The sequence below is a fragment of the Teleopsis dalmanni genome, chromosome 1 (genome assembly GCF_002237135.1).
Source record: "Teleopsis dalmanni isolate 2A chromosome 1, ASM223713v2, whole genome shotgun sequence".
Classification (NCBI taxonomy): domain Eukaryota; kingdom Metazoa; phylum Arthropoda; class Insecta; order Diptera; family Diopsidae; genus Teleopsis; species Teleopsis dalmanni.
In genome coordinates, this window is record NC_051846.1 from 216,859,741 (window position 1) to 216,914,816 (window position 55,076).

The following is a 55,076-nucleotide window of genomic DNA, read 5'->3' on the forward strand; positions in this document are numbered from 1 at the left end:
CAGAGCAAGTTCATATAACCAAAATGTTCACTAAATTGAAATTTTTATTTCAATTTTATTTTTTTTTTAGTTTTGTGTCTAATTTTATTAATAAAAAATACTTTATATGAATATAATCTTTAATATGTAACTATAAATTACAAAAGTGATAACATTAAAAATAGAAAGTAGTTAAATTTTTAAACATAACACATCAGTCAATAAGACGAGTGATTTACTAAGAACAATTAATTTTTTCCGCCAAAAATCGATTTTACTCATCAATATAATCTCCTTCAATACAATCATTCCAACGCTTCTCTAACTTCTCGATGCCGTGCTTGTAGAAGGATTTCTCTTTTACCTTAAAACAGACTTCAGTTTCAGCAATTACTTCTTCATTTGAGATCAATTTCTTACCGGCGAGCATTTTTTTGAGATCAGCGAATAGCCAATAGTCGCGGGGGACCAGATTTGGACTATACGGTAAATGAAGAAGCAATTCGAAGTGTAATTCGTGCAATTTTGCCTCCGTATTTGATTGATTTGTGACATAGTGCATTGTCTTGGTGAAACAAATTTTTTTTTCTTCGCCATATGCGCCATACGGTCGTTTTTTCACAATTTCTGCTTTCAACTGATCTAGTAATGCCGTATAGTAGTTACTATTAATGGTTTTTCCCATAATCAATAAAGATTCTGCCATGTGCCATCTGATACCATCTGATTTATTAGGTGTAAACATGGCTAAACACTGCTCTGAATCATCTACACATTGTTGTTTTTGATCGACTGTGAATAAACGCGGCACCCATTTTGAAAAGAGCTTTCTCATGGTCAAATGTTCATGCATAATTGTAAACACACTGTCTTTTGATATCTTTACGGTACCAGCTATCTTATGCGATTTCAATATACGATCAGATATAACCAATTTCTGGACTTTTTTGATGTTTTCTGGAGTAACCACCTCAATTGGACGACCAGAACGTTCACCATCATCGGTGTCTGTACGACACCACGTTTAAATCCAGCAAACCAATAACAAATTATTTTTTTCGATGGAACAGAGTCCGGATAACAGTTTTGAAGCCATTGCTGAGCTTGTAAACTATTTTTTTTCATCAAGAAGCAATGATAAATTAATACACGAAATTGTTTTGAATCCATTGTTTTGAAAATAACAAAACGGCTGTCACAAGTTGTGACAATTCTTCACTACTATTAAATCTTTGGTCTCAAGATTGTCTTCTTCCCAAGCAATTACTTTATTGATTTCGTTGTTCAGTAGCATTTTCGTCTTCATCATTATTATCAATTTTATCATTCTCAATCATTCTAGATTAACACACCCTACATCATCTACTCTCATAATTTTTTCAGCCGTATATGTGCAGTCATTGCATATTTCAGCTAATAAAGTATTAACTACTTCTATGGGTGATACTATATCAGCAAGGTACTGCAGTCGTGAGCAGGAGTTAAGAATTTGTTTTTGCCTTTCACTATTATACACTGGCATTTAGCTATGTTCAGCCGCAGTTTTCGCTTAGTGAAATATTTGAGGAGGTGCACTAGGTCTATATTTAAAATACTGTTGGCATTTGAACACCTTGGTTTAGAAGCTAATAATAAGATATCGTCTGAATAAATAAGTATCTTAACATCACTATTTACCACACGAATGTCGGCCAGCATCACATTGTAGAGCAAAGGTCCTAGTAATGACCCCTGTGATACTCCCTCTCCAACTGATTTTAGAGCTGAACTTTCATCTAGGTATATGACAAAGAACTTCCTACTTTTAAGGTAGTCTAACACAACAGAGCACAGATGTCTATCAATACCAAATAGTTTGTACAACTTATAAACAATACCATCTATCCACGCAGTGTCGAATGCCTTTTCAAAGTCAAATGATACTGCAATGGTAGCCTTTCTTTTGTTCAGGTTACTAGTGATCGTATCAGAAAGCAAGGATAGCGCGTGCATGGTGGAGAGTTGACGCCTAAAACCGAATTGGAAATCTTGAAGTACATCAGTTCCTCTAGTAGGAACCGTTCATATAACTTGCTGATGTTAGACAAAAGCGATATGGGCCTATAGCTGCTTATGATCGTGGGGTCCTTGCCCTTCTTCAATAATGGAACAACCTTGGCTACTTTCCAGGAGTCTGGAAAATAACCAAGGTTGTACAACTGATTAAAAAGAATAGAAAGACACAGCCACAGCTACTTGTTAGTTTTTTTTAGTATAAAATTAGGAATGTTGTCAGGTCCATAGCTTTTTTTTGCTATTTAGCGATTTAATCATTAACCCTACATCTTCTGCAGAAATAAAGAGGAGTGATTTACTAACACGAGAGCTTCTAACTGTCCGCCCATCTGCCGTACTATCTCTATTAAACTGAGTTACTAGTACAGGGTTCCTAAGTAAATTGACCTCACCTGTGCACCAAATAGATAGTCTCCTAGCTCCTTATTTACATTATGTACCTTCTCAAAATAATCTGCTAAAGCATTAACCTTGTCTATACTATGTGTGAGTATATTTCCATTACATAGTTTGAGTGGAGGAATATCTTTAAATTTTCTTATGCCACACAACCCTTTAAGGTTTTGAAAAGTTCTGTTATTCATTTTTAAATTTTTGAAGCTGTTATTCCAGCGACTTTCCTCAATCCACTTGATGTGATTGGTAATGATGACATCTATATTGGCTACCATGGCTTTCAAAGTGTTATTTCTAGCCAGATCGACACAACTCCACATAGCTCTCCTTAGCCTCCTTTTTTCTTGGATAAACTATAAAACGTACTGCGGCAGATTTAATAATCCTCTGCTTCTGACCACCTGAGACGGGACCGCTTTTCTGATTGCATTGGAAATTACTACATTAATACCTTAATACCTGTTTACTGGAAGTATAAAGGGTATAATATGTCTATCAATCTCATTATTCAACACTTTGCAATTGATTTTATCATAATTATGTATAATTTTAGGAGCGGACAAAACTAGGTCCGAGGTTTCAATTACTAATTCAACTGCTTGGTTGCTCAGGCAACATCTCAAATACTTCTGTCCTCTAAGAGTGGCGCAGTATACACAAGCAGCTCAAAGTGCTTTGTCTCATAATTGCAAGATCAGCAATTAATGCTGTTGCGAATATGGTGTGACTTAAGAATAAGTGAATAATACTTTTCTCAAGTAGACCACACATGAAATGAGTAACGGATGTTATTGTTTATATTATTATGTATGCTACACAATGCTAAAAAACTGATCAGCTCCCCACTGGCTAATTTTTCTCCTTTATTGGGTTTATCAGACCGAATAATTTTGTACCCTCTGAAACTGAGCCTATGCTGGTAAGTGAGTTTAGTCTCAGCCACCAAAGCGATGTCCTGGGCTATGTTTTTGCAATAGTAAGTTAAAAAGGTGTCTCTTTCTATGGGAAACAATAGAATTTATATTGATGAATAATGTTTTCAATAACTTAGTCATGGATTCGTAAGCTAAGGAATAAATTAAACAGAACCTGAGACTTTTGTTGGTCGTTTTCTAACCTGTTGAAGGTGCTGGCGAAGTCACTGACTTTTTTTAGACACTGGCTAAAGTTACTACCAAATATTCGATTACATTCTACATCAATGCCTATAAAGGAAGATGCTTGGCTATTACGAGCAGAATCTGCCAACTTGATGTGAGACGACCTATTACTATTTAGAGCAGTAGAATAAAAAACTCCATTGGTGACCGCTGTTGGCGCATGACTAGTCACCGCAGTGGGACTAATGGGTTTAGAGGGAGGTAATGCCTTCTTTCGTTCGTACCTATTGATAATTTCCAGTCTTTTTGGACAGGTCTTAGCACTAGCTGCGTGCCCTATCTGGTTGCAATTGATGCATTTGAGTGGAACCCCTATCTGCTTAGTGAACTCCCCAGATACTGGGTCCTTCGTTACTACAATCTTATTGTTAGAACCTAATGGAGGTATCTTACAGTTCCCTGGACCATGAGATGCCCCGCATTTCACACAACGGTAAGGCATGTTGCAATTGCTTGCAACATGCATAAACCTCTGACAGTTACTACATTGAATGGGTCACTGCTTCTGAGCATCTTCGAACGTTATTCTACAATTAAGGAAATATTTGATGTTCTTGAACTCTTTAATATCGGACTGCCTGTCCAGTTGTGTCAGCCATCTAAAATTATTTAATTTATTAATTTTTAAAATATTTATATTTAACTTTAAATCGTTAAAATAGTCAGTAAGTTCTTGAACATCGTATGAAGGTGACAACTTATTAATTATTAGCGTGTACGGTTTCTCACTTATTGGTGTGAATGTGTAATAATTCAATTTTTTGTTTGCTAGCATGGTTTTTACTCTAGCAAAGTCTTCTAACGTACCGGTATTAATATGTGTCACATTCTTATTGACTATATTAACGTTGAATTTTTTATGTCCCAATAGTTGGGACAAACCATTAATAAGCTCTCTTTGAGCAACATTATAAACTATTAGTACAGGTGGAGAGCTATTGCGCTTACCAGTAACAGCCGGTTTAGACGTCTTGGCCGCTGCGTTCTGCTTCACCGTACCTCGGTCTGCCATCTTCTGCTTGCTTTTGAATGTTGAAGCTTTTATAGTTGGAAATTGTTGCTCGATAAGGATATTCGGCGGCTGATTATTAGTGCCTTCCACAAGCTTCATAGAATAAGTAGGATGATTGTTATTGTTTCCACAAATGGTTTCGTCATCGCAATCCCTTAACGCCTCATAAGTGCAGATGTCCATGTTATCATCAGTGGCATACATAGAATTGGCCGCGTAGTTGTTGGGCGGAACACCACACTCAGCCACCGTCGCGTCTTTACTGCTACCCATTTGGCTGCATGCAGTACTGGGGTTGCTTACTGATAACTGTTGGCTAGACTGCACGGGGCTGCCTCTTGTTAAATCACATGGTTCATCACCAAGATGATCATAATGTTTGCTGCATACGATTGCATGTTTGTGTTTGAGCATGGCATGCAGGTTCGCTACAGTTGATTTATAAGACACTATTTCAGATTGAAGCTGCTCAATCATTTTCTGCATACGAAAGAATTTTTCTTCATAGTCATCTTTAAATTCTGTGCTTGTTGAGCTGCTACCCTGTTTCTTCTTCCTCTTCTTTTTGCTTACCACTTTAGACATTTTAGCTGGAACTGCTTCAGTCTCATTGCTTGCCACGGTTGTAAAAGAATTGAAATACCTCATCAGATCTACTTCAAGTAGGTGCTCAATGGAGTAGTTGGCATCTAAGCTAGTTATAAACTGCTGAGCTGGTAGAGAGAAATTAGCTTGAGCTATCACTATTGCACTGGATATATTTTGGACTTGAATTCTATTATGTAGTGACTTAACAGTTCTAAGACCGATTTTTTTCTCATCTGGAAAGAAAACGAGTAATTGATTATTTGGTTCATCGGACTGCACAACTAATATGCTTAGATCAGCTCGTGTTGGTCGCCTTTTGCTGTTATCAGAATTAAAAGCTCTAATAAATTGTTCTAACGACTGGTTGCGCTCACCTGCAGAGACAGAGTAGCCTCGTTGGTGACAGAATTGATGTGCAGCAACACGTAGTCGCCACAGAATTGAAATTACTTCCTCATCGTCTTTCTCCATAGTACCATCAATATCCGCCACGTCTTAACGCGCAGAAATTAAAATTGTAGTTATAATTACAATGTGCAAAAGTAATTATAACACACAGCTGTAATATAAATCACACTATTCGGACACGTGTATTAGATTTTGTACATACACAGTAGAAAAGCAAATTAGCAATCGCTATTATAAATATTATAATTATAATGATTATTAAAAACAAGGTTTAAAAGAAAAACAAGCAAAAAAAAAAAACCGAAAAAAATATAATAATTTTAATCATGAATCGTTGCACGTTCTCATAAGCTCTCTATAATATATATATGTATATATATTTCAATCTTGTGTATCTTATCTATATGATTATGATTCATATTTTCTGATGTTGTTTTGTTGATTGGAGTTAGTGCCTGTTGGTACCATTACTCCCTTTTTTTTGTGAACATCTTAGTTATGTTCACTCGGTCAATCTGTTGTCTTCATTTTTAATACTTTAAATTGTCCTTAAAGTATTAGACTTCTTAGGTCGGCGTACCTGCCCTTTGTTCGGTGATATCCTCTGGGCGTTAACATCTTTAAAGTTGGATTTCTGTGATTGTCCACCTTCTGAAATAGTTTCAATGCTTTGTCCTTGATGTATTTCTTTACGGTTTCTACTTTCAGATCCTTATGTATGTCCGTGTTCCTGATGTATGAAGGGATATTGAGTATACGTCTTAGTGCCAGATTTTGTGCTATTTGTAGCTGGGCTATGTTAGTTTTTGCTGCTTTTCCGTACGCCACGCATCCGTATAAGAGGTTGGGACTTATTATCTGCTTGTAGATTAACATCTTGTTTTTGATGTTTAGTTTTTTCCTCATCATTGGTTGTAGTGATTTTAGCAGTCCGCTGCAAATCATTCTTTTTTCACGTATGTGAGGTTTCCAAGTAAATTTTTTGTCAAGTAAAATTCCTAGATATCTTACTTTTTCTTTCCATTCTATTTCCCTGTTGTTAACCCTTAGTTTTTGTGGATTTTGAAACTTCTTCCTTGTTATGAAAATCGCTTTTGTTTTTATGACGTTTATTTTGATTTTCCATTTTTTGAAGTATTTTTCCAGTTCCTCTATATATCCTTGCAGATTTCTTGTGATCTGTGTCTCCTTTTTGCTGGAATACATAATGCATGTATCATCGGCGTAAAGAGATAATTCGTTTCTCTGTGCTTTGGGAATATCCGCTGTATATAGATTATACAGTATTGGTGATAGGGGTGATCCTTGAGGGACTCCTGCCTCTATATTCTTTGTTGATGAGAAGTGATTATCCAACCTTACTGTGAATTTCCTATTTTGAAGGAAACTTCCGATGATCTTAATTAAATCCAATGCGATTTCTTGTCTTTGCATTTTGACTTTGTCACCTATTTCTAAAGTGTCCATAAAATCCTCCCATTTTTCGTTCTGGAACTCACTAATTTTTTTCCTTATTATATTTGTGAGTCTGTTGCCTTCCATTCTTGTTGCTGGATCTCCCGTTCTTTGCGCTCGTTTGCGTATCCTGTTTCTCCTGGTGATTAATTCTTTTATTGTCCTGGGTAAATCAAAGTATTTACGTGCTTTGATTTGTTGGGTCCTTGAGCTGGTGTTTTTAGCTGTTATAATCTTTTCATTTAAGAGGCTGATGCTCTCTTCTATATCTTCTGTATTCGTGTTGAATTGTTCCCCTTCTAATAGTTCTTTGAACTTTCTCCAGTCCGTTATTGTCTTCATTGGCATGGATATGTCAATGAAACAGTTATCGATTGTGAACACAACAGGTTTGTGATCTGATGACATTTCGTCTAAAACTTCAATATGTATATTGTAGTCAAAGTTTCTTGAGGCTCCTATATCGATGGTGTGTCCCCTTCCATGCTGTCCAAAATGTGTTGGTTCTTCTGGTACATGTAGTTGAATATTGTTGTTCAACATGTATGCATCTAGTTTCCTTCCTGCCTGATTCGAGCTGAAGTCTCCCCATGATTGGTGGTGTGCGTTTATGTCTCCTGCTAGAAAAGTTGCATTATCTTGTTCTAGCAGGGCATGAAAGTCTTCTATGAACTCCTTTGCTCTGGGAGGTCTGTAAACTGAAGATAGTGCAAAATCCATATTGTTGCATTTGATTTTAATTGAAGTTGTTTCTAGTGCTTCTAATTCTATTGTTGTAAGGTGATGGGGGGATTTCGTTTTTGATGACTATTGCGGTGCCACCCCCTCGGTTTTGTGTCCTATCCCTTCTGTATATTGTGTAGTTCGGAATCCTCCAATCCATTGAGGGTTTAAGAAACGTCTCCTGGAGAAGTGCCACGTCTATTTGATATTCTCTGAGGAGATGTCTGAATTCTCCTTTCTTGTTTAGAATGGAATTCGCATTCCATGTCAGGATTTTAATATGGCTTCTACTTTCCATTATGGATTTTGTTAGTCGCCATCATTGTGCTGAACATGGTTTGCATCATGTTCTGCATCATAGAGTTCATTTGTTCTTGCATTTTGACAAAGAACATTTCCATACTTGGAACTTGAGGGGTAGGTTTAAGATTATTTGTGCTGGTGTTTGTAGCTTCCGCGTAAGATTTTTTTGTACCCATTTGAGCACTTGGTCTTTGTGTGCTTTGGGTTGGGTTGGTTTTTATCCAGCTAGAGTTTTTAGGATTTTTAGGGCAGCCTCCATAACTAGCTGGGTGTTCTCCACCACAGTTAGTACATTTTGGCTTTTGCTCTTTTGGTCGTTTGCAGTCTTTTGTATGATGTTTTCCTGTGCATTTCACACATCTGGCAGTTGCTTTGCAATTAATGGCGGCATGTCCGAATTGCTGGCAGTTATGGCATTGGATTTGACCCTTTTTGGGTCTCTGTGCTTCAATTGTTACTTTTAGGTAACATAAACTTGTTATATTAAAAATATGTTTCTCCTCTTTAGGGAGACGGACTTTTAGAAGATTGGAGGTAGTGGCTCCAATCTTCATAAAATAGCATTCCTCGGGGTGGAAGCCTTGTGCTTCTAAATCCTCCTTTATTTCTTCTGGTGTCAGGCCTTTGAGACCACGAATTACTATATTTAATTGTTTTTCCTCCGGGAGGAAATAGGTGTGGTATTGGACTTTCGTTTCCGTCAAATACCGGGTTAGTTGTCTGTGGTCATTAACAGTTTCTGGATAGATTTGTATACCCAGGTGCACTCTTTTAGCGGATGTCATTTTAATCCCGCGGTTTTCCATTGCTCTGCGAATGGCATTCCACTGGCTAGGTTCCCTTAGAATGACAGGGACTGGTTTAACTGTTTTGGGCTCCTGATGGGATACTGGAGCCTGAATCGTGTCTTCTGCATTCTCCTCCTGAGGTGTCCTTTGCTCGTTTGTGGATGTATCCTTGAGCCTTTTCTTTTGAATTTTTTTTTGTCGTTTAGACACAACCACAGTCATTTCTGGGAATTCTTCGTTGTATTCCCGGTCTGAGTCAGACGACATTTGTTCATCAGACTCTGATAAAGTTTCTGTACTATCCGATCTTGTGGGTGATGGTGTATCCCGTCTATTAGATTTGGAAGGTGAAGGACTGTTTGTTTTACGCGATGGGGAAGGCGATGGAGAGTTCAATTTAGTCCGTTTATTGGACTTTTTTGGGGAGGTATTCAGATTATTAAGTTTTTCTGTGAGGGCTTGGATAGTTTTGTTAAGAGTGGCCCTCTCGGAAAAATAGAGTTTTTCCATCTCCTGCTTTGCGGCCCTTTCGGCCGCTAAGTCCTTCTGTAAGATATCGACCATGGTCGACAACTTATAATTTGTTCATTTAATGACTGTAAAGCTGAGTCCATTGAGAATTTATTTAATAATGGAGTTTTTAATATTTAATACTGAGAATGTTGATAATTATATATAATTGAAAATAAATAATAATATTATAAAGTAATAACGTAGTAATAAAAAATAACAATATAAATAGTTGTAAATAAGGATAAAATTTGGTGAGTAATATATTGAATTATTGTAACTTACTTTTAGTAATTGTATGTTTTTGTGTCCTAGAAAACGTCTCTTTTCTTATTTTATTTGTTAATTTATTTCTTGTTTTTTATTTATTTGTTAAATTAATTTTGATTTGATTTTTTTTTTTTTCTTTTAATACCTATTTATCAGGTATGCACAACACTTTTTTTTTATCACGGTTGGTTAATTAAGGTAACCAATTTTTCTTTTTTTTAAGACACCTTTTTTCTTTTATTATTTTTATTATCGTCACTTTCGATTTTTTTTTAATTATTTTCTTGTATGCAGGTATACACGACACTTGCCTGAAATTTTAGGATTTAATTTTTATCGTCTCTGGCGATTTTTCTCTTCATAAACACTTTTCAGGTATACACTACACTTCAGTTGCAGTTGCAATTCTTATTTTTTAAATTATTTTTGAATGTTTCTTCCGAGAATTTGAATTTAATCTTATTTTTTTTTATTACACTGTACTGTAGCTGTTTGCTTGCGCTTAAATTTTAAGACGAACCTTTCGTGTTCGAATTCAAATACTGAAACATATTTTCTAAACTAACTAAACTATTTATATATGCTCTGCAGTTCATGTTTCAACTATTCATATGTTCTAACTTCTTAAGCGTATGTATCCATTATAGTACTCCGCCCCTAGTGAAGTTATAGAGCGAACTATCTTTTTTGCACTTTCCAGTCTTTACACGGTCCGTTATAAGGATTTTGCTGTGGTTTTTTTACCGCATCACATCTAACAAATGAACATTTATTGAGTTCTGAATGGATAAACTCCTTTTGGTTTGAATTGTGAGTTGTAACAGCTGGTTGTAGATTATTCATGTTATTTCTGACATTATGCATCCATTCAGTTGTAGGAGGTATCTTACTATGCGTTTCGAATAAATCACCAGGAAGTTTGATTGTAGAACCGTAAACCATTTTTGCAATTGAAATGTTCTCATTTTGTAGAATCTTACATCTCAGTCCTAATAATACCAACGGTAGTGCTTCCACCCAGTTCTTCTTTTTGTGACATTTTAGAGCTGCTTTAAATGTTCTATGCCATCTTTCAATTAGACCATTCGATTGCGGATGATATGCTGTAGTATGAATCATTTTTATACCCAAGCGTTTTGTTAATTCGCGAAATAGTTGTTATTCAAACGTCTACCCTGATCAGAGACTACTTGGTTCGGCACTCCAAACCTTGAAATCCACGTTTGCATAAAAGCATTTGCGATTGATTCCGCTGTTATGTCTATAATAGGTATTACTTCTGGTCATCTTGAAAATCTATCAATACAGGTGAAAACAACATATCTGTAATCTTGAAATTCTGGTAGCGGATCTACTAACATATATCCATGTGAACGTTGCTAAATCGTTGAGCTGGAGGTTGAAAGGTATTAATTGGACTTTCTGTATAACGAGTCACCTTAGTCCGTTGATATTCCAAACAGTGTTTAGTCCACATTGCTACGTTCTTTTTTAATGTCGGCCAAATATATCGCTGCTTAATTAAATAGATTTTTGCCCTTACACCAGGATGTGATAATGCGTGTACAGCATCAAACACCGTTTTTTTAAATGAAAAAGTGATGTCACAATATAAAGCACAATCATTATCCGGCAATTTAATTAATTTTAATTTAAGGTCAGTAACGGCAGAGTTCAAAAAGTTTTCGCAATTCTCTTGTTGTTTTCGTCTGCTTGTTGTTCTTGATATAGTTGTTTTTAGTTGATAGGTGTTGGTGCGGCTATGGCTGTTACTCTAGATAGCGTTTTTGCAATGATATTATTCTTCCCTTGTATAAGTTAACAATTGTCCTTGTACAATTGTTATTTTATTCAATTTTTATTTCTTCTATAAAGACTTTATACAAAAATTAAACACAAATTTAGTTTAGCTCCTAATGAAGCGCTTTAATAAAACTGTTTTTTGATTTATTGATTATTTAGTACGGCACTTACTTCAGCATAAGAATGCAAAAAAAGACATATGATCTTATGCTGACGTAATGTCTAAAAGTCGATTACATATATTTATTATTATATTTTATTATTAATATTTTACAATTAGTATAATAAAATGGGTATAGACATATGATCTTATGCTGACGCAGTGTCTAAAAGTCGATTACATATATTTATTATTATATTTTATTATTAATATTTTACAATTAGTATAATAAAATGGCTATAATAACATTTATTTAAAAAGTGATCTATTTGCTGACTACTGGCGAATTTAAAGGTCTTAAATGTTTGCGTTGTTAACTTATATGCTAGATATTCGTAGTATACTGCGAAATGAAATCCAGATGTCTTAACTGTCTCGGTGACGCCTTTTGCGGTTTTTGTTTGAAAGCAAACAAAAATGTATGGTCAATAAAAATAGTAAACTGCCGACCTTCTAAAAAATATAAGAAGTGTTTTACTGCTGCATAAATCGCTAATAATTCCCTATCGTATGCACTGTATTTCATTTGTGTGTTCGTTCGTTTTTTCGAAAAATAAAAAACGGTTTCCACTCGCCGTCAATTTTTTGTTGTAGTACAGCTCCCAGCGTAGAATCTTATACATCAACTGTCAATGAGGTATGTTTTGGATAGCACAGAATGCATTAAATGCCTGCTGCTGTTCCTCAGTCCATGCGATGACTGTTTTATCAATTTTCACATTTCCTGTTGGTATGCTGTGCAATATTGCTTGAGGTTCTACCGCTTTTGGAATGAATTGTCTATAGAAATTCAATATACCCAAAAACATTTTTAAATCAAGTACTGTTTTTGATAATTGATAGTCCAATATGGCAGTAACTCTAGCATGAAGTGGTTGAATGCCATTGGAGGATACCTAGTATCCTAAAAATTCGACTTCACCAACCGCAAATGAACATTTTTCACTATTAATAGTTAATCCAAAGTTGCGTAAACGCTGCAGTACTTCTTTTAAGTGCTAAATATGTTCAGTTACACTTTTTGATGCAATAAATATTTTATATACAATATATAATAATAATTTACAATAATTTGTTATTATCTATACTCCAATAATTGAAAATTTCTCCATATTCCTTCTGCCTTTCTTTTTTTATATCAATTATTGTTATGATTAGATATTATGATTGTTATTATTATACTTATACTTTATCCACACACTATCTTTAACACTCAAACAAATGTATAACTTCCATAAAATATAATTAAACCACTTTATCATAAGACTCAATTATTATATAAAACTTCTACATTAATTTTAATATATGTCATCCAACACCATTAATATCATTAAATATATTATTGTTATCATATATTCTGTTTATATTTCCAAACTTATTGACTATAAGAACACAAGCACAAACCACATAAATATATAGCACCACCAAGCATCTGCATTTCATATGTATTAGATTTATTGATATTTCACAACTGCTCACCTTAATAACAACAATACCTCAATTTTACCATATTATATCCTCTATTGTAATCTTGGCAATTTTCCTCTATATATTTTACCAATATTTATTATTCTTCCAATATAGTTATAAATGTTATAAAAACTATTTAATTAAATTATTAAATCAATTAAATTATCAAATTAATTCAATTTAATTCAACTATCTTCACCAAATAAAACATGTGTATCCTGATGCAATAAATATGTCATCGATGCAGACATAAACGTATTGCAAACCTTGCATTAATTGATTCATATTTCTTTGGAAGGTAGGTGCAACATTGCATAACCCAAATGCCATTCTTGTGAATTCAAAATTTCCGAATGGTGTTGTGACAGCAGTTTTTTTTATATCTTCATTAGCTTCGGGAATGTGATGATATGCCTTGGTTATATCTAATTTACTAAATATTGTTTTGCCATCAAGAAAAGATCCAAAATCATGAATGTGTGGCACTACATATCTGTCGGGAATCGTTGTAGCATTAAGATTGTGATAACCACCACAGACTCTCCATTTACCATTAGCTTTGTTAAATATGTGAATTATACTTCACCAACTACTATTGGAAGTACTTTATAAATCTACAATTTTTCTGGAGATAGACGACGTGGTTTGCAAAACACTGGTGTCCCAGGAGTTGTTTCAATATGATGTTCGATATTGTGTTTGGTTTTGGCATGAAAGTTTAATTTTGTTAAATATGGGTTTAGAAAATATAGTCTTCACATGAAATAAAATACAACTGTATGCTGCGAGTGTGCATTTATTACTGCTTTTAACAAAAAAGAATAATTCAATAGTAAGTATAAAGTTAAAAAAAAAGAGATTAAAATATTAATTCATGATAAGAGATAAGAGATATTTATGATATTAAGGGATATTTTTTACATCCTGGGACCCGGCGAATCGCATATTAATTCAAGCGGATATAGTAGTTGAATAGGTCTTCTCATAATTTTCTGGTCTTTGAGTCTGACATCGCACGCTCTGACACGCCCATCTCGTCTAATGTAAGTAGCTACCACCACTGCCATTCGCCAAAGAAGTCTTGATTGATGTTCATCTTTGACCAATACTACATCGCCAATATTTATAGATTTTGTTGGTTTAGACTTATTAAGATGAATTGAGCGTAATTAGTTAAGTATTCGTCCTGCCATCGTTTTAAGTAACGCTTTAAAATATAAGTTCGTGATTACCACATTTTTGCTATAGTGCTGCCGTCAGACAAGAAATTTTCTTTGCTTAACACACCACATTCTCCCAAAAAATGTGCAGGTGTTAACGGCGCCAAATCGTTACAGTCAGTAGTAATATAGGTGAGTGGTCTTTGATTTACTACACTTTCTACTTCTGTTAGTAAAGTATCCATTTCATAAAAAGTCAGCCTTGCTTTCCCAATTGCTGCCTTTAAACAGTTTTTTACAGTTCGTACAAGCCGCTCCCAAAATCCACCCCACCACGCTGCACGTTCTGGAATAAACTTCCACTTAATGCCATTGGCTACAGCAAATTGGTTGATTCTGGTTTTCTCCATTAGTTGTTCAAGCTTTTGCACTTCCATACAACACTCTTTTAAAAGTTTTCGCATTGTCTGATATAATAATAGAGGGGGTGCCACGCCTTGCAATAAATTTTCTTAGTGCGTTTATACAGCTTTCAACAGTTAAATCTGCTACCAGATCCAAATGGATTCCTCTAGTTGCTGCACAGGTAAACAACATTATATACGCTTTTTTAAAATCATTTTTGTTGTCAGTAGAAGTTATATATAATGGACCAGCAAAGTCTATGCCAGTGGTTTCAAATGGTTTGGATACAGTGACCCGTTCGATAGGTAAATCCGTCCAGTTTTCAGATGCATTTTTCCCATGCAGCCTTTTGCAAATTATGCACCGCTGTACAACGCTTTTAATAAGTTGCCGGCCTTTAACAACCCAAAATCTCTTTCGAATCTTAGCTAAGGTAGCATTAATTCCACTGTGCATAAACTTTTGGTGCGCTTCCAAAACAATCAACTTAGATAAATATGACTCCTTTGGTAATATAATTGGATTGCTTAGATTTTCATACTCAGTCGTTGGTAAACGACAAGAAAGTTGCAGTAACCCATCTATTAAAACGGGATTCAATTGCAAAATTTTTAAATCCGCTCCAATTTTTTGTCCTTTCTTCAACGATATTATTTCTGACAAAAAATACTCACTTTGTGCACAACCAATCCAATAAACTTCCGCTTTATTTAATTCCTCTAGAGTCAAATCATCAATCTTCTCCAATTCAGAATTGATAGATTGCTGAATTCCTTTATTTTTTATATTCCTTAAAAATCGAAATACGTATGCGGTAACTCTTAACAATTTCCGTAAATTACTAAACTTTTGTATATCAGATATAGTTTCCTTAGATATATTGCAAACATTCTCTTCTTGAAGTACTTTTGTGATAAGAGTTGCGCTATCCTCAATTTTGCTTATATTCCATTCGTTGCTTTCCATGATAAGCCATGATGGACCCCATTTCCGTAATTCTGACTGCATCAATTGTTTGGCTTTTATACCACGAGTTAACAGATCTGCTGGATTACATTTGCCATCACAATGACGCCAGTCATATACATTTGTTAGTTTGTTAATTTCACTTACTTTTGAGCTGATATTTTGTTTTACTTGTTTACCGTCTCCAGTTATCCATTGCAGAGCTATACTTGAATCTGTCCACATGTTAATAGAAGAAAAATTTATGTTTAACTCAAGCTTTAAAAAATTTGCTAATTTGGCTGCAATAAGCGCGGCTGTTAGCTCTAACTTTGGTAAAGTGAGTTCGCTTTTATTTTTATTTTTAATAGGACTTACTCTGTTTTTAGAACATATAAAGCTTGTAAATAATTTGCCACTAGACAAAATTTCTCGTAGGTATGCAACAGCTCCGTATGCAATCGGGCTCGCATCTGCAAATACATGTAGTTGAATTGTTGACAAATTGGATCTTACCAGGCATCGACTAATAGTAAAATATTTTAAATTATGTAAATCATCACACCATTTATTAAAATCATTCGCTAAGCTTTCAGGTAAGGTAGAGTCCCAGTCTAAATTTTCTTTCCATATCCTCTGCAATAGTGTTTTGATTTTTACAGTAAACGGACTTAAAAATCCTAAGGGATCATAAACTCCAGCCATAATCTTTAATACATTGCGTTTAGTGGGTCTTAAATTCCGAGAAATCTCTATACAGTGATCTAAATTTATGAATAAATTATCTTCATAAATGTTCCATAAAACGCCAAGCACCTTTTGTATCCGATGCTGCTCTTCATTATTTTCTTCAAATTTTCGTCGTAAGTCTTCGCTGTTGGAGGTCCACTTCCGCAAATTAAAACCTCCTATTTTCATTATTTTCGTTGCAATGAGGTATAAATATTCAGCTTCTTGAACAGTTGATATACTAATTATTAAGTCGTCTACGTAAAATGAGTTTTTTAGTTTGTCACATATTAAACCATATTGCTCAACATTGCCTTGCAGATGTTGCTGCATTGTCGACGCTATCAAGAAAGGACTAGATGTTACACCAAAAGTTACCCTTGCCATTCGATAAGTTGCAATTTCCGCTGGTTTGTTATCATCTCTTAAATTTTTATACCAGAGGAAACGATGACTATCTCTATCATTCTGATTTAATGAAATTTGTAAAAATGCTTTTTCTATATCTGCACTCATTGCAATTTTGTGACAACGAAATCTTAGCAATATCGAAGTTAAATCTGCCAATAACTTCTCACCTGAATCAAGCATATCATTAAGTGATGCCATTCCTGGGTTACTTTGCTACGCGAAGGTCGCAATTCCCGGAGAGGGCCTTACAATAGATTTATTTAAATTACTAAGATCTAAGTATAAACGGATATTGCCATTTTGCTTAGTGACTAACACAATTGAACTAACTCACTCACCCACTCAGTTGGTTCAGTGACTTCAGTTATAGCTTTTAATTCTTTCATTCTATCTAACTCTTTTTTAAGTGGTTTGTACGATTGAGTCTAATAAAGTTACTTATGCGCGCACAGGCGATTTCTTGGTAGCACACGGGCTAATCTTAATAACCACAAACGTTAAAAAAAGACAACGATTTTAAACATGACCGCTTCGTTTGACTATCAACGAATAACTACTTTATTTTAAGTAAAATGCACGAAGGCTCGTGCTTGGCAGGGTTGCCATATGGCAAATAATTTACAGTTTTACATATAATGAAATTAAAATACATATTTGGTTTTTTGTTTACAATGTATTCTGAACATTCCGGGGGCCTTGAAAGGATCGCCTTTTAAGAGTCAAGGAGCAACGTCAGCTTATGTATGGATCGACGAAGAACTCCACCCTGAGTTTCAATATCCACGACTCTAATATATCTGTCCGATCCAACGTGTGTTGCTATTACTCAACCAGTTACCCACTTCTGTGGTGGCAAGTAATCCTCGTGAACGATGACTAAGTCATTTAATTTAATATTAGATTTGATGCTTGTTCAGCGATGACGTTGAATAAGTTCGCGTAGATATTCATTGGATCAAAATTGCTGTTTGACAGCGGCGATACGTTTCCAACGCTTTAAATGAGTGAGATCGTGATTGTCAACAATTGGCTCCGGCAACAAGTTAATTGGTGCTCCTATCAAGAAATGACCTGGTGTCAGCGCTTCTAGGTCGTTTGGATCGTTAGAGAGAGGCGAAATAGGATGTGAGTTCATAACAGCTTCGATTTCAATTAATGCTGTCATCAATTCTTCGATAGTCATCTTGACATTAGCCAGCGAACGAAATAAATATCCCTTGACACTTTTAACTGTTGCCTCCCAAAGACCACCAAAATGCGGAGACCTAGGTGGAATAAAGTTAAATTTTATGAAGTGATTCGCACAAAATTTTTCTGTGGTATTTTTGGTTCTTCTCACGCTCAGCAACAACCGCGGACATCAACAAAAATTCATATCACCTGTTGGATTGGGAAGGAAACCCGTACAAAACTTACATTTATATATATGTAGCTATCACATGATGGTGCTAACTAGGTTGCAGCAGCTTGCAACGTTAACTGTCAATAATGAAAATGTAACGTAAATGTATAAATCCCCTACATCATAAATAATATAATGCAGAAACTTTACACAAATACCCAATATGCAAAACATTCCGTAATAACACATTAGGCCCATAGGAGCATATATAATGATACTGACCTCCATAAAAGAAGGTATATCGTGTCGTGACATATATAATAAGACATCATCGACGTACTTCCACCAAGAATGCACTTTGTGCTTATGAAATAAAGCTGGAGTGTGGATCTCTATTTGGGAGTCGAGATGAATTGTTGCTAGGATTCCAGAGGCTGCACCTCCCTGTGGTAACCCTTCTGCCTGAATATAGCATTTATCTTCAAAGGTAAAATAGTTCCCAGTATTTAATATATACTCTAATGCCATATTAAGCATTGATATGGGTATGGGACATGATTCAAGAAACCAAGGCAAGCACATAAGATTTTTCAAGGTGCGCCATAGGGATGTTATATTGGTTCTTGGATACATGTCTCTTATGTCCATGGACACGAATACATAACCTGGTAAAGGCTGAAGCTGTAAGATATGCCCTGTTAAACAGCTCATATTGGTCAGATTGTGTGCGGACATGCGGTTTGACAAGGTCTTTTTTAACACATGATGTATTAACTGATGGAGTGGATGGATGTACCAACCTAGCGGACTGCAAATGGGCCTCATAGGTTGCTCCTTTTTGTGTAATTTCACGGTGCCATATAGATATGGTAAGGTAGGACTGGATATTGTTAACATTTGTTGCAAGCTTATTAGTATAGACTTTGGAAATGAAGACGGTTCCTGTCGATGCCATCTAATAAGTGGCTTAACTATTCTTCGATATTTTGCAGCTAAGCAATTAAACAAGGCTCGTTGGTTTTCTGTATACAAAATGTAGGATCCTATCTCTAGGTTATGGTTTATACACACATGCATCTTCTGTATATATTCAGATTTTTTCATCAAGCATGTAGACTGGCCTTTATCTGCTTGTATTATTATCAAATCTTTTTGTGATTGTAAATATTCGGAGGTAAACTTATACAACTGAAATAATATTTGTTGAGTTTGCTGAGGTTCTTGATAATGTTCCATGGCTTTTAAAAATTCAGTATAATGCAGCTGCATCTCTAAGGGACTTTGGTAGTTTAAATTTATAAATTGATTCTGATATATTTCATTATAGCTATCCAATGCTACGTAATAGTCCTCTATAGTAGGTGTTTTGATAGGGCTATACTTTGGGCCGAAGCTCAATAATATTTGCACTTCCTTTGGTACCTGGCGACCACTTAGGTTATGAAACCCACCAGGTATCATTTTTGGATACAATGTTGAAAAAAGTACATTTTGAGGTAACCGACCGCCATAAAAGTTACATGGATTTGTTTCATTTAAATTAACATTATATGTACTCAATTGCATGTCCGGGGTTTCAATTAGAGCAGTTGAGGTAGACAATATAGTTTCAGAAGTAGGTTTGGAGATAGCTGGTGATTTGTCTTGATTTGGTGTTAAAAGATCTAAGTTAAGGAGAATAATATATTCAATCAATTAAAGTTGGATATGACTTATATATAAAGTTATGGGGATATTTAATTTGTAGTGTTTTATTGGTTGAACATATAATAGATAAAATCGATCCTTAACCATTACAATAGATAAAATCGATCCCTAACCATTAAATTATTTTAATACATTACAATTTGAACTAATATATATATATATCTCGGGTTTTATTGGTGTTCATTAGAGGGTTGGAAGTCATAACGTTGTTCATTGTCTCTGTCAAATCTATAACCACATGCTCATTGCTTAAATTCTGATTAGTATTATCTACAGCCTGTATTATTGGGGATGTATGTTCTTCATCCATATGTACAATAATTGGTACTGAATCCACATTTGGACCTAATGCGGTTGGGGTAGCTAAATTATTAATTATTAATCATGAACAATATGTTTAATTAATCACACTTACTTTCGATATTCGATATATTAATTATTTGGTCGATAGCAAGTGAATCATGATGTTGACGGGTTTGATTTACATCCAGTTGTAAGTTTGGTATATTTGTAGTATAACACATTGGCCCTGTTATTCGATCACTAATTTGATTTTGACCTATGTTTGCACCGCAATTTTCACTAATTAAATCAGCTTTGGTTCTGGTTTCCATTTGTTCTTGGACTGGGCTGGGAACCATTAGTACTTGGGAATTTGATTTTATAGTTTAGGCAAAATTAATCATTGAACATAAACTTGGATCCTGAGTAGTGGTTGGTGAATTTGGAAAGGCTAAATAGGAAATTATTGTAAATGTATAATAAATATGTAAACTTGTTATATTTACAAATTATAGTTGATGAAGGATTCTCCGTCATGATTTCAGGTTTAGAATTAGGTCCCATACTCTGCATACTGAAATTAGATTCTATATCATGCATTAAAGAGGCAAAGGTTAAATCATCAGTTGAATCATCCATAAGAGACCTATGTTAGATTTGTTAAATACATTGGCTTCATGGACAACATTAATGTATAATGTATATTTATAATTTAATTTAACTTTGAATTTTCATTCTTAAGGGTAACTTACGTTAAAGAGATATGAGTTAAATCATCTGTAGATACATCCATAAGAGACCTGAGTAAAAAATAAAAAATAAAAAATAAAAATAAAATTTGTTAAGAGTTCAGTTCAAATAACATTAAAAAAACAGTACTTAAGTTTATATTTAGCTTTGAAAGAATTGAATTTTAAGGATTTAATGACTTGGTTTAATTATTAATTGGTAAAAAAGTAAATATTATTAATTGCACATTTTGTTGAGAGATCTCAGTTAAAATAAGTGTACTTGTACTATTTACGTATACGTACATGATTTGGTTTGACATTGATGTTCGTAAAGAATAAATTATAATAGTTGCAAAGCGGTATGACACACATGAATTATATGATGCTTGTTTGGTAAACAAAGAATTTCCTATTTATAAATTTATATAGTTTATAGAAAATTTCAAATAATTCTGTATATAACACTATTTCACACTTTGTATCACTTAATAGATAATTGAAGAATATTATTAATAACCAATATAATATTTTATAATTTGTGCCGGTGCAAATTGCATATATTGGTCACTTTGATAGGTTTTGTTGTTGTCTAAGATGTATAATTGATGGGGAAACATATGTTGAGGCCACAATATAGTTTTAGAAGAAATCTGTAATTTTGAGGAATAATAGTTAATTTAATTTAATTTTTAAATCAACATTTAATTTGGGAACTTAATTTGATTTAAGATTTATGGTTTTAGGATTGTAGTGAATTTGAATATATATGCAAGAACTGCATCACGCACAATTTCTTTATTAGTATTTGTTGTGTTTGGTATTTTCACTTATAACTTCAATAGTTTCTCACATAGGAATATTTGATGTCACATATGGTTTTATTTGCTGAAATTTATTGTGTTTAACATTTCACATATAGCTTCAATAGTTTCTCGCATAAGTATGTTTGATAAAAATAAAATTCAATATGCACCACGTCTTTACAGATCAAAAGCTTTTTTATAATAACAATTTTGGCGGAGTATGCCAATTTATTGTAATTTAGTACATGTACTAAAGTTGGTAGGAATGTCTAAAACGTAATAGTTTTTAGTGTCTATTAATAATGCTATAATTTAATTTCAAGATGAATAAATGTTTGGATATGGAGTTTGATTTAATTGTATTTATATGATTATTTAAATGGATAAAGCAAGTTTATACCTTAATTAATTGCAAATTAAAGTATTTAGTTTGTTGACGATATGTAAAATATGGTTTAGTTTAGTCAATTTACAAAAGTAAAATTCAAGGTTGATGTCAATAATAGGTTTGGATAATAGGTTTGAACAAGGAAGGAACAATAAATAAATGTAAAGAATGAAGCAAATATCACAAGATGACTCTAATTTTAATTTATATTAAAATTTAGGAATTTACATTGTTCGCGTTGTGTAATTATTAATGTTTAACATTAAATATGAGTTTAATATTAAAAATTGGTCTAATATTTAAGATCATAATGGATTCCTTTATATTAAATGTGCAATTTACATTAATATACAATATTGGGTTGTACTAATAGGAATAATTAGTCAGACTATGTTTTGACAATTGTGAAGTATGTGAGGATAGAATGATTACGGGAAATGTTCGTAGTCTCCATTCCATTTTGTTTGTGTTATGGTTTATGATTCCATTTTTGGTATAGTATTGCAAGTGGAGTAAAACTAGTCATTTGTTATTCCTTAATATTTGAAGAATGTGCAATAATATTTGGTGCATATGTAAAGAAATTCATGTGTTGAGTGTAATAAAGTATATGTATTGATTAATGTGAGGATTTCAATAACCGCAATATTGTGAAATGGAGGTTAAGGAGCCGCATACTAAGATAAGATGTAATTTATAATTTACAATTATTTGATAGAATTTATTACAAGCATACATTTGATATTAATGGATTTTAATAGATTTAATACAATTATTTCTGACACCAACTATAAGTGGTTTAAGATGTGTAATATGTGACAATTGTTCACGTAGTATTATTTTGGTAAGGCATTGCATATTTGTTTTAATTTAAATAATTTATTATCATGTGCATTGCCTAACATTAATTTATTTAAATTTAAGGATTTCATATAGTTGTTTATTATTTAATATTTATTAATTTTATTATTTATTAATAATTCAAATATAGCATTTTTAAAAAAACAATAACACACGACATATTAAGTTTTATCCATTCTGATGAGTCCGGTTGGTGACCGGATGAAACGCGTCAATGGAAACCATAACAATAGTTGACTTTGTTGGTTGCATCAACACTTAGATGATCTATTGTAGACTGTTTTGGACGGTTTTGTAGTGGACATGGACATAGATTTTATATGCATTATATTATTTATGATGTAGGGATTTATACATTTACGTTACATTTTCATATTTGCTGTTCGTTACAATGCTTCTCCTTTCTCTTACGGTCTATACTCAACTCTCTTCTATATAAACTCACCATCCCCTTTCTCTTTGCTTAACTCGAATTGTGGTGAGTATTTGCTGTGTTTGGTATACCCTTGTGTCAATACATTTATTACGTATAATATAGTTTATTTAGTTTAGTTTAAAAAAAAAATTTTCTTTCTTTAAATATTTTTTCTTTCCTAACATACCTATAGGCTACCATAACACATTGTAACGACACAAATTCACACAGTAAATTTCTGTGGTACATATCGCAAGAACAAGCGAAAAAGAAAATCTGTGTGTCAACTAATTACTACCGCTACACATAATATAGATAAAAATCACTCACGTGAAGAAAATTTAAATGGATTTAGCTAAAAAATATGAAATTGAATTAAAATGTTTATTTATAAATCACATGGACATTACCTGCGATTCTCGGTTCCAACGTGCCGCGGGCATCGATACATGCAATGTGCAGAACCTAAAATATTCGGAAAAAAATGATAGTCCAGAAATTTTGCAGCATAATGGCAAGCAATGCCTTCGGGCCTGCGTGAAAATTTTGCATATGAAGATGACGAACTAGAGTATTGACGAATTGGCAATCCTTTGGCAATAGAAAGGGATGCTTGCGGTCTTCCGGTATATCTGCATGTTTTAGGCGTCCACCAACGTGGATTAACCGAAACGACCCGACAGTTTGTATGAATAAACCAAGAGTTTTCAAAGAAGATTTAATGTCAAAGTTTTTATCAATAGCTTTGAATTCGATCGCGAAATGTTGTTGTATATTGTAAATGATGCAATGAAGGGCACGCATTCGTTCAGCCGCTAGCCAACTAACGACATTTAAGACTTTTTTATAGCAACTCGTTCGCTCAGTGAATAACAGTACAGCATTATCTATTTGATTGCAATGTAGTGCCGTCTTCCGAATAGCGTCATTTACTTCAGCATTGTTGCGTTTAAACAATTGCATTGCAGGCCAGTGTGAGAATTCTGGACCTGAGAACCAAATTGAGATTGCAAGATTGTCTACAGAGCATCCACGTGATATAATGTCTGCAGGATTGCACGATGTTGGCACATGTCTCCATATGCAGTTTCTGGTCACTTGTTAAATTTCCGAAATTCGATTTCCGACGAATATGGTAAGAGTAGATGAATGCATCATTAACCAAAGTAAAACTACTGAAGAATCTGTCCAAAGAAATGATTTGACGTTATAGTTTGCAAACTCTGACATAATTTTCTCAAAAAGCTTAGCTAGTAAGTGTGCGCTACACAATTTCAATTGAGGTATAGTCCTCTTTTTTGTTGGAGCTACTATACTTTTAGCTGTCAACAGATTAATGAAAATAATCATATTAATCGACTACGCGAACGTATATGCAGCAACCATATGCTCTAATAGACGCATCGCAAAACCCATGTAATTCAATGTTGTTTAAATTTGGACGTAGCACGTATCTGGGTACGCGTACCTTGTGTAAATTATTGAGGTCGTTGGGTAAATACGTATTTGATTCTTTTGTTGCTTTGGGTAGCTCTGTTTCATTTAGTTTTCGGTAGTCTATTACTATCCTCCAACCTTGTTTGTTTGAACTATCTAATTTTTTTGGTACAATCCAAATGGGTGAATTGTAGGATGAAGAGCTGGGTCTTATTATTTTTTGATTGAGTATGTCATTTATTTGGGATTCAATTTCCTCATTGTGAGCTTTTGGATATCTATAAGACCTAGAATAAATAGTGTCCTCGTGTTTTGTCTTAATTTTATGTTTTATTTGATTTGTAAACGTAAGACTGTTTCCTTCTTCATATTGAATGTTTTTATATTTATTTAATAAATTTGAAATACTGTTATATTCTTTATTATTTAAGTGATCTAAGCGAAATTTCATTTTGTCTTCAGATAAATTGATATTATTCGTTTTTAGATTGTTTATATAATTAATTTCTTCTTCAGTTATCTCATTTTCTTTTTTTTATTATTCTCCAACTTTTGCATTTGCATATTTTAATATATCTGATCCTATGAACCATTGCAATCTTTTGAAAAGGAGACTAGGAAAAATGATAAATTTTGTCCTGTGTCCCTTAATTCATTAGTAATTATTATCTGATCCATATTTATTTTTCCGTTAATGGTTCTAATTTTTTAGGTTTTACTGTTATTGATTTCGTTTTAAATGTATTTGGGTTTACCAAACTTACTGATGAACCAGTATCTATTAAAAATTATTTATTCTGATATATGGTATTTCTGATCCGAGGCTTCTTCCTGAAAATTAACTTCCATTGGTTCAGGTATTCCATATTTCCATATTGTTGAAGGTGTCCAAAGTTATTATTTTGATTATAGTATTTATTATTATTTTGTTGTGGATATTTAAAATTGTTATTCTGATTATAGAGTTTGTTATTATTTGATTGAGGAATATACAATTGATTTTTATTATATTGATTAAAGTTTCTATTGTGAAATTGTGGGTAAGGCTTTCTCTGCACATTGCTATTATTATGTTGTTGATTATTTCGATAAATTAATTGGGGTAATTTATTGTTATTTTGTCTATTAAATTGGGTGTTATATTTGTTTGACCTAATCTGGCTATAATAATTATGTGTTTGTCTGTCAGTTAGATTCATTTTTGATTCGGAAGTTTCTGTTACTAAATACTGCTCTGAAAGTTTCTCAAATGCTTCAAGTAGAGTTTGACAATTATTTGCAATGATTGTGGCTTGATGTTGTGGAGGTAATTTATTTCTAAAATTAATTAATGCATTTCTTTCAGCTTCTACGAAATAAACCGTTTTTATGTTCTGTGGCCTATCTGATAATCTAATACAATATTTTGTCCTACATAACTGTTCTCTTATTTCTAAATAAAATAACTTTACATTGTTCTTAAAATTAATTCTTTCGAATTCTACTATTAGTTTATCGGGGGTGGACTTCTCACCATATTCGCTTATTAATAATTGCCTAAGTGTTGACCAATCTAGAGGATTGTCTCTTCTAATTATATCGGCTGGTGCATCTTTAATTGTGCGCAATATGCGAAAAAATTATAGTTGTTGTTATACGTCGGGAAGGGAGTTTAAAAAGGGTAGAATTTTTTCAATACCTGTTATACATATAGGTTGACAGCTGCTTTTTATTGCCAGTGAATGGATTAATGTTTTTCAGAAATCCGTTGATTACTTCTCTAATTACGGGTAATTCCATATTGAATGTTGTTTTCCAGATGTGTAGTTATTATGAAGTATATTGTTAATAACTTTTAAGTTTTTTAAGGTTAAATATGTTCGTTTTTTTATTTATTTTTTTTTTTTTACTTATTTAGTTTAAATAAAAGAATTTCACTCATGTGGTTTTAATACAACAATAGCTACTTATCGTTTCTTAAAGATTTATTTATTAGAGTTCCAGGATTAAATTTTTGATTTTAAAATTAATTCTTTCAAATAATTTTAGTTTCGTATATTCAGTCTAACTGTAAGGATATTTTCATTTTCATAAAAGTTCATTAATTATTTCACTAGGATTCTGTAGATCCTTTGCCGACTGCGCCAATTATATATTTATGTAATATAAATATATTTTTTAAAGAAAACACAAAACGATACTTTTCATATATTTTATTATTTATTTAAACATTTACTAATTTTATTATTTATTAAAACATTTACAAAGTTATATTTAAGATTTTTATTATTTTTGTAAAAGAAAACCACACACGAGTAAGAAATTCATTATAATAACGAGGAGAGATTTGAAAGTAAATATAATAGTGAAGACGTGGTCAAAAATGTACTAACTGCCTCTGAGTGGTGTATTCAGTTTTTATATGGAATGAATGACAGAATAATATTCTATTATAAACCAAGCATCTGTGTAATTACCCAATAGGATCGATGCTTGTAAAGTGTATTTATATAAAATACTATTATTTCTTTTGACTCTGACAACACTTCAGCGATTCTGCTGCAACCGGGGTTGAAAAAGATTAAATGAAATCAGCTAAAGAATTGTTCCTTGACTCGGACGGCACATCAGTGATTCTGCTGTATGCGGGGTTGGTTCCTAGGTATGGTTGTCTGCTCACGGCGTACCTGTTTGGGACAGAAGGGTTAGTGGATAAAAAAATATATTTCTTTGTTTGTTGTTTTTTTTTTGTTACGGAATATCTATACAATAGTTGTAATAAACCTTTCTTGTGGTTCGTATAACTCTGGGGTTGAACTCAGCCGTCGCCAAGGTCCATACAAGAAATTTATTTGGTGGGACCCAGTCACTTCTGATTGCTCCTAACACCTGAACCGAAACAAGCTGACCGAAACTAGATTAAGTCGATGATGAACTGAGTTGGAGATATATGGTGTTGCAAATACTACCACGACAGATAGCCGACACGATATAACACAGACACACGTGACTGTTAAAGCAACGTGTGTTGTGTTATAGGTCGCAGATCACACGCACTTTCCTGTTCACTATTAAAGTGTCTAGGGGGCCGGAGACGTTAGGTTACTGTTAAAGCTACCTTTCGCTTCCGACACTATGGCATAGACACACGCGACTGTTAAAGCTATGTTGTACCCCTTGCAACCTAGATTCAGATACTGTTGAAGCCCTGAATCTTGCTCAACTATATCTCTAAATCGTGCCGTTGAGATGGATTCCCACTGTTAAATTTGCACCGTTCAGGAAAAGTTAGTATAAGATGTGCTTTACCAATTCTGTATCTGTTTAAATATCTGTTTGTGTTTATTTAAATACAATTTTTAAATTATTTTACTCTTTTTATTTATTTGTTCGTTGAATAAGAAATTATTAAGATTTATTTTTATTAACAAATAAATAATTATGTACAAAATTTAATTTATACGTACTCTTTACTTTGCTTTACATCCACTTGTAAAATTCAATTATTAAGCTCTCACAATTTATTAATACAAATTTTAAAATTTCAATATTAACAAATTTAATAATTTAATTAGTTTGATTTAATTAAAAATAATTTTTATGTACAAAATATTAGTTTATACGTACTTTTTACTTTATTTTAAATTTGGTTGTAAAATTCAATTTTTACGTTTTCACAATTTTATAAATACAAAATTTAAAATTTTTTATATTGACAAATTTAATAATTTATGAACAAAATTTTTCACTAAGTTTGAGAAACTACTAAAATTTCACTGTTGACACCGCCGTCTTAGTCACAGAAATTTCGCTGCTGCTGAAGCCAGAACCAGGAGTCTTTCTTTCGCGGTTGAACAAAAACAAGAGACCTTCTTCTTGGTGAACGCTCTTTTTATCCCGTCCATGGTCAACGGTGTCAGCTGTAAAAACGTTAAAGTTTGTTGACCCAACATTAAAGCTCCTTTTCTGTACCGCACTGAGCGAAAGTGTAGTTTCACGGCGAATTTGCATTTCTTTGAGTACCTATTGCAATTTAGAAGTGGTTTTTGTCTGAGTTGCGATCCACTTCTACACCTTTTCTGCACAAAGCTTTCTTCGTTTGACAGGTCTCTTTATCATTATTTTGTTTTGATCTCGTTTGTTTTTTAGCAATGTGTTGTGCCAGTGAACGTGTGTATTTCATTCCATTAATTAGAAAATTATTTTATTTTTTTAAATAAATCTCTAGCAAAATAGAACACCCAACGATAGCTCAAGGTATGTGTCTCTATTAACTTTTATTCATCTACTTCAGAGATTTTTTTACAACAATTTTCTTGAAATAAACAATGATGTGTGGTTGTATGTTTATGTAGGGCAAAATTTACTTATGCAAATTTAGATAAGTACTTAGTACATAAGTAAATTTTGCCCTTACAAAAGTAGTTGGCAAATTTACAATATAATTGATATTATTGCCATTAGAGTCAATCCTGATTTGAGCAAATTCTAATGTCTCATCGATGTTAATATAAGGAAAATTTTCATTATTTATTACATTTTCAGTTATATTAATTTCAGTATTTGATAAAATATAAGATTTCACAATATTTGCTTTGGCCCAATGGATAGCATATTCTACATTAGCAAGTTCTTCTTAAAGTGCTTGTAATTTAAATTTTAATTCAATGAACAATTGGTTTACAATATTTTCATCATTTTTTATATCTTTCAATATTTCATTTGTTATTTAAGACAATTCATTAATTTTTTGTACATTTAATTTATTAATAATAACTTGATTATTGTTATTCTCTAAAACATTATTTAATTTGTTAGTTAAAATTTCAAAATCGTGGCGGTCTGGACTGCCAGCTCACCATTTCCATGTGGTGCCAATGTTATCAATGGATATTTTATATCCTTTTTTTTATTTTCAATCTGGCCAAATAACTTTTTATATTATTAGTTTCGAAGGATAGGATAGGGTATAAAGGATGATGGGTTTTTATATTTAACTCGATGGACCTTTCCAAATCATTAATTAATTTTCCATACTCGATTAAGTCGATTATATGGATAATTTTAAATAATCCAGATTGAATTCTTGCTGAATCTGTATCTATTGTTATCAATTGTGAATTAGAATAATCCAGTAACTGTGTGTCAGTATGACACCATATGTTACTATGAGTAATCTACGAGAGTAATCAAATCAATTTTTTATTAAATTCTTGTGAACAATTTTTTTTGATTCTGTTTCTGTTGAATTTCCTTCTTATATTTTGGAGAAAGTTTAGTGCCTAATCTTTTGTTAATTTTTACAAAAACTTCTTGTCCAATGTCATAGTTCTTAAATGGAGTTTTATTTTTATTATAGAATGTAATATCTGCTTTCTGTTTTTGCCTCAAGTTTCTAATATTTTATTTTTTATTCATTTATAATTGTTTCGGATCCGTATTCACTCTTCTACCGAAGAACGCTTCGACCGGTTTTCTTTTCGTGGTTGAATGAATAGTGTAGCTGTATTTATAAACAGAGTTATCTAGAAATTCAGAAAACGATTTGTAGCCATTCTCCGCTTTCAAGCAACGCATGACTTCTGTCAGAGTGGAATGAAAACGTTCGATTTGCCCATTAGACGCGCTATTATATGGTGGCGTTCTGTAAATTTGAATGTTGAATTGGTTTTCTAACATGAACGTTAGAGACGATGAATTAAGTGATTTTTCGTTATCCCTTCAGCTCCAGATGATATAGATAACGGCAGCGTTCCGAGTTTCGCCTCTCTTTTTTTAGCTATATTTCCTTTTATAAATTATTGTAAATTATAATAATTTACATAATTCAAAGATGAACCCAACACCTTCTGCATTATTTCAGAAGAGCTTGACCTGCCAGCTTTTGTCCACAAGTTATTGCATTTCGAAAAAGTCTATGGAAGAAATAAAAATATTTATTATTCTTCTCTTTTAGTGATATTTCTATAATAACAATTACTATTAAACTGTAATTATATTAAAGAAAAATTACCTGTTTATACATACTAAATAGCTCTGCGTCACTTTTAATCAAATTTATTAAGTCCTTAGTCGTTATTAAATTTAATAAGTGGCTCGCGCATCTGATATGCTTTGACAGCATAGGTCTCTGCTCGTTACTAGGCAAAAACGATATCTGCAATTTTCTCATACGTGTAGACACCTTCAAACCGTTGGCATGCCAATGCAGCGGAGCATCTTTTAAGGTCATTATCAAGCCAATGACGAGTATATCCAAAAAAGCTTCTTCTGTTGCAGGACATCAGCTGCCATGCATACAAAAGGTGTTTCGTCTAAAGTTTTCTTCAGGGATTTTTGCAACAAGTCAAATTTATTTTCGATGGCACCAATAAATGTTCTTCGACTTGGTTCTACAAACGAAGTGTGATGGAAAAGATTTCTGAAGTAGATATTCTCTACGACGGAAATATGCAGAGCAGCGTCAACAACTAATTTTATAACGTTTTATTTTATAAAATTTTATATAATTTTATAAAAACTTTCCTTATGGTTTTGCGTTTTATGCTCAACGTATTTCTTGTAGTTCATTGTACAAAACCAAATATACATCCAGCATAAGACTTTGTCCAAAAACTTTATTCTTAAACTACATATTACTACTCATTTATGTTATTATAATTTTAAAATCGTATTTAGCAATAAAAATAATTTCTAAAACATAAATGTAGGCATAATCTCATTACAGATAAAATTATATTATTTGCATACACATTGTACACACATTCATATAATGCTTACAAATTTGCATATATATATGTGATGCACAAAACCAAAGATCTTCCTAAACTTGCTTAAAAAAATCTACGCGCAACTCATAAGCAAATGTACAATCAATCAAAAACAAGCAACCCAACAAGAGACTATGAATGAGAGCGCAAACTAAATGCGGGCCACTTAAAATCCAAAATCCAACCATAGTTTCGATTCGTTTATAATGGTCCAGAAGTTTCAATGCTTCTTCTCTAGATTATTTTTGCAATTTTTGCACGTAATTCGTAGTGGGGTTTTTCAATTAAAATTATACCTGTAATTTAGCAACTCAACTACAAATTACAATTATACTGCAATTCGTAATTGAGGTTTTCAATTAAATTGTAATCTAGAAACTCAATTATCAATTAAATTACTCCGTAATTTATAATAGAGTCTAATCTAATTACAAATGTTATCATTAATGCAGAGCTCTGGTTGTCAATCACTTCAGCATGCCAGTTTTCGCTTATCTCCTTTTTGGATACAACTTGATGCTCCGCTTATCAGGGTAGTGTTTCTTTTGGCGCACTTCACAAATTTCCAAAAAAAATTCTGCAGTTCACTTTTAGCTTTGAGCGTACAATTAATTTCTCATTAGAACACTTTGGTAGCAAAGAAAAGTTTTCTTTTTCACTGTATATATAACCAGAAAACATAAATTCAAGAGTATTGTTGCTATGTCTTACTATCTGAAGATAACTTAACGACCGCTCAATGTCCTTCTTATGGCGTCAGTTAATAATTATTTCAAACAAAATAAAATGTTTTGGCTCAATTAGAATTATTCTGCACAAGGTTTTGAAAACACTTTTTGACTTTATTTCTAAAGGATTCCTTCAAACAATATTTCACTGTTGTTTTTCTTTTTCGTGTTATAATTCGTTGCGATTTTAAATTCTTATCAACACTCCTCCAGTTTAAAAACTTAAGACCAAAAAACTCTTACATTCCAACTTACACCGCCTTTTTTATCTTCCACTTTCCGTAAATATCTTCTGTAGAGATATTTCTCCGTATACCGATTAATTAAATAAAATGACCAAAGCATTTCAGTTATGTTTTAAGACTGTTTATTTTAATAATTATCTTTACATAGTTAGGTATTCGTGGAGGAAAAGTGTGTATTAGCCCAAACACTATTGTCAAACGGACGGTAGGGGCTCATATTGCAAAAATGCAATAAAGGTATAATAAATGTCAGCATGCTTATTTACTCACATAGTGAATGCTTATGCACGCTACAGTTCACCGCAACTGACAGCGCGCCTCTTTATTTTCAGGACCGTTTTCAAAAAAAAAAAAAAACTCGGTTAATACTGTCCTTCTTTTGTACATTCCGAAAATTTTCAACTGACTCGCATTACTTTTTATAACTTTACGAGTATAATAAATGCGCGAAATTTTGAAGTGGATAACAGACGGAGTTTAGTTTTACGATATTTAATAGATACTGGTCTCATAACAAGTTAACATCGAATCATTTCATTTTCATTTATTTACAATTGCTTTATTCTACAAGTAAATTATGTATTGTGTTTTAATTAAATAAAAGAATTTAATTAAAATTTAAAATATTCATTTCAATTTAATTTTTTTTAATAAATCAACAAAACATCAATAACAATTTTCAATAATAATACAACATGAATAATAAAAACAATAATTATTATTATAGTAATAATTAAAACATTACTTTAAATATATAATATAAGGAAATAAATAATAACATATTAAATAAATAGATAAATAGAATATAAATACTAGCAAATAAATAAAATAAAATACATTTATTCAAATAAAAAAAAAAAAATTACATAAGTACATAATTTTAATAAATTAATACGACGAATAAACATACAACTTAATATAAACTTAAAATTTATTTGGAGCGTGCGTTATTAGCTATTTTTTCCAACGGCTTCATTTTTTCCTTGTGCTGCTCTGCTTTTATTTTAAGTCCCTCTTCTTTTAACTCCAATTTCCTTTTAGTGTATTCTTCCAGAATTTTCATTTTTTTTTTTATTTTTATATTATTTTAGTTTTAGTTGTATCTTTCTGGGGTTGAACTCGGCCGTCGCCAAGGTCCACACAAGAAATTTATTTGGTGGGACCCAGTCAGTCGATGATGAACTCAGTTGGAGATATATGGTGTTGCAAATACTACCATGACAGACAGCCGATACGATATAACACAGACACACGTGACTGTTAAAGCAACGTGTGTTGTGTTATAGGTCGCAGATCACTCGCCCTTTCCTGTTCATTGTTAAAGCGTCCAAGGGGCCGGAGACGTTAGGTTACTGTTAAAGCTACCTTTCGCTTCCGACACTATGGCTTCCGACATACGTGACTGTTAAAGCTACGTGTGTTATACCCCTTGCAAACTAGATTCAGATACTGTTGAAGCCCTGAATCTTGCTCAACTATATCTCTCAATCGTGCCGTTGAGTTGGATTCCCACTGTTAAATTTGCACCGTTCAGGAAAAGTTAGTATAAGATGTGCTTTACCAATTCTGTATCTGTTTAAGTATCTGTTTGTGTTTATTTAAATACAATTTTTAATTTATTTTTCTCTTTTAATTTATTTGTTCCTTGGAAAAGAAATTATTAAAGTCTAGTCTAGTTTCACAGCGAATTTGCATTTCTTGGAGTACCTATTGCAATTTAGAAGTGGTTTTTGTCTGAGTTGCGATCCACTTCTACACCTTTTCTGCACAAAGCTTTCTTCTTATTTCATTTGTTATTTAAGACAATTCATTAATTTTTTGTACATTTAATTTATTAATAATAACTTGTGTTTAATCATAAGCTTTTTTATGATGTTTTGAGTATTAGTCTTTTTCTTTACAATAATTATTACTTATATTTTATCAAATACTAACAATGTCTTTTACGAGGTGATGCTAATTTATTCACTTAAATAAATTGCTTTAAAAAATTAATACAAATTTTGTTCAAATTATTGTAGTTTACGATTTATTTACTTAATTACACACGTAACAATTCATATAATATATATTTTATTTTTTTTAACTATTTATAAAACATTACTGTTTAATTTTAGCGCACAGACTGTCTTTCTTTACACACTTTTCAAAGAGAACAAAAGAGGCTTTTTATATTACAATAGAATTCAAGTTGCAAATTAACATGCGTACGAATAATTGAGTGCGAATGTCAAGAGCTGAAAGCTCAAATGAGTAAAAGAAATGACTCAAAACTGGTATTGATCTTGCTCTACATTATTCGTACACATGTTAAAATGCTTACAAACTCAACTTGCTAGATCTACCAAAGCACCGTGCTCCAACATCCCGCCCCCCTTGAAAGGATTTCAAGCTGGCAATAGTGCAAGTTTGTGGATTGGTCGACGGATGACTCCTTTGGATGTCTGCAGATCGACTACGCGAATATGCTTATCTGGACCGTTTACACAGTGAATGATTCTTCCCATCAGCCAACGTTGTGGGGGCATATTATCCTCGTGGATTATTACTAATGTTCCATTGCTGACGTTTGATTGTTCCTTTGTCCATTTGGTACGTGTCTGCAGCTCGTTTAGATAATCTCGAGCCCATCGGCGCCAGAAATGATGTTTTACAGCCTTCACACGGACCCACTTATCTGCTAGTGGCAATTTATCATATTGAGATGTTGATTCCGGTAATGTCTTAAGTGGGCCGCCGATAAGAAAATGTGCTGGTGTCAATGCATCATAGTCGCTTGGATCGCAAGACAGCGGTGATATTGGTCTCGAATTAAGTATGGCCTCGATTTCAATCAGTACTGTTCCAAGTTCCTCAAACGTAAGACGAGTGTTTGCAAGGGTTCGGTTCAGATGGCCCTTAGCAATTTTCACAGCCGCCTCCCATAGCCCACCGAAGTGAGGCGTCCTAGGCGGTATAAAATTGAAATTGATGAATTGGTTGGTGCAAAAAGTCTGCAAATTAGATTGGTTAGTTTTATTAAATAAAAAGTTTTTCAAGTCAGCCAGCTTGTTGCTAGCACCAACAAAATTTGTTGCATTATCGCAGTAGATATCTGATGGCAGTCCCCTTCTGCCGATCAATCTTTTTAGTGCTGCGATAAAGGCGTCCGTAGTTAAATCTGACACTGCCTCGATGTGTGCCGCCTTTGTTGATAAGCAGACGAAGATAGCTATATACGTTTTGAATGGGGCTTTTCCCCGAATACCAAGATACGTTAATACTGGCCCACAAAAATCTACTGCTGTACGAGCGAATGGCCTACTGGGAGTGACGCGTTCAATAGGAAGGTTACCCATTATTTGACCAAGCAATTTCGGTTTGTAACGCACGCAGTGAATGCAAGACCGAACCGTTCGACGCGCAATATCGCGAATGTTTAGTATCCAAAACTTAAGTCGAGTAAGGGCGATTAATGCCTTGGCTCCTGCATGATAGTTGCTCAGATGAAGATGCCGAACGTACAATTCCACAAAATAACAGCCTTTAGGCAGTAGAATCGGATGTCGCTGACCCCTGGCAATGTCACTAAGTGCGAGACGCCCTCCTACCTTTAAGAGTTGATAACCTGACGCTTCCTCCAAGAATGGGTTTAGGTGCTTGAGTGACCCTTCCACTGGGTTACCTCGCTGTAGGCCTTGTATATCCTGAGAAAAAAAATGATTTTGGATAATCCAAACAATACAATGCAGTGCTTTTTGTAATTGCATAGGTTGAATGAACTCTACGTCAGCTTTCTCTTTATACTTGGTTAACTGATGGAATCGATGTAGTTGCGCTACTATTCGTAGTATTTTAGTATAGGAGCCATACTTTGATATAACTGTCAGCAAATAATTTTCTTTAGTTACCTGAGTAAACGCAAGTTTTCTTCTTTCCTTATTGACTACTTCCATATCTAAATTGCTATGTTCTGGTTGAGGCCAATGTTTTCTTTCACGTAATAAAAATTCTGGTCCAGTGAACCACGTAGACTCCGTTAGTTGGCGATTGGTACAACCACGAGAAACAATATCAGCTGGATTAATTTTTGTAGATATGTGCTGCCACTGACCAGCGCGAGTTATATCTTGGATTTCAGCCACACGGTTGCCTACAAAGGCAGACAGAGTCGAGGAATGTTGTTTCAACCAATGCAGAACTATTTGGGAATCCGTCCAAAAAAATGTTTCTCCTTCGAGGTGAGCGAGTGTCGGCTGAATTTTTTGTAATAACCTGGCAAGTAGTAACGCACCACATAACTCTAACTTAGGCAACGATTTCCTCTTTATCGGAGCTACGCGGGATTTTGCAGTAAATAGTTTGACTGTCACGTTACCTGACTTATCCTGAGAACGAAGATAAATGCAACATCCATATGCTCTTATTGAGGCATCACAAAATCCGTGGATGTCTACTTGTTGAGGGCCTATTGTTAGGCAAAATCGCGGTATCTTCATAGAAGAAAGTGTATGGAGGTCTTGAACGAACGTTTCCCATGCAGAGTGAAGAGCTTGAGGTACTGACTCATCCCAATTCAAACGAAGCAGCCAGAGTTCTTGCATAATAATTTTTGAAACAAGTACAAGTGGAGCGAGTAACCCAAGAGGATCGAACAGTGATGAGGCCAGTGATAGAATAGAACGTTTTGTTACCGTACGACTAATCGGGACATTGAAAGAGAATAGAAACACATCATGAAGTTGATGCCATTTGATGCCCAATGCGCTAGTGATCGTATCCGAACCCAGATCCCAACTCTTCGTTGTAGTGTCGCTTACAAAATCCACATGATTAGAATGCCATTTATCCAATTAAAAACAACCTTCCTTCAGAATTGCAGTCAGTTGATGTTTAATTTCGACAAGTTCTTCACTGGAGTCGGCTCCGCCAATAAAATCATCCACAAAAAATGACGATTTAAGAAGTGGAGAGCCTAATGGGTATTTGTCTTTATATTTATCGGCCAAATATTGTAAACTTCTAGTTGATAAAAACGGCGCCGATGCTGTGCCATAAGTGACAGTATTGAGTTCGTAAGTACTAACAGGCTCCGCATCTGTGTCTCTCCAGAGGATATATTGAAACCTTCGATCTCCTTTGTCCACCAAAATTTGTCGGAACATCTTTACGATGTCGGCTGTCAGAGCATAACGGTATAAACGAAACTGAAGAAGGAGCAGATATAGTTCCGGCTGAATGGTAGGGCCTACCAGCAAAATGTCATTTAGCGCACGACTAGATGAAGTTGGACATGATGCGTCAAAAACTACTCTCAACTTTGTTGACGTGCTGGAAGGCTTCAGAACACAATGGTGAGGGATATAGTAATGCGGTTCGTTCAATTTGGGATCTTCGACGCGCGTCATATGCCCTAACTCCAGATATTGTTTCATGAACTCCCAGTAATCGCGTTTTAATGCAGGATTGGATGATAAGCGTCGTTCTATACCTAGAAGTCGACGCAAGGCAATGCTGCGTGTCAGACCGAGGGTGGTTGGTGGTTCCTTAAATGGTAATCGAACTACAATTCTTCCGTCCATAGCTTGTCGAACTGTTTCTTGATAGGAGGTCTCGCACTTCGATTGCTCTGGTGACCACGATTTTTCAGCTGATTGTACTTCCTCTATCTTCCACATCATTTCTAGTTGTTTGGATACGGTATCATCTAGTGACATTAGGCAGTTTGCAACTGTGGGATTATCGAGAACACCTTGACATCTACCGGATACCACCCATCCAAACAATGTTTTTTGCAGGACTGGAAGATTCGCACCCAGTTTAATTTGACCGATGGATAAAATGTCAAAGAAGCTTTCTGTGCCTAGTAAGAGATCGATACGTTTGGATTTAAAAAATAGTTCATCTGCGAGTGAAGTATTCGGCGGGAGGTTCCATGATGATACATCAATTTCTGAGCTTGGCTGGTAAGCAATATGAGGAGTAACGCAGAAGTTGAGATCCAGCTCAAGATTTGAATGACGTGACTTTACGATAGTGGATGTTTGATGCTTTATATTAGCAAATGTGCTGCCTATACTTGCCACATGTACCGGTCGCTTGTATTTGACCAAATTAAGATTTTTTGAGAATTCCTCTGTTATAAAATTAACCTGCGAGCACGAATCGAGTAACGCTCTCCCCACTTGATAACCTCCAACTGAATCTTTCACCAAAACCAGCGCCGTAGCTAAAATTATTTGTTCATTTGAAGACATATCAAGATGAGAGTGACTGGCAACATTGTTATTGGGCAACAGAGTTTGCCTTGTGGTATTTAGTGAATCCGAAACCTGGTCATTGCTATTGGGTTGGTGCAAGAGTGTGTGATGTGACTTTGCGCATATTCGGCATTTGAATGATGATGTGCAATTGGCCACTCGATGCCGGGGCGATAGACAGTTAATGCAGAGTTTCAAACATTTCGCCTTCTCAAATCTTTGGTTAACTTCCATAGATTTAAAACGAGGGCATTTCTGCACTAAATGTTCATGACTTGAACAAAGTAAGCAGGACTGGGTGGAAGTAGCTGTAGCGAACGAATACTGTTTAGGACGATTGATGGGTTTGGCCTTAATATTGTTGGCTTTACGATGTACCGATAGATGGTTGTATGGCTTGTGATCGAGAGATTCTAGAAACTGACAATGTCTGTCAAGCAGTGCTGAACAGTCGTTCCAACTAGGTAGAGTGGTGAGAGATAGCGCCTCCTTCCATTTCCTACGTGTAGTTTCATCCACCCTCTGCATTACCAATGAAATGAGTATTGCCTCACATATTTGTTTTTCAGAGCCTAACGTGCAGAGTGAACCGTACAGTGCAGACACATTATCGATTAGGCTGCAAAGTTGGTGGCTAGACTGATCCGAAACCACTGGCAAATCAAATAAAGCTGTAATGTTTTCTAAGAAAATCAGCGTACTGTTGTCATACCGTGTTTTAAGTCGCTCTAAAGCCTTCGGATAATTTTCATTACAAATGGGGAATGCCTGCACTGTTTCTAATGCTTGGCCCGTTAGACAATTTCGTAAATGGTTAAACTTTTCGATGTTGGTTAGACACGCTTCTCGATCAATAATTTGGACGAAAGAATTGATGAAGTTCTTGTATTCGGAGTACTTACCACTGAATGTGGGTAATTTCAAATGCGGCAACTTCTTACTCACAGGAGGTATCAATGCTGTGTTGTCCATCATTGTAGAATTATTAGCTTCATCATTCAGCTGCGAAGATATGGAAATTTTTGTTGAAATATAAAGCTCCTCTAAGTCAGCTCTGCACGTATCGGTAGCATCTAGTTTCTCAATTGATGTCTGAAATGATAAGACCTGTTTAAAGTAAGAATCTAGGATACCTTGCCTACATTTTAATTCCGGCTGTGACAATAATTTTCCAGTCCCCTTTATGTGGGTTTCGATCAACCCTTTAATCCTACTGATACTCGCTTTGGTTGAGGCCCTTTGCTGTTTGAGTTCTGCCAATTCTGACATGGCCGTCTGGCTTGTGTTGGGTGTTGTCATCTCGATTTAATAAATTATTGATGAGTCAAAATAATTACACTCTCCGAAAGTCTAATATATATTATATCACGACACGATACCGAAATAGTGCACAAATTCGAAAGTCACTAAGCACTTGCGCATAAATAGTTGTGCTACAACGATAATTAATCGGTTGACCGAATGATGCGAACGAAAGCGAAAGTTCTAAGCACATGCACTTAAATAATTGTGCGACAACGATTAATTAATCGGTTGACTGAATGATGCGAACGAAAGCGAAAGTTCTAAGCACATGCACTTAAATAATTGTGCGACAACGATTAATTAATCGGTTGACCGAATGATGCGAACGAAAGCGAAAGTTCTAAGCACATGCACTTAAACAATTGTGCGACAACGATTAATTAATCGGTTGACCGAATAATGTGAACGAAAGCGAAAGTTCTAAGCACATGCACTTAAATAATTGTGCGACAACGATTAATTAATCGGTTGACCGAATAATGTGAACGAAAGCGAAAGTTCTAAGCACATGCACTTAAATAATTGTGCGACAACGATTAATTAATCGGTTGACCGAATGATGCGAACGAAAGCGAAAGTTCTAAGCACATGCACTTAAATAATTGTGCGACAACGATTAATTAATCGGTTGACCGAATGATGCGAACGAAAGCGAAAGTTCTAAGCACATGCACTTAAATAATTGTGCGACAACGATTAATTAATCGGTTGACCGAATGATGCGAACGAAAGCGAAAGTTCTAAGCACATGCACTTAAATAATTGTGCATAGAGTAGCGGTTATTGTCCGCATATTACCGAACCTCGACACTCGAATAACGTTTATTTTACCACGCGGTAACGTTTTATTTACCACGCGGTAACCACGACCATTAATTAACGTTAAGTTTAGAAATTTCGTTTGAAATTAGCAATTTTATTAATTTGCAAATATTATTTTTTAAATAATTTTTTATTATATATTTATAAACAAAATTAGAATTTATTTTTATCATTTAAATTAACACTTTTTGTCTAAAGTTTATCTTTGTTAATTATACACACCTTGAAGTGTTTTATTTTATGTCTGTTATTTGTTGTTTTAAGTAAGAACTTTTCTTATTAGAAAATTTGTTACACGGCACTTAAAGCGTTGATCTTTGATTAGTACTTATGACCGTTTTTAAAACGTTCGAATATTATTTTCATATTAGTGTCCTGTCACGGTCGCCAATGTTTAATCATAAGCTTTTTTATGATGTTTTGAGTATTAGTCTTTTTCTTTACAATAATTATTACTTATATTTTATCAAATACTAACAATGTCTTTTACGAGGTGATGCTAATTTATTCACTTAAATAAATTGCTTTAAAAAATTAATACAAATTTTGTTCAAATTATTGTAGTTTACGATTTATTTACTTAATTACACACGTAACAATTCATATAATATATATTTTGTTTTTTTTAACTATTTATAAAACATTACTGTTCAATTTTAGCGCACAGATTGTCTTTCTTTACACACTTTTCAAAGAGAACAGAAGAGGCTTTTTATATTACAATAGAATTCAAGTTGCAAATTAACATGCGTACGAATAATTGAGTGCGAATGTCAAGAGCTGAAAGCTCAAATGAGTAAAAGAAATGACTCAAAACTGGTATTGATCTTGCTCTACATTATTCGTACACATGTTAAAATGCTTACAAACTCAACTTGCTAGATCTACCAAAGCACCGTGCTCCAACAACTTGATTATTGTTATTCTCTAAAACATTATTTAATTTGTTAGTTAAAATTTCAAAATCGTGGTGGTCTGGACTGCCACCTCACCATTTCCATGTGGTGCCAATTTTATCAATGGATCTTTTATATCCTTTTTTTATTTTCAATCTGGTCAAATAACTTTTTATATTATTAGTTTCGAAGGATAGGATAGGGTATAAAGGATGATGGGTTTTTATATTTAACTCGATGGACCTTTCCAAATCATTAATTAATTTTCCATACTCGATTAAGTCGATTATATGGATAATTTTAAATAATCCAGATTGAATTCTTGCTGAATCTGTATCTATTGTTATCAATTGTGAATTAGAATAATCCAGTAACTGTGTGTCAGTATGACACCATATGTTACTATGAGTAATCTACGAGAGTAATCAAATCAATTTTTTATTAAATTCTTGTGAACAATTTTTTTTGATTCTGTTTCTGTTGAATTTCCTTCTTATATTTTGGAGAAAGTTTAGTGCCTAATCTTTTGTTAATTTTTACAAAAACTTCTTGTCCAATGTCATAGTTCTTAAATGGAGTTTTATTTTTATTATAGAATGTAATATCTGCTTTCTGTTTTTGCCTCAAGTTTCTAATATTTTATTTTTTATTCATTTATAATTGTTTCGGATCCGTATTCACTCTTCTACCGAAGAACGCTTCGACCGGTTTTCTTTTCGTGGTTGAATGAATAGTGTAGCTGTATTTATAAACAGAGTTATCTAGAAATTCAGAAAACGATTTGTAGCCATTCTCCGCTTTCAAGCAACGCATGACTTCTGTCAGAGTGGAATGAAAACGTTCGATTTGCCCATTAGACGCGCTATTATATGGTGGCGTTCTGTAAATTTGAATGTTGAATTGGTTTTCTAACATGAACGTTAGAGACGATGAATTAAGTGATTTTTCGTTATCCCTTCAGCTCCAGATGATATAGATAACGGCAGCGTTCCGAGTTTCGCCTCTCTTTTTTTAGCTATATTTCCTTTTATAAATTATTGTAAATTATAATAATTTACATAATTCAACGATGAACCCAACACCTTCTGCATTATTTCAGAAGAGCTTGACCTGCCAGCTTTTGTCCACAAGTTATTGCATTTCGAAAAAGTCTATGGAAGAAATAAAAATATTTATTATTCTTCTCTTTTAGTGATATTTCTATAATAACAATTACTATTAAACTGTAATTATATTAAAGAAAAATTACCTGTTTATACATACTAAATAGCTCTGCGTCACTTTTAATCAAATTTATTAAGTCCTTAGTCGTTATTAAATTTAATAAGTGGCTCGCGCATCTGATATGCTTTGACAGCATAGGTCTCTGCTCGTTACTAGGCAAAAACGATATCTGCAATTTTCTCATACGTGTAGACACCTTCAAACCGTTGGCATGCCAATGCAGCGGAGCATCTTTTAAGGTCATTATCAAGCCAATGACAAGTATATCCAAAAAAGCTTCTTCTGTTGCAGGACATCAGCTGCCATGCATACAAAAGGTATTTCGTCTAAAGTTTTCTTCAGGGATTTTTGCAACAAGTCAAATTTAATTTCGATGGCACAAATAAATGTTCTTCGACTTGGTGTTACAAACGAAGTGTGATGGAAAAGATTTCTGAAGTAGATATTCTCTACGACGGAAATAGGCAGAGCAGCGTCAACAACAAATTTTATAACGTTGTCCAAAAACCTTCCTTATGGTTTTGCGTTTTATCCTCAACGTATTTCTTGTAGTTCATTGTACAAAACCAAATATACATCCAGCATAAGACTTTGTCCAAAAACTTTATTCTTAAACTACATATTACTACTCATTTATGTTATTATAATTTTAAAATCGTATTTAGCAATAAAAATAATTTCTAGAACATAAATGTAGGCATAATCTCATTACAGATAAAATTATATTATTTGCATACACATTGTACACACATTCATATAATGCTTACAAATTTGCATATATTTATGTGATGCACAAAACCAAAGATCTTCCTAAACTTGCTTAAAAAAATCTACGCGCAACTCATAAGCAAATGTACAATCAATCAAAAACAAGCAACCCAACAAGAGACTATGAATGAGAGCGCAAACTAAATGCGGGCCACTTAAAATCCAAAATCCAACCATAGTTTCGATTCGTTTATAATGGTCCAGAAGTTTCAATGCTTCTTCTCTAGATTATTTTTGCAATTTTTGCACGTAATTCGTAGTGGGGTTTTTCAATTAAAATTATACCTGTAATTTAGCAACTCAACTACAAATTACAATTATACTGCAATTCGTAATTGAGGTTTTCAATTAAATTGTAATCTAGAAACTCAATTATCAATTAAATTACTCCGTAATTTATAATAGAGTCTAATCTAATTACAAATGTTATCATTAATGCAGAGCTCTGGTTGTCAATCACTTCAGCATGCCAGTTTTCACTTATCTCCTTTTTGGATACAACTTGATGCTCCGCTTATCAGGGTAGTGTTTCTTTTGGCGCATTTCACAAATTTCCAAAAAAAATTCTGCAGTTCACTTTTAGCTTTGAGCGTACAATTAATTTCTCATTAGAACACTTTGGTAGCAAAGAAAAGTTTTCTTTTTCACTGTATATATAACCAGAAAACATAAATTCAAGAGTATTGTTGCTATGTCTTACTATCTGAAGATAACTTAACGACCGCTCAATGTCCTTCTTATGGCGTCAGTTAATAATTATTTCAAACAAAATAAAATGTTTTGGCTCAATTAGAATTATTCTGCACAAGGTTTTGAAAACACTTTTTGACTTTATTTCTAAAGGATTCCTTCAAACAATATTTCACTGTTGTTTTTCTTTTTCGTGTTATAATTCGTTGCGATTTTAAATTCTTATCAACACTCCTCCAGTTTAAAAACTTAAGACCAAAAAACTCTTACATTCCAACTTACACCGCCTTTTTTATCTTCCACTTTCCGTAAATATCTTCTGTAGAGATATTTCTCCGTATACCGATTAATTAAATAAAATGACCAAAGCATTTCAGTTATGTTTTAAGACTGTTTATTTTAATAATTATCTTTACATAGTTAGGTATTCGTGGAGGAAAAGTGTGTATTAGCCCAAACACTATTGTCAAACGGACGGTAGGGGCTCATATTGCAAAAATGCAATAAAGGTATAATAAATGTCAGCATGCTTATTTACTCACATAGTGAATGCTTATGCACGCTACAGTTCACCGCAACTGACAGCGCGCCTCTTTATTTTCAGGACCGTTTTCAAAAAAAAAAAAAAACTCGGTTAATACTGTCCTTCTTTTGTACATTCCGAAAATTTTCAACTGACTCGCATTACTTTTTATAACTTTACGAGTATAATAAATGCGCGAAATTTTGAAGTGGATAACAGACGGAGTTTAGTTTTACGATATTTAATAGATACTGGTCTCATAACAAGTTAACATCGAATCATTTCATTTTCATTTATTTACAATTGCTTTATTCTACAAGTAAATTATGTATTGTGTTTTAATTAAATAAAAGAATTTAATTAAAATTTAAAATATTCATTTCAATTTAATTTTTTTTAATAAATCAACAAAACATCAATAACAATTTTCAATAATAATACAACATGAATAATAAAAACAATAATTATTATTATAGTAATAATTAAAACATTACTTTAAATATATAATATAAGGAAATAAATAATAACATATTAAATAAATAGATAAATAGAATATAAATATTAGCAAATAAATAAAATAAAATACATTTATTCAAATAAAAAAAAAAAATTACATAAGTACATAATTTTAATAAATTAATACGACGAATAAACATACAACTTAAAATAAACTTAAAATTTATTTGGAGCGTGCGTTATTAGCTATTTTTTCCAACGGCTTCATTTTTTCCTTGTGCTGCTCTGCTTTTATTTTAAGTGCCTCTTTTTTTAACTCCAATTTCCTTTTAGTGTATTCTTTCAGAATTTTCATTTTTTTTTTATTTTTATATTATTTTAGTTTTAATTGTATATTTCTGATTAGAAATTGACAATTATGTAATCAAATCTTAAAAACTAAACATAATGCAATTAGCAGGTGCAAAAAAGGAATTTAAACTTTATAATAAAATGAAATTGATTATTATTATCAAAATTTATAGCAACGTTTTTAGTAAAATTACGTTAAGGTGGTATGAAGCTTTTTCGCTTAAGTCTAGATATTGTGGTATCAGAAAGCAGGTGTTGCGCCATTGGATTACTATGCTGGTGAAGTTTCACTTTATATTTTTGGCCGCATGTTCTAATGACGTCTGCAACAGTTGGGACTTCAAGATCGTTGTGGATATGTACATTTTAGAGATACCAAGGAGCACCGGTTATTTGTCTAAGTAATTTGTTTTGAACTCTCTGTATTTTTTCGATATTAGAAGCATATGCTGTACTCCAGAGTTCTATACCATAGTACCAGATAGGTTTTAAGATTGAATTGTATACCAGGACTTTATTTTCCAGAGTTAGCTTAGAGTTTTTATTTTAAGTGCCTCCTTATTTAACTCGAGTTTCCTTTTAGTGTGTTCTTCCAGAATTTTCATTTTTTTGGCAGCATATTTCTGTCGTGTTTTTAATTTTTCCGGTGGAGTTTTGTTGCCTGGCGACAATTGCCTTTTACGAAACGGTCCTGGAGTCTGTGAAAAACATACAATTAAAATAATTAATATATATTTATTAAAAGATGAAGAGGCAGTAAACTAAAACAAGTAAAATGCATCAGAAAAATATATTACATATTTCATTTCCTAAAGTTTGTATAATTAATAACTATAAGACTAATCAACCTACGCACATTCTTCCATACAATTTAATTACATTAAAACAGTTTTATATCACAAAACACCAAATATAGAAATGTAGGTGTGCTTTAACTCTGCTACGAACCATCTCCAGGCAATGCGATTATTTGATTACCGCTTAAATTTAAAGTGTGCGAGTTTGCAATCAATGTGCTGTTTCCAAATATTTCTTCCATGAGGTCTCTTTGGGGCGCTGGGCTAGGTGAAGCACCACTTTGATTCTTCAGTATCGTTGCCTTAGCAGCTAGTAATTTGTATATGGCCCTTAATCGATCGTATTTTCTTCCTGGTAGCTTTAAGTTTTCTGCAACATGTTTACGAATTTTATTTACCTCATTCTGTAGTTGTGATGAGGTAACAAGTGCAGTATTTAGTTTTTCATGATTTATGTCTATCATTAACTGAATTATTTCTGCTTGAACCTTCTCATTTTTATCAATAATTATGTGAAGTACATTTATTATCATAAAAAATTTGATAGATTATCTGTATAAAAAATATGACTTTTTTATTGTTTCAGTAATATTTTCTATTCTCTGCGTTAAACTCCGAAATTTGCCGTTGACCTCGCCCTTTGTTCGCACATTTACAGTAGATTCTACAACAGATGTTTGTTTCTGAATTAAATATTTTAAATTGTGCTGGTTGTCCAGTATGTTTATCACATTCTCTTCCATTTTTTTTTTTTTGTGTATAGGACCTGGGGGAAAAATCTTCAAAAGATACAAATGGCCCGTACCATTTGCATGCCCGATTCATGCACGGCTCAAATTGAGTCATACATGCCTACGGACTAAAAAGTCCCCTACATTCTCAACTCAAAATCCTGAAAATCCCTGCAGTACGACCAGTTAAGGTATTCCTTCACAGGGCAGGTTAGAAGAGCACTTAGCGTGCATTCACTCCGATTGTTTACTAAGTATTTCGTCCGCTCTAACAGTGTTTATTGTTCTAGAGATTATGCTCTTGTAAAAGCTCCATTCTTCGATGCTTGCCAACATCTGCATTACCATAGTAGAAGGGCTGGATTCCCCAATTAGTGTCTCTAGATTTTTTCTAGTATCTACGAATCTTATACAGTCTCTAATTATGTGGTCAGGACTCTCAATTTTATCTGGACAGGACTGGCAGTACGGGTTGCTTGCTAGCCTAAACCGGTATAAGTATTCACGGAAGCAGCCATGCCCCGTAAGAAACTGTGTTAATTGAAATCCCAAGTCTCCAGATCCTCGGTTAATCCAAACTCTTATATTTGGAATTAACGAATGCGTCCATCTTGATTTTTGGGAATGGTCCCACCTATGTTGCCATTCATTAAGGTATTTGTCTCTTATATCTAGATAAGACTCTGCCAGAGATTGCCCAGTTTCAGTCGTTCGCCGACGAGAGCGCTGTAAGAAACTGTCTCTGGCCAAGAACGCTTCAAGGTCTATTGGCATGCGTCCAGCCAATACTCCCGCAGCATCGTCCGATACTGTACGGTAAGCACGGCAGATGCGTAGGTTTGACAATCTATGTGCACTTTTCATTACACGTGAATACGACTTAATGGTTGTAGCATGTGCCCACACCGGAGCAGCATAAAGCATCACCGACTTGGAGACTGATGCTAAAAGAACTCTAGCGGTGTCCTTGGGACCTCCTATGTTTGGCATTAATCGAGATAATGCGTTGCAGACACGTGATGCTTTATATCCTGATTGTTTTAGGTGAGTTTTGAAACTCAACCTACTATCTAAGGTTACACCAAGATATGTAAGTTGGGGGCTAGATTGTATATCTACTCCACCCACTTTAATTGAGAGTTGTTCAATCTTTTTCCTACTTGTGATTAATAGCACCTCAGTTTTATGTTCAGCAAGCTCTAATCCGCTGTATTGCAGCCACGATTTAGCTGCTGCAATAGTAGCGCTGCAATTTCTAGCCACTTCGTCTAGAGTTTTTGCAACCACTACTATTGCAATATCATCTGCATACCCAACTACGTGCACTCCGTCCGGCTTTTCAATTCGAAGGATACCATCGTACATGATATTCCAAAGAATTGGCCCTAGAACTGATCCCTGGGGGACCCCTCCCGTAATCCTATATGTTTTCGGTCCGGATTCTGTATCATATAAGAGTAATCTGTCTTTAAAATATGATGTAATAATTTTCAAAAGATATTCTGGGACTCTCATTTTCATCAGTGCATTTAAGATGCTACTCCACTCAGCAGTGTTGAAAGCATTTTTAACGTCTAAGGTCACTACCGCGCAGTACTTTTTAGTACCACCTAGCCACCTTACGCCCTTAGTAGCTTCCTTTGCAATGTTGCATACATGTAGTACAGCATCAACAGTACAGCGTTTAGGTCTAAAGCCAAATTGGTTATTTGATAGACCCTGACTTGCCTCTGTGAATTTTTCTAATCTAGAACTTATAATTCTTTCAAAGACCTTACCTGCAGTGTCTAGTAAGCATAAAGGTCTATAAGATGATGGCAGTTCTGGGGACTTATTACCTTTAGGAATAAGCACCAATCTTTGCTTTTTCCAACACGAAGGGAAGATTCCTTCCTGTAGGCAGCTGTTGTAAACATCCGTAAATATAGAAGCTTGTTTTTGTATTGCCTTCTTCAGTACAGTATTGGGGATTCCATCCAAACCAGGAGATTTATTGGGCTTAACTCTGGAAGAAGCGGCTATGACTTCAGAATTTGTAACCGGGGGTATCTCATTTAAATCGGTGTTTATCGGTATTAAAATTCTAAGTTCTCCCTTTTTTGGGGACAAATGTTTCACGATATTCGCCATTATTTTAGGACATGAAGGTACCGAGCCTCTTAACCTCTTAAATTTACGCATTACTATTTTGTAGCCATCGCCCCAGACATTTTGGTCTACATCATTGATCAGAGTTTGAAAAGCTTGATTCTTACTCCTAATAATTGCCTTTTTAAGTTTAGATCTGCTCTCTCCGTATTTTTGTAGAAGCTTTTCCGCATCTACTCCAGATCTGTGACGTTGGAATTGCCTACGGGAGGCAAAGCACTGAGATCTTAGTAAAGCTATTTCTTCCGTCCACCAATAGTTTTATGAGCGCCCATTACTTCTGCCTTTTCTTTGCATTGATGCATCACAGACGTTGCATAATTCCTTCATAAGGTGATTTGATTTTTCAAAAGCAACCCCGTCTCCGAAACTCATGTTTTCGGTCATGAATTCCATTATCTCTGTGTCAAGATACTTAGTTTTCCAGCCTATTTGCTGTGCTTTTCTCTGCGATTTTTTCAAAACAAACTTTTCTTTCAGCGATAAGGAAAAACGAATTGCATGATGGTCGCTGTGGGTGTAGTGGTTTGATACTTTCCATTGCGAACACCTTACTAATGACGGGCTGACAAAGATGAGATCTATGTAAAAAACGCCTCTACCATTATCGATCGTTGGGCTATGCCCATTGTTCAGTTGTATTAGGTTTAGTGAGGTAAACGTTTCTAATAGGGCTCTACCTCGGCGCGTCGTAGTACTACTGCCCCATTCGACTGCCCAAGCATTGAAATCCCCTGCAACAATGATGGGATTTTTGTTTCTGATTGTTCCTGATAGCCTATCAAGAAACTCTTCAAATCTCTCTTGGGAGATATTTGGGGATATGTAACAGCTGCACACATACTCCGGATTCTAGACCTTCTTTTTGTATTAATACTCTTGGTTCAAACACTATGTCCTGTCCTAGCATAACAGGCATAATTTTTGTACTGTCCTCTTCATATCACCATGCACTGTTTTGACTGTAACTGTTCTTACGAGATCTTCATTTCCCGACTGGTCTTCTATTACCTTTGCTAGTGGCCACCGTGCTGGATGCATTTCTTCATTTTTTATATAATTACTTGCCCTTTTTTCAAATTATCTTGTGGAAGTTTCCATTGGTACCTCTGTTGTAAGGATGACAAATAATCATTTTTCCAGCGATTCCAAAAATGAGTTCTTAATTTCTGCATCAACTTCCGTCTATTCAAACAACTGATTTTTTCACTATCTATTGCCTCAGGACATGCTATTATTGGGCGACCGATTAGGAGATGGTCAGAAGTGAGAACTTCTATATCATTAGCATCGTTATCGAATGAATGCATTGGTCTTGAATTCATTATTGCTTCAATTTGAGGCAAAAGCGTGCTAAGTTCTTCAAATGTCAGTTTATTTTTACCAATTACTCTTTTTAGATGATGTTTCATTGATTTTACCGCTGCTTCCCAAATTCCTCCGAAGTGGGGACTTGCCGGCGGAATAAAGTGCCAGTTTATTTGTTGTTCTTCTAATATTGGCGCTACCGATGTATTCTCTTGTATAGCATTTGCTAAGTATTTATCTAAACATCTAGCTGCTCCTATGAAGTTTGTGCCGTTGTCAGAATAGATATGGCTGCTTTTCCTCTTCTGGAGAAAAATCTTTTCAACGTCGCCAAGAAAACTTCTGTTCTCAAGCTACTAACGACCTCTAAGTGAACCGCTCTAGCTGCCATGCATACAAATACTGCTATATATCTTTTATATGATCTTTGTCCTCTTCCATTTGAGAATTTAATCTGCAGAGGGTCCGCATAATCTACTCTGCAGTGTTCAAATGAGGCTGAAACATTTACTCGATATTCTGAAAGACTTTCCATTAATTGTTGCTTTATGTCTTCCTTATATCGTATGCATACAACACATTTTCTTATGTAACTTTTGTACCATTGCAATGTAAGTGGCACAACGAGACCCGTGACTACAAATTGTTCGGCAACATCTTCCTCAAGTAGCGTTACAGACGAACCTTCATCGAACATCGCATAGACTGTTGTGGTTGTTTGAGGGCCGCTTACGACAACTGGTAGAATTTTAAATAAGCAAGCGTTAAAGTTATTGTGACAATAAAGTAAGTGCTCGCGTCTATTCTGAGAAATTGACGTAGAGGCTACCTCAGTTGATGACGACGTGGAAGTAGATGTGACTGGTGGCATTGTTTTGATGACTTTGGCAGCTGACTGATGAAGAAGTTGATGGTGCATGCGTCTGCATTCATCAATTCCACATGTACGTTTAAACCGGCATTCCATTAGGCTGTGACTTCGTTGAAAACAACTCAAGCATAGACGACTCTCTTTAACAAATTCCCATCTACTGGGTATATTAAGCGACTTGAATTGTGACCTTGAGTACATTTAGTGCAAGACATCTACTGCTCCTCATTATTATTTAATATTTTGGTGAAGTGATCAACTGCTTTATCAATTTCTTTGGATGATCTAAAATTTGAGTTATAACTTATTTCCTCATTAATAATATTTCTATAATTCCTCCAGTTTATAAGAGTTTTCGTATTCTGCTCATTTGAATTAGTATTAAATTTTGTCAGAGTTAAAATAACCGGAGAATGGTCAGAAGACAAGTCATAAGATGATTTAGCAGCAATATCTTCACGTTTCATACCATTAATGACTGCGAAATCGATTAAGTCTGGTGTTTTTCGATTGTCTGATGGCCAGTATGTTGGGTGACCTGAAGACACAACATCAAGGCTGTTGCCAAGTGCTGCATACAGTTGACGACCTCTTGGAGATATCAGTCTAGAACCCCAAAAGGTGTGTTTAGCATTGAAATCCCCAGCAACTAGAAAGTTAGGACCGAGATCAGTAATACATTTCCGGAATTGATCAGAAGTAATAGCAAATTTGGGTGGGCAATAGATTGCTGAGACGACGGTTTTAGTTAGACCAGAAATTACACAAATTGATGTAGCCTGGAGGTATTTAAAACAATGCTTTTGGATTTCATAATGTTGTATTGTGTTTCTAACAAGTACTCCAGAACCGCCACATGCTTTACCATCTGGAGGTAAAGCATGTATTCATAACATATTAAATAAATAGATAAATAAAATATAAATACTAGCTAATAAATAAAATAAAATAAATTTATTCAAATAAACAAAAAAAAAATTACATAAGTACATAATTTTAATAAATTAATACGACGAATAAACATACAACTTAAAATAAACTTAAAATTTATTTGGAGCGTGCGTTATTAGCTATTTTTTCCAACGGCTTCATTTTTTCCTTGTGCTGCTCTGCTTTTATTTTAAGTGCCTCTTCTTTTAACTCGAGTTTCCTTTTAGTGTATTCTTCCAGAATTTTCATTTTTTTGGCAGCATATTTCTGTCGTGTTTTTAATTTTTCCGGTGGAGTTTTGTTGCCTGGCGACAATTGCCTTTTACGAAACGGTCCTGGAGTCTGTGAAAAACATACAATTAAAATAATTAATATATATTTATTAAAAGATGAAGAGGCAGTAAACTAAAATAAGTAAAATGCATCAGAAAAATATATTACATATTTCATTTCCTAAAGTTTGTATAAATTTAAACACAACACAAGCTTTGTCGTCTGCATTTCGCAATAGATTTTATTGAAATTTTGATAAATCACAAGTCACCACAATTAATAACTATAAGACTAATCAACCTACGCACATTCTTCCATAGAATTTAATTACATTAAAACAGTTTTATATCACAAAACACCAAATATAGAAATGTAGGTGTGCTTTAACTCTGCTACGAACCATCTCCAGGCAATGCGATTATTTGATTACCGCTTAAATTTAAAGTGTGCGAGTTTGCAATCAATGTGCTGTTTCCAAATATTTCTTCCATGAGGTCTCTTTGGGGCGCTGGGCTAGGTGAAGCACCACTTTGCTTCCTATTATCTTTTGAAGCTTTATAATAATAATATTAGCGACAAATTTGTTGAATGTCTTGATTAGCCAGTTGTTTGGTGTATTCAGTTTGACCCATACGAATTCAGCGTTTAGTGCAAGACATCTACTGCTCCTCATTTTGTTGACTATTAAATTTTAATTGTGTACTGTTGTGAAGTACACAACGTGCAACATTTTGATTAAAGTTTCCTGAAACAGCTTGTGACTGGTAGGTAACGGAACGCACGTTTCCGAGGATGGCTGACAATGACGTTGAAATATTGGTAAGACTGATGACATCACACTTACGACCTTTGCAAGGTCACTTAACCATTCAGCAGACATCTCGATATTGGGAAATTGAAGCATATTGGTGACGTACCGACTCCATTCGAATTGTTTTGATGGTGTTAATTTTAATATGAGCTATTCCAATAACATAGGATTCGTTAGATGATGAGTGCAATTAGCTGCTTTGAAAAAGGCAACTATATTGCGCACTTGATTGGAGAAATCAATTACACTTTCTAGACGGTTTTCATAAATAGTGGGAAAATGTTGTATTTTTGCTTTTGCGCTCGTATTAACACCTCAGGACGACCAAAATTAAATTCTTGCTCTTATAGTACTTGTGGCACATTATCAGAAAATATAAGCAATTGACGATTACTATATTTGAACTCACAGGTAGTTTTTCTGTAACTGGCTCTAAATAAAGGCCAATCCTTTGGATTACCATCAAAATTTGGCAATGGATATAACTTTGTAGCTGCATTGTCTACGAATGAAATCATGTGATTAATATGGTAACAATACATTAACCGGAGACTGCTGTGGGTATTGTGAGGATTCTACATTGCCAATTTTCGTGCTTATTTTATTTAGACAACGGTAGTCAACACGAAGACGATGTTTTCCGTTTTTCTTTTCGACCATTACGATCGGTGAGGCGTATGCAGAATCAGACTGTCGTATTATCACGCTATCGAGTGATTCGTATGATATTGGAAATTATCGGACACTTAGCGAATGGGACACGGAATGGTTTCATGTGAATCGTTGTGTTTGTATTAAGTTTAATTTTTATTTTGGCTACTGTACACTTTCCAAGTTCAGAAACCGTCTCTGAAAATACATCTTGAAAATCCGTCAGAATAGTCGTAAGTTTTTCACGAGCATCATTACTTAGATATGATGCCGCATTTATCGAGAATATACGTTTGACTGGACATTGACCGTTTTCAATCACTAATCATTCTGATATAACACATCTTCACAGAGTAAAACGTTTTCACGTATTAATTCATCATCAATCGCCAAAACACAATTTTTCGCTCTTATTTTATCGATTTTAATTTTTCACTCTTATTTTATCGATTTTAATATCAACATCACTTTGTTCTTTGCAACCGTATTCGTCACCTTCAAAACCTTTTAGCACTACAGTATTCGGTTTTGACTGCCCGATTTTGATTGCAAATCAGTGTACGACCCCTTCCCGGATCAACAAAAGCATTCGTATGTTGACCATTCACGTTCACTTTTTTTACAATACCGGTTGTATTTTCAATAATGTTTACTTCCGATTGTTGATTTTCCGGACAATTTTCGGTGCTATGATTTGTGCGGCTACACTTGCCACATCGACTTTCTTTTGTGGCTCCGTACAATCTTTTGAATATTGGCCAACTTTCTGACAATTATAACACTTGATGCCATAGAACCGTTTTCGTTCACTACGCCAATTATAATTCTCAACTTTTGGGATAGGGAATTTCGTTTTATTAACAC

General features: G+C 34.0%; 4 protein-coding genes across 4 annotated transcripts; all 4 read right to left on the reverse strand.

Moving 5' to 3' along the window:
* Positions 1 to 10,325: 10,325 nt before the first annotated feature.
* Positions 10,326 to 10,766, reverse strand: LOC119667278. Its single transcript, XM_038076568.1, has one exon. The coding sequence runs from the start codon at positions 10,764 to 10,766 to the stop codon at positions 10,326 to 10,328; it is 441 nt and encodes a 146-aa protein (XP_037932496.1).
* Positions 10,767 to 15,964: 5,198 nt separating this feature from the next.
* Positions 15,965 to 16,928, reverse strand: LOC119667279. Its single transcript, XM_038076569.1, has 2 exons — positions 16,107 to 16,928; positions 15,965 to 16,063 (listed from the first exon to the last, which is right to left on the reverse strand). Exons 1-2 carry the CDS (start codon positions 16,926 to 16,928, stop codon positions 15,965 to 15,967), a joined length of 921 nt encoding a protein of 306 aa, XP_037932497.1.
* Positions 16,929 to 34,805: 17,877 nt separating this feature from the next.
* Positions 34,806 to 37,001, reverse strand: LOC119667280. Its single transcript, XM_038076570.1, has one exon. It carries the CDS (start codon positions 36,999 to 37,001, stop codon positions 34,806 to 34,808), a length of 2,196 nt encoding a protein of 731 aa, XP_037932498.1.
* A 249-nt stretch (positions 37,002 to 37,250) lies between these two features.
* On the reverse strand, positions 37,251 to 39,956 carry LOC119667281. Its single transcript, XM_038076571.1, has one exon. It carries the CDS (start codon positions 39,954 to 39,956, stop codon positions 37,251 to 37,253), a length of 2,706 nt encoding a protein of 901 aa, XP_037932499.1.
* Positions 39,957 to 55,076: the final 15,120 nt, after the last annotated feature.

Bases quoted from the DNA above. Each gene is read 5' to 3' on its own strand.
- LOC119667278 (XM_038076568.1), bottom strand. From the start codon at position 10,766: ATGATTCATACTACAGCATATCATCCGCAATCGAATGGTCTAATTGAA.
- LOC119667279 (XM_038076569.1), bottom strand. From the start codon at position 16,928: ATGGCATCACTTAATGATATGCTTGATTCAGGTGAGAAGTTATTGGCA. The intron at 16,064-16,106 runs GTAAGATCCAAT...ATGTATTTGCAG, and splicing joins TTACTATTAGTCGATGCCTG to ATGCGAGCCCGATTGCATAC.
- LOC119667280 (XM_038076570.1), bottom strand. From the start codon at position 37,001: ATGCAAGAACTCTGGCTGCTTCGTTTGAATTGGGATGAGTCAGTACCT.
- LOC119667281 (XM_038076571.1), bottom strand. From the start codon at position 39,956: ATGACAACACCCAACACAAGCCAGACGGCCATGTCAGAATTGGCAGAA.